A 69,087-nucleotide genomic window follows, 5' to 3' on the forward strand; every position below is an offset into this window, starting at 1 on the left:
CACAAGGCAGAGGAGTTAATGGTGATACAGCCCAGAGAGCATCAGATCACACAGCAGGTCTGAGGATGGACAAACTCACCCACCCTGTCCCTGCTGCTCCAGGCTGCCCTTGGAATCTTGCAGGCAGCCGGATTCAACCTTCTTTAGGAAGAGGGAGAGGCTTCTGCCCCTGCCCCATTTGGGAAGCCTGTTGCAGGACCACAGAGCAGCTGTATTGAGCAAATCCTAGTGAGGAGCCTGGACCAGGCAGAGTCACTGCAACTGGACTGAGCAGTCAGGTCCTGCTGCTGACTTGAGCTAGGGAGGAAGGAGGTGGTATCCCATCACCTGCTCAGCACCAGCCGAGGCCCAGAGGAAGACAGAAAAGGTGCTGTGATGTGGGAGATCTGACACCCAGAGTCTGGGTCAGGGGCTGCACTCCTTGTGAAGGCCCCAGGCTGTGCTCAGGAGTGATAGTGCCCTTTGCTGTATCTCCAGCAACAGGAACAGCTCAGCCCTGGGGCTTAGTAATGGTTACGCAGGCAGGGCTCCTGCACAGAGCAGAGTGCTGGGGTGGTGCTGGGAGAGCTGCGGCACCCTCGGGCACCGCAGGCACCTGCCTCTGCCGAGCCGGCTGACAGCCCTCTGCAGCACCTTGTGCGTGGTCTTTTCTTGGGTTGCAAGGCGGGAAGGTGCAGCTCCAGCCTTGGCTGACACTGGGAACACAGGGCAGGAGGGTTTGGAGGGGGACAGCAGTTGCATCCCCACCAGCGCAGGGGGGCCAGGTGAGCCCCACATAGAAAAGCCCATAACAGGGCCGCAGAAGAGGGGAGATGCTGCAAACCGAGCCCCATCGCCGGGCACGGCCGGCGTGCAGCTCCATGAAGCAGGCAGCCGGTACCCAGCACCAGCCCCAGCTCCGCGCTGCCACCTGAGGTTTCTCGCAACTGACACTGCCACCTCCCGGTTGTGACAAACCCCGCTCCTCCGCAGCGACACCCTCCCGCAGCCTGCCGGCCCCTCTCCAGGCCAAGGCTCAAAGCATCCCCTTCCCCCGGTGAGAGCTTTGCAGTTTGGAAAGGGGAGAGCTCCTCCGGGGTCCTTCCAAACGCAGATGCATCGACTGTTACACGACAGTGTCTGTGTGCCCAGAGGCCAGGCTGCTTTTATTGGGCTGCTGAGCGCGTTAGACGGTGCCGCAGCCGCTCTCTTGGGCTGGGTCACCGTATGTGGGACCTCTGGCAGCCACTGGAGCAAGGGAGAGGGGAGGATTCAGTACCTGCGACCTACTGATGTCAGCAGGGGCTCAGCACCTCAGTGCCCAGCTGTCAGTTCTTCCTCAGCCACATTTCAAAGCAGACTCCACTCCTCTCCCAGCTGGTACAGACTGGGTACAGTGGGAACAGTCACAGTAGTTGTTCATATGCGCAGGGAGGTTCTCCTCCAATGATGTGACCAGACAGAGAGAGGACAGATCTCACGAACTCTGCTGTGGAGTTGCCAGAGGATTCAAAGTGGAGCCGAGGACATAATCAGGACATACCTCCTTGAAGGCAGACAGGATGCTGAGCTCAGGTCGTGTTGTGAAAGGATCGGAGTTGCTTTGGACATCACAGAGATGGGGTGAAGAGTGGACAGACTTGATGTGCTTGAAGAGGTCAAGCAGCACAGTGCCCAGCAGCTATGCTCTTGAGGGTGGGGGTGCTGGATTGGTATTTCTGAAGGAGAAGAGATTGCTTTTGTGTTGGGGAGAGTGCAGCCTGCTGTCACCTCCCCCTCGGCAACCATCCCTCCCTGAGGGGTCGCAAGGAACACCCACCGTCTATCTGCACAAGACTCCTGCAGCTCTGGAGATGACATCTCCATCCAACAATGCTCTCCAATCCTGCCTCAATCTCATCTTCCTGCACTCCTCCCCAAGCTGGGGCAAATCCTCATGCTTTGCCCTCAGCCCCAAATCTGCCTCCTCACAGTGGCCGTTCCCTCAACCTAACTAGATCCCACACAATCCAATCCTGGACTATGACAGCTTTGCCCCCTTTCTGTTGTCAGAGGCTGTGCTGCCTGCACCTTGACCATGTTTCCCAAGAGACCTTTCTTGTGCTGTGCTCTCCAGTGCCTCAGGCCAGCCCCTTCTGCCAGCCGTTTACTGACAGCCCCAGAGCTGCACGATTGTCTCAGGCCAACAGAAAGGCTGTAGTGTTACCACCTCTGCTCTGTGGCTCAGGACAAGCCAAGAAGGGGCAGCAGCTTTGGCAGTGGATTCCCTTTTCTACACAGGCAGCCTTGGCACTGACAAGCAGTGACCCAGGTAATCCAGGTCCCGTCCCGCACCACAGCACAGATGCGCCCTTCTACCTTCGGAAAGGGCTGGGGGGCAGAGCAATGACCCTGGGCCGGGCTGTCAGCACCACCTCCCCACGGCTGGCTTCGATCAGGATGTTCTGCAGTGTGTTTTCCAGCACCAGCACCACCAGGTTCCCAAAGGCTGGCTGCCTGGAGGGACAAAAGTACATGCAGAGGACAGCTATCAGAAAGGAGATAAGGCAGGCTGCTTGCTGTGACTCCTCCCAGGACACTTTAGGCACAGCAGTGGAGCACACACTGTTTCCTACATGCTGAGGCCAATGAACCAAAGGCTTGAGCAACGGGCTGCTGACCCTTCTCCCAGAACTGCCACCAGCTGGTGTCAGGCCCTGACCTCTGACAGAACTGGGTGACTGTGGTTTTACTGGTTTCTCCCTCCAAGCTGTCCTGTAGTTAGCATTGCACCCACTGCACTCCAGTGTCTAATACAGCCAGGAGTGTCTGAGTGCAAAGCAGACCTCACTCACCACCAGCATCCTGGCCCTGCCTGGGACTCAGCCCCAAGACACAGCAAACGCGCGCTCCTCGCAGACTGCACTCGGGAGAGGGTGGCTAGGCAGCCTGGCGTTGATTTCCACTCAGAGCACACAGAACACCCCAGCCCAAAAGCTGCTGGGCAGAAGCAGAAATGGGTTTCTGGCCAGGTGGTGTGCTGCCATGGCTCTCCTGCTCATGCAGCTCTTGCCTTTTCTATATGAACTCTTCCTCACCTGCTCATCATCTCTTTCTGCTCCCTCAACTGCTTGTGGTGTGAGATCTCACTCATCCTCTCCCAAGACTCCAGCAAGTCACTGTTAGGAGAGGTTTCCTGCCTCATTTCTTTCCTCTCTTCATCCTTCTCAGGGTAAAGATTTGGGGAAGCAGAGACCCTGGAGGGGACTGTGGAGCGCTGTCTCCTATCCTGGAGCTCTGCTGATTCTTCACACAAGAACTGGCAGAAATATGGAATGGGCTCATCCAGGCTTCTTCTCACTGCATCATGGAACTGGCTGTTCTCCAACAGGCCTCTGGGAGGAGGAAAATAATGGATGAGTCTCAGCAAATCAGATACCTGTATAATCCCCAGAGAATCATTACAAGATACCACAAATCAGAGGAAAAACCTGACCAATGTCAATTTTAATCTGTCCCTTCTTGTTTTCTGGGCCTAAGGGAGGCAGCAAGATGCCTTGAGCCAAGGAAACTACATTTGCCTCCCCAGCACTGGTTCTTTACATTTCTGCAGCTGACAGACAAAATAGGTGAATCCCAATGTAGCATTTTCCCAAGGTCATGGCAGGCAGAGTGCCCCAGTTCCTGGGGAGTGACACCAATCAAAGAGATGGGCGTAGCCCCTAGCTGGAGAGCAAGACCCTGCCTTAGCTGTCACACCAGGACGCCTGAGCTCGTAGCTCCCACGACTGCCTTTGGCAGGCTGGGTCCCCTGTTCAGGTCTGTGCAAAAGGAGGGCACAGACCGTACTGCACACACTCCCCAGGAGGACAGGGTCTCCAAAGCGGGTGAGGGTGAAGCGACACGCACCTGATGACACCCATGAGTATGTCAGTCACTATCAGCAACTCCTGTTTGGAAGCAGCAATCAGGGACAGCCATTTGGGGTCCATGTCCATCCCGTCTCTATCCCTGCTTCCATCCACAAACTTGCTCTCCAAGGGCAGGTCACTGAAGGAGTTGGGCAAGAAGTTGTTCCATCAGTGGCAGCACTACTGAACCAAACTACCAGAGATCTGCATCCTCCTCGCTGAGTGGTGATGGTGCAGGCAAGCAGGGAGTGGTGCAGCGTGCCACGGGAGCTGGGAGCTGCTGCACTTGTGACAGCAGCAGGGACACTGCCATGAGAGAGGAGCTCCCGTTTTGAAGGAGAGAGAGAGAAACATGTAACATCAGCTAACACTGGGGAAAGCAAGGCACCTCTTGCCTAACACTGAGGCACTGGAGGGAGCAGAGCAGAGCTCCAAATTCAGTGCATGTCACAGCAAGGGCAGCCCTGGCTTAGATGGAGGTACCAGTCCAAAAAGCTGGATCTCTTACCGGTACAAGAAGTATTTGGGGAATTCTGAGGTGAAATTGCTGAAGTCCTCGATAGAGTAGGACCTGCCTGTCACACCAAGGTGTAAAAGGATGGGCTTGGGAGGCTCTGGTTTGACCCACATCTGGCTGGCTTCTTTGTCCAACAGCAGCCTCCTCTGAAAGTGTCCGGCAGGCAGATTGGGCATAGGGTGTTTTTTAATAGGGGGTAGTGTCTGTTGGAGAGAAAGAAACAGCAGATACTTCATTGTTCCTCTGGCCACAGACAGGCTGGTGTAGGTGCAAGCACTGTCATGGGAACTGGAAAGCCCAGCAGTCAGAGCCACCAGATCCTGGACAGAAGGCAGCACCAAAATTATCTTGGCACTGCAGTACTACTATCAGGCAAGAGTGGCCATGCTGGAAATCAGGTCTGCTCCCTCCTTGCTACCTAGTGTGCCAGTCCTGAGTGTCAGCAGGGCTTCAGGGCCTTCCCAGGGCACTCATGGCTGCTGTACTCCGATCCATCCCTGTGGCACTCCAGGAGATAGTCTCTGCTCTTCCAAGCACACTAGCAGTGCTGTGGGAAAAGGGCTGTGCAGGAACACATGCAGAAATTGTCCCTTGAGCCTGGAAGGAAACCAGGAACTGACTCCAGTCACACTAAATGGGCCAGTATGGGGTTGCATTACCAGCAGTTGGTTTGGGGGAATTTTCTTAGGGCAAGAGTAGCCCAGAAGCCTGGGCCAGAAGGACACCATCCAGCTCTGGAGAAGCCCTCAGGCATCACGGGACTTCAATGACCTTTGAGACATGGCTGTCCAGCCTCTGGGAATGAGGCCAGAGGACTTCACTGCTCCTGACACAGGCAAAGCAGGTCATTGTAGGCTCCAAATTGGCACTAGGAGCTAAAGCCCTAGAGGACTAAATGAAATTGTTTTTACTTTTCCCCAACCATCCTTAAGTTCATCCCAGCGAACGCCTCAACCTGTATCACTGATCACACCTAACAGCACAGGGCAGGCAGTCCAAGCTAGAGCTGCCCCGAGCTGATACCTTCACACAGGACAGCGCAGGGCGTGCAGAGGCACTCTGCAGGGTCTCAGCGGCACAGCTACAGCTTTACTGTGGTGGCAGTCCTGAGGTAGCAAGCTGTGACTCCTAGTTGAATGAATCTGCTCAGGCCCAACCTCACACCAACTCCTCTTAACCCTTCCACATCTCACGTTGGCTGGTTCTCCACAAGCCCTGTCACTCCCACAGCACATGCTGCCGATGGCTGTAGGGGTAGGGTGCCTCTGCAGAGAACCTTGTTCACACTTGGGATCTTGTTCACACCTTGCCACCACTTTTGGAAAAGCTGTCCTTACAACTCTGAGCAGTTAATGTGGGCCCATGCACACACTTGCATGAACTTGAAGGGAAACAAGAGGTGAACCAGATAAAATGAGCTTTAAAACTTTCCATGCACTCTAATCAAGGCAGTTCCTGCCTGCAGCTTCTCCCAAGGCACAGAGCACAGCTCTTTTAATGGCGAGGACAAAGTCTGAACCACGTCACGCCAGGGTCCTGCCGCTTTCCATCGTGGCACACATTCCATTGTGGCCCCAGAGTCAAACCAGTCCAGGTACTGACCGCCTTGCCCATGTGCATCTTTTCTGTTTATTAGAAACCTTTCCCCCTCTCTCCAGTCACGAGTGCGCATTTGGTTCCAATTTCATCTCCCATTCACCTCTGCTGGAAAGTTACTGCCCACAGGACACAGCCAGACAGTCTGATTCTCCTGGCTCCTCCAAACAGTCTGTCTCCCAAAGCCTGGAAGCTACAAATCCTGCTGTGCTCTCTGTCCAGGCTCCCACGCTGCGATATCCAGCATCTGCCTGTTTTCTGAAGCAGTCAGTTTGATTCTACTATGGGTAAGACAGGCCTGATTTACCTTGTATTTCCTGATCACAGCTGAGGATTCAGGAAGATTTCCTGTCTCAGCAGAATCTGATGACCTCTAAAAAGAAAAGAAAAAAAAAAATGAAGGAAGAGAAATCACAGTGTAGGGAAGATATGGAGCAGAACAAGACTCTAGAATTTTGTTTTACTTTGTCCCAGCTGAGAGTCAATGATCTCATCCTCCCATTCTTCACTTGGGCCACATTCTTAACGTTAGTCATGCATTTCTCTCCAGTGTTTATTCATGGTTAAAAATCCAACCATTGGTTTCCAAAGCCACTGTTTTGTTTTTGTTTTTTTTTCTTTTCCCTAAAGCTTCTCATGCACTTCCAAATTTCAGATGACTGCCAGCAAATTCAGAGCGTGTAAGGTGATCAGAAAAATCATTTTAATTCCACTTTAAGGTCCCCACTTGCTATGCCCTCTCTCAATGTTAAAGAGAGTGCAAGAGGATTATTGGCAAGGAACCAAGATCTCATTTTCCACTATCCACAGACCAGCTATGAAATCTTGAGTAGATGAGAGCCTCATGTCCTCTTATCAACTTCCTAGATTCCTAGAGGCTCTGAGCAACCTGACCTAGTCAGGGATGTCCCTGCTCCTTGCAGGGGGGTTGGACTAGATGACCTTTGAAGGTCCCTTCCAACCCTAACCATTCTATGATTCTATGATTCTAGATTTTCTTAAAGAACATTTCTTGTTGACACCTGGCTGCTGTTTCTGAGCTGAGCCAAGCTGGTATAAAGTTCTGGCAGCATTTACCTCTGCAGGTGACTTCGGCTGCTTCTTAGTGCCAAGGTCCTTCTCTGTGATGGTGAACTCCACAGCCTGCCGTTCCTTCTCTCTTTCCCACTCCTGCAGGTCCCTCTCATACTGAACTAGGGACTCCTGGATGTGTATCTATGAAGCAAACCATGACTGGAGTGAGTAGGGCTAGAAAGGAGCTGCAAATAACTCAAACTCTGGCTCAGGTCCATGACTGCCACCCATTCCTCCTTTCCAGGGCATCCTAGCCAGAGCCCACTCCATTTCCATGTCTTTCCGTGGCAGGAAGGGGAGACAACAGTACTATTATAAGACTTACACAGAAAAGACACAATCTCTTGTCAAAGGACACCTGGAAAGTGTCCAGAGGTACACTACTGCAAGTCTGTACCCCCACTAATATTAAGGAAGCAAGACTTGCTTTTTACAGGTATTTAAGTCTCTGACATCCACTGAAAGCCACTCCCATTCAAACCATGACTTCTGGTAGGTGGGTTCAATTCACAAAGCCATGTGTTGCACAGTTACACCTCAGCTACTGAGCCACACAGACAGGGACATGCTTAAAGTATTACGAGACATGAAGCTCAGTATCATCAGTAACAAGAAGTGTTGGCCAGCATTATACTGTTACAAAGGATTCCTTCAGCCGGAAGCAGCAGGCAGCTGACTCCTGGGGCCAGCCATTTGGGAACTGCAATGACACGCCCAGGTGACAGTAATACTCAGGTACCTCTTGGGTCTCACCTCACACACCAGATCTATGCTGTAGAAAGAAATACTGCCTGAAGGTCGCAGGGTGACAAAGCAAGGGATGCTCTCTCTAGGCTGCACAACTCCTGACTCTGGAGCAATTTGCAACATCTAGGGAGAGAGGAAAAAAAAAAACCAAAAATAAACAAACCAAAACCAACAACCAAGCCACAGAGGAACTGTTTCACTGTCCTGGGACCTTGCTATGTGCCTTCTCTTTGCAGGAAACACAGGATTGTGGGAATTCTCTCCCCTCCCCTTCTCAGAGGTACGCGGCACAAGAGAGATGCAGCTGATATATTCAAAGAACCACCATGGACCTTACTGGTAGTTGGGGTCCTCAGGTTCATTATCGCATCCTGTAGTTCCAGGTTCATGTATCCTCACTGAAGTCTTCAGATTCCCCTTCAGAATTCCTGCCTTTCCCCTGTTATCCTAACCCTTGCCTTCACTTTTCTCTGCCCTTTCCTTCTGTGATCTAGCACAAAAGCCAAGTCCCTATGATGGTTTCTGATTGGTAAAAAAATGGAGTTGTAAGGTCATTTAGTGGCACAACAGAAATGTGCAAGAAGGCTGTAGAAGAAAGAGAAGGAAGGACTCACCTTCTTGTCTTTACAGGTGCTTATCCTCCAGGCAAACACAACAGCCTTACTCTCTGAGATATTGTTGAGAAAGAAAAGTCGACTGGCTTTGGAGCAGTCTGGGATATTTCCAAGGCAAATCCAGTGGTGTGACAAGGTGGCTGCCTGCAGGAAGCAGTGAAGGAAGATGGGATGTGGCCTTTGTGGAAGAGCAGTCACACAGTCATCTTCAGGTTATCCAGCAATTCATAGATAATATTAGCCAGTTACCTTTACCGTAAGAACTTCAGGGAATGTTACATTTCCTCATTTGTGCTCTGGCTACCAGTCTTTGCAGCAGGAGGACAGTCCTGTTGCAGTGGAATGGAGCGAGCAATGAATAGGACATAATGCTAGGGCAGGAGAGGATCTCAGGAGTACAGAGGACCAGTAGCGCCAAGATTCAGTATTTGAAACGCAGGCCTTGAAATCCAGGCCTTTTACCAATTCAGTTGGCAAAAATACGAGGTCCATGCTTGGGAAAAATCCCCATCAACCGGACTGTGAATTTTGGGAAATTGGTCTCTAACTCACCTTGCTACTAGTGTGCTAACTAGCCTGCCCCATTTTCCAGGCTCTGTGCAAACTCTAATTAATTACACTGATCATTAGAGAAGCCAATGACTCTCGGTTACAGACAACAGCCCTGTGGAATGGCATCTTCCTTGGCAGCCTGAGACAGGTTTTTAATCATCTTCTCTTTGCTGTACACCCAGGAATGCAATCGCTCTGCTGGAAGCCAAAGAGCATATGTAGCTGTGGCTGGGCTCCAAGGTAGGCATGCTAACGTCACACGGGATGAATCCTTTACTTGCCTAGAGTATGCCTCTGCTGATGCTATTTAATGCTGACTCACTGCACTGGGATCTGTGGCTCTTTGGCTGTGAAAGTGAGGCAGCAAAGTCCTGATAGAGTATGTCAGGAGAATAATGTTCTTTTTGTGAATGAATTACCAAAGAAAAGGGTGTTGTAGCTGCAAACGAGAAATGTAGATATGATGGGGGCAACTTTTAATAGAAAACTCAGAAAATGAACAAACCCTAAAACTTTTTTTGTTTCTAATGGCGGCAGAAGCAGGAAGCTGGAAGGAAGGCATCTTTCAGAACAACTGCTTTTCTAAGTCAGGCTCTAGAAGGGATGGATTTTGCTCTGTCTTATGGCAATGAACTCTCCTGCAACACAGGCTACTGCTAGACTGACATATGGAAATGGCCTCATCCTTTTCACACATTTATGGACCGATCATATTGCTCATTCCAGAATACCTGGACTTACCTGCCCAGGCACAGTTAGCTTGGTGGCACCTGGAAAGACTGAAGGAGATAAAACTTCACTGGATGTTGCAGTCTCTCCTACAGTGTTTGGATCGTAGCCTGCTCCCTGGAAGGTGATCAGAGCTGATTCACCTCCCAGGATGTGAATGGGAACATCGACCTGCCTTGGACAAGATAAGAGTATTAAGTCCAGAGTCATATTTGGGAGAGATGTGCAATAAGCTAGCTGCTAATGGTCAGGTCTGAATACATGGATGAAGAGAAATCCAGTCTCTTCTGCTTTTTCAGGCCTTGACCTTACCTGCTAACCCAGCATAGTTGGTTAAGTAGTCAATTAGCTAGTCATTGTATGAGATGGCCAGGGATTCCCTCTTGGAGCAAAAGTTTGAGTTTTAAAATTAAATTTATTTATTTTTCCATGCATCCGACACAGAGTGGGGCAATAGGTAGTGCTCTACCTCTGGCCGTGCCTGCCTGCTGCAGCCTAGGACAGGGGTCTTTGGGAAGGCTGTTTCCAGAAGTTTGCAGCAGCGTACACTGCAACAATAAAAGACACTGACTCCAGATTCTTCTGTGGGAGTTATTGGAGGCCAAAAATGAACAACAAATCTGATCAGATACTGTTTATATCCCCACTCCCTATGTGATCCTTGAAAAATATATATTGGGATGACTCTGGTTGTGGAAGAAATCTGTTCTTTGGGAGGAAGAAGCTTATGAGATAACAATTTACCTGCTCTATTTCCTGACCAGACCAGCCACTTGTTTGCTCTCAAGACTCTTTGCTTCTTGGAGGAAGCTCAGTTCAGCTATAGCATGACATGGACCATCTGAAGAACTTCAGGCACACAACAGAAATAAACTGCTTCTGGCAGTCACAAGGAAGGTCTTACCGAATACATTCTAGTCTCCAATGGTGAGAAGATCCACTCAATGTGGGCTGTTGTACCAGGGGGGATTTCTCCTCTAGGAGTTAGGCACGCAAACACAGGATGCTGAAAATTCTCCTTTTGGATCCTCACAAGGTCATCCAGCTGAACCTCAAACATCACAGGCATGGAGCCACCATTATAGAGTTCATAAATCTGAAGTGAGTCAGAGAGAGCAGTGCTTATTATACCATGCACAAGTTCAACTAGTTAACACTTCTCCAGAGAACTCTGATAAGCGTTAATAATCAATTAGTCAGCTTGTCTCTTAAGGATGAGAAGACCTCATAGTGTCAGGATTTATCACTGAAGCTCTGATAGAAGACTGTGCTGAAGGTTTATCACCACACATGTACATTGATAACTACAGTGCCTCTCCAAGTGGTGTCCTGCAAATTCAGTCGAGGAGAAAATTAATAGAAATTAGCTAAAGGGATCACTGTAAAGCGGATTACTTGAAATGCAAAAACACTTGTATTAAAGTGCTCTTAATTCAATTCAGACTTGTTCATTTCCCAAGTAAATTAGGCAGAACAGAATCAAAGCCACCTTTTTTTTTTTTGCTGAATAAGTGTTTAAGGAAGTTTAATTAATTTACTAAAAATCTAATTAGGATTTATTTCCAGAGTGCCTGGAGCAGCTAGACAAGTTTTCACTCAGATCTAATGCAAGAGAACAGGGGAACAGCCCAACACACCTCATAAACATTCTGACTGGAGTGAATGCCAAATCTTGTCTAACTAGAGACGGTGAGAGGCGCTTTCCCTGCTGCCATCCCAGCAGCCATTTCCAGGCTCTGCCCAGTACTAGCCTCAAAGTTTTGCTGTGATGCCTTTCTGTGGAAGCTGTTCTGTTTCCTGGGAAATGCCTCAGACACTGCCTGTCCTTGAGACACAGTAACACCAGCTCATTCCCTCTGCTTGCTGCTGGCATGGGCCCCAGAATGCTCACCTGTGTGGGGGGGTAGGAGGTCCCAATGGCAATGGGTGTGAAGAGGTGCTTAGTGGATGCAAAATGAATGTATTGCTGGTCCTGTTCCACCGTCACGCCTCTGAAATTCAGCTACAGCAGAAAGAAACACAGTCACTTTCTCACAGGGCCTTGGCCCCACCACTAACACCTGCACAAAGACTCTAAATGACTTTGCAGGCTGAAAGCAACACAGTTGGTGATTTAAGTTGGTAATACCAGGACAGTGTGTCCTAAGAAAAGCAAAGAGATGGAGACCCTACTCAAATGTTGGCTCTTTTCTGAAAGGCTTGCATCTTGTTTCAGAAAGAAGGTACTTTCCTCTCTGCTATGTCAGGCACTGGCCTCAGTGCTTCTCTTTGCAAGTATTTCTTAGAAATTCTCAATGAACGAAAGTGTCTGGACTGTACCTAGGAGAGTGTGCAGCTGTGACAGACAAATCCTTTGGAAAGACAGGATTTTAGGTAAGTAATGGCCTCCTCTTGAATAGGACCATCTGGATGTCATCACTGGAGAACATCCTGCTCCAACAATGTGCCTAACAGTCCAAAAGCTGCAAGATCCTAGCTGAATTTTAAGTGATCAAGTAATGATCAAAAGTATCCTGCTAGCAAAGCAGCTGCCAAGCACTTCAAGCAAAGCAGAGAGATTTATAGAACTATTTCATGGAAAGGAAGAGACAAAGGATTCTGCATTTTGAGAAAACTGCAATCAAGCTAGAGACGAGTCATGATGCATGATTTCCTGCAGGATCACCCCAAAGAACCCCTGAGCTGTCTACCTAGAGATAGAGGCTGCAAAGCAGTCACAGAGCTAGTTAATGTCTCTGCGTGGGCGAAAGGGAGCTGAGTTGCTGCAATTCACAACTAGCTAAGCTTAAAGCATGGCTATTTTTCAACTGCATGTGCAGACAATTGAGAAGATGTTTGCAATGGCAGGTGGATGCCTTGGACAGACACCTGCAGGAGATAGTGTATCTGCTGCTTAAACAACAACAGAGAATTCTGATTCCTCAGAAATGACTTGTTTCAGTTCAGCTGCATAAGCAAAGGGAGGAGGGAGAGAGGACTAGAAACACAATGTTAACAGAGTCCCGCATGGGATCTTTTCAAAGCACTACATGAGCACTCAGGCTCCTGAGGGCCTCAGCAAGCCAGATGAAGTGCAAACAGGAGGAGGAGAAAAGCTGACACTTTTCAAACTGCAAGGGGAAAAGGGACAGGAACCTTCCTGAGCTTTGGGAATGAAACACCCATTTATACTACTTGAGTCAAAAAAACAACTTGGATTCCACCAGATCACAACTGCCAAGGAAAACACGTCATCGGTTTCCATAGCTACAGGATGGGACAGTTAGAAGACTATCAGTTAAAGGGAGACAAATGGAGAAAAGTGGAGACCTACTGCAATCAGTTCTCCTTCCAGAGTGCACAGACTTTGTCTCACAGTGGTAACTTAGAGAGTGAGAGGACAGGGATGCCAGGGAGGAGGAAAGCTGCCTGGAGAACATGTGCTGCAGGTGACATCTCACAGTACCTAACTAGCAGCTATGAAGTGAAATGCAAACGCTTCCAGTTTACAGATCCTGTGTGCTCAGGGATTCTCCCTGGGATCCAGCCCTTCTCTCCAGTGAGTTCTGGGAACCAGCCTACCTCATCCTGCAACACCTGCAACCAGCTGGGCTTTTCATACTAAAACTGCTGAGGGCTGCACAGTCTGCCTGGCCAAACGATCCCAGAGCTCTGAGAACAAGGTCACGGCTGCACTCTTAAGGCAGGCTATGGCAATGAGGCAAAGGACAACCTGTGAGAGCATTAGGCAGCGGGAGGCCCTGTTTCCCTACTGCACAAGGAATTGGGTAACACACAAGTGCCACACAAGTTTCATCCTGCAGCCAGAAGAAATTGCCAACAGGAAATCTGTTTGGGTCCTTCAAAGAACCTATAAATCTAGTCAAAATCTGTCCACATGGGTAGAGCCATCAAAGAGGTGAATTTGGACCCCTCAAAAAAATCAGGCATTGGCTTGTGCTGGCTAACGTCACTGCTTCAAAGCCAGGCAATTTGGAATTTGACAGAATGACCAAGCAATACCTCAGCCCCATGGTCTCCACCTCTGCTTACTGTTGCTTTCTCAAATTTCCAAAGCTTAAGTTTCGGGGTGACGTTGTGGCATTTGCTTGCCTTAAGGTTAGCATAAGTTCTGCACATTTCACCAGATGCCCAGGTGAGGATCTGCTCAACCCTGGGGTATGGGCATGCTTAGGGCAGTCTCTGCCACAGAGGCTGGCAGCTCTGTGCTCTTCATGCCATGACTGAAAGTAAAGAAGGCACACTGCGTTCAGTCCCTCAACTGCCCTCTCTGCAGAAGGAGGAGCCTCTTCCACTCCTATTTTCCATATCAGCAGTTCAGTACTGGCACTGTGGATCCCTGCAGGTTGTGACCACCTGCGCAGCTCCAGGTCTCTGGATTGGCCTCTGCAGCTCCTATTGCCAGAGATCCAATGCACCCAGGGATCTCTTATCATCCCCAGTGCCCTTCATGCTTTTTCAACCCCTTCTGCAGTAACAGCATGAGGTAGGGTGGTGGCCTCTGGTAGCCACCAAAGCCACTGGCTATTTCAAAGCCTATTCCCTCACTGGCCAGTTGGTGAAATGCTCACAGCCTCTCTGTGTGGATTGTGCCAGGCAGGCAGAGCACAGGGAGCCTGTCCAAGGGCTTTGAGGGAAGGCACAGTTAAGCCACTGTTTGAACAGCTTGGTCAAAGGGTTGGATTTTCAGCTGACAACAGTCCTGAAAGAAAAGAAAAATAAGAGAGATGTGTGGACACAATGGTTTCATAGGAAACTTCAGAGACAGACAGGAAGGCTTAGCTGGGCATGAGCTGTGCCCGGCAGAGCACAAGGTGACTCTGACTCTAACTGACAGTTTAAGAGAGGGAGAGTGAGAGAGAAATTAGTTCCAAGCCTGAGGAAATGCTCAGGGAAAACACATGGCAGATCAGTGCTGGGATGCTTTAGCAAGCAGCAAAGCAGGAAGAATGAGTAGGAAACTCCTCCATCATTGGCAGGGGAGATAAGTGGGTGGATAAAGGCATCAAGGCTGCAGCAGGAACAGCCAGCCAGGAATGCAGGGAATATCTTCTGGGCCTGGGAAGCAGCTGCCTCCATTCCTCCAGAGCTGGAGGACACTCTGCAACCCTCTGCTAGCATGTATGTCCCCAAACTGCAGCCAATGCAGGTGGTACTTTTGGAGAAAAGCACATTCCAGAGGGTTTTGAAGAGCACAGAGAGCTGATGAGATTGAGAGATTCAGGAAAGCTGCATGTGAGAGAAGTAGGATGGGCTGCAGAGCTGAATTCCAGGATCACTATGTGGAAGAACTCACAATGAGGCAGATGAAATGAGGGGAAGCAAGCACAGAAATCCTGTCCATGAATTATACTTGTGTGTGGAAAGCGTGCAGGGACTGTAAAACCTAAGAGGGCTGTTTTGGGCTTGGAATTGGCTTGCAGGAGGAAGCAATTCTGCACTAACACCACCAGTAAAATATAAAGGTTAATAACAAATAAATAAAAATTAATCAACATAATCTCCTTGCTGGGGAAACCAGCAGATGCTACAAGGGCCATTTTGCCAGTGCACTACCACATCACACTGTGCTGGAACCACGAGTTTGTCAGGTTGTTGGTTTTATGTCTCTGCTTGGCCCTGTGCTACTGCCTGGCCAGGGGAAGGCCACAGCCCCATGCATGCCATGCAGCTTCTGGAAAAAACACCTTTTAATTCAGTTCCTACCTGCTACTGTTTTGCAAACAGAAGTAAGAGACACCTGCTCTCTTACCAGAATCTCATGGCCATAGGAAACCTTCAGCAGAACAGGGAGGTGATCAGTGCCAATGAAATCATGTCTAGCAGTGAAAGAGGAGAGGGAGGAAAACATTAGAAACCAACCTTGTGCCCAGGGTGATAGAATCAGGGTCACATAGTACATTAGAGACAATTCATTTCCCAGCTAAAGAGTCACTGTTGCGTAAGGGCCACTGAGAGAGGGAGGGGGACAGCGGTGTTTGGGTGGGAACAAGTGATGTAATGTTGATTTTAGTCATACACCAAGTTAGGGACCCAAGTTTCTAAGCCAACACCATTTAAATTGCAGTACTTCGCAGATCAGATCTGCTGTGAAAGGGGAGGAGTTCAGCTTTCTTCATGCCCTCCACAGGCACACAAGGGCTAGTAGCTCTAGCTGATGACAAAAGTAAGAATATCACTGTATAATCAAAACCACAGGAGTGCAGCATCTTGCTCCTTTCCTCAAGTGTCAGGTGAAGGCAGACCAGTGTCTCCAGCACATTTTGCTAAATGCCTTTTGCATGTCTTTTGTTAGTGTTAAAGGTCACTAACAACATTCCCCTGAGGAAGACAAGCTTTGTGGGGTACAGAAATCAGACATGCTCAGCAACTTTTTACTTGCCCAATCTCTGCTGGGCAAAGGGCATGTGAAGGGAGAGGATCTGGCACAGGGGGTGCTGTTGGCATGTGCTGTCCTGGCACACATCATGAGGCTCTGAAGTACAAGTAGTTGCCATCACCTGTGTGAGAGCTGCACAGATTCCTCCTGTCCTGGAAGAAGTTTCCCTGATTTTGGGGAAACACTGAAGAGCTGGTTATCCTGAACTCTCATATGATGCAGCTCATGGAGGCTAAACTCAGCATCCTCTGCCCAGTGCTCCATGTCCATCTTCTGATCAGAAGGAAACAAGAAGGCCCTAGGGAATGGGTCAGCTGGTCAGCAACAGGGACATGCAACATTCCCAGGGCCATGGTCACAATATTCAGCTGAGCCAGGCTTAGCCCAGCTGGTGGACACATCACATTTTATCAGGTCTGATCTGCAGAACTCTCTGCCATTACTTGCTTGCTTCCCCACCCGGACTCACCGACAGATCTCGGCTGCAGCTCCGCAAGACAACCCACACCTACAAAACCCATCCTTCTAATTTGCAAATGTCTCATGGCCCCTTCTAAGCACTTCCATACCCCTATACAGATCCCAGAAAGAAGTCTGAGCTCCAGTATGCACTGCTTACCACTCCACAGGCACCACGCCCTTGTTCTCCAGCAGGAGCTTCACAACAGTAGGCTCTGAGCCTATCGGGGCAGCCTCAAAGTTGAAATCCAGTAGGAGAGGAGTGTACACTGGAGGGATCAAGCATGTACTGGTTGCAGGAGAGAAAAAAAAAAGTTAAATTGAGACAGTAGGAAGGGTTGGCAGGACTTGACAGGGGAAAGCGTCATTCTACACTGGCTCTCTTCCTTAATTCTTCTCTGACATTAAGTTCTTGGTCCTTTTGGGAGAAAGGATACTGGGTGTAAGGCAGGCCTTTTGATTTTCTCCAGAAAGGTCTCTTTTCAGCTCTCCAGAACAAGGAAGTCATTGACATAGTGGAGCAGGTCCAGTGGAGGGCCACAAAGATGGTTGAGGGCTGGAGAACATTACTTACAAGGAGTGACTAAGAGACCTGGTTTTGTTCAGCCTTATAAAACAAGGGCCCAGGGATGGCAACTGCTCAAGTTATTCCAGTAACTTGAACTGGAATACAAGATATTCCAATCAGATACTAGGAAAAAAAGTTTTTACCATGGAAGTGGTCAAACACTGGAATCAGGTGCCCAGACAAGCTCTGGTTTCTTTGTCCTTGGAGATATTCAGCATTGAACTGGACAAGGCCCTGAGCAACCTGATGTAGATGTCCCTGCTTTGAGCAGCATGTTAGACCAGAGACTTTTAGAGGTCCGCTGTAATTAAATTACTCTTTGTTTCTGTGGCTCCTCTCTAGGGAGGGTAAGCAGAGAAGTGGAGGAGAGCAACTGCCTGCAGTAGCTAGGATGAAATAAGAGAGTGCCACGTAGCAGCAAGCTGCAAAACAAGCCAATGGCCTCAGCATCTCTATCTGCCTCATTGAGGGACTGGAACATCCTTATCTCACCTGTGCTGTGTGGGAACTCTGTAGGTGAGCTCACTGGGAGTCGGCTCTCGCTCCAAGTATTCATTCAGCTTGACCAAGGAAAAGAGCCTCCAGAGGTGTGACTTGCTGATACCACTGGCACACCCCGCTGAACAGGCACCTGTGATGCCAAGAGTTGGGTAGACACCTGTGGCTGCAATGGAGCAGAGGGGCTGCTGCTCCTCTTTTGTGCTTGCAAGATCTGTAGCTTGGGAGAGAAAGAAACACCAAAAAGGAGTCATGCACCATTAAGGGGCAGCTGCTTGCGACAGCAAAACAGAGAGAAACCCTACCCAGACCAAAGAAAGAACAAGCAGGACTTTTATACAGTCTTTTCTTCGACAGCTTTTGAAAACCTCTAAACCACTGACTTCTAGTTGTACCTTGGCTTCTGCATTTAGAGATCACCAAAAAACTATGAATGTGATCCTTTTCAACAACGTATTTACAATTTAGTTCTGCACTATGTGAAAACCCTCTTCTTTTTTTTTTATTCAAGCCTACAGCCTAGTGATTTTATGAAATGCCCCTTGTTTTCACACTGAAAAATCATAAACAGTTGTTTACACCTCATCTTCTCCATCATTCATGTGGCATTGCCATTCTCTGCTTTCCAAGCTGGAAACTCATTGTCTGACTAGTATCTTCTCATACAAATGCTGTTCTCCACCTCTGAACATCCCTGTTGCCCCTCTCCCTGCCTTCTCTAGTTCAACTGCCTTCTTTCTCCTACAGGGACCAATCCCGATCTGCAAAAAGGATCTGCATAGGACTGGTTGCTTGAAGCTCTCAGAATACGTTTCAGGACACACTGTAAAACGCCATGATCACGCAGAGGAGCAGGGATCTTGTGACCACAGCAGCAGGAAACTTGGAGTTCTCCCTGTCTGTACCTTATGGCTCAATCATATCTAACCTCACAAGGTGCAGCAAAAACGAGACAGCACATAGGATCTGGCTCTGGTTAATTGCTCATCACTGGGATTTCTTCAGGCAGGACTTGTACACTGGGAACTGTGCAGCTCAGCCCGTTCTGGCACAGGTTACCTGATTGGAAGGAACGGATTTTCCCAAAATAGCTATCTCTCACCTGTGGGGCTGCAAATAGCATATTTGATTGACCAAGTGTAGTGCAGCCGACGGGCTGGCCTGACTGTTATTCGGAGAAAAGCTTTTGACCTTGCAGGGATTGTCCCTCTGGAGTGTTCCAGCTCTAGAGCTGTAGGAGAAAAGAGATGGTATGAGCTCTTGGCATCATTGATCTCTCTTAACCACATGTGTGTTCAGCACACAGCTCCCTAAGCCTACCTGCACCCAAGCTACTGCTCCCGTGCCTAATCATTAGGACCAGCTTCAGGTGTTGAAGTTGGGATTCCCAGACTACAACAGTACGCAGCTCACTGGGAGTACCCAGTCTGCTTTTCACCAGCAAAGAACAGGGAACTTCCCCAGAGGGGGTCCTCTAGAAAGGCAGCTAAGGGTTGCACCTCTACCATTTCTTCTGGGAAGCTCCATTATTTGACTCCCTTCTCTGCTGGAAAATCACATCTTATTTCAAGGTCCAAATTAGTCTCACTTCAGTTATCAGGCTCTGTGTTATGCTTTTTCTAGCAAGATGGAAGAGTCACCTCCAGAAGCAAAGCAAGCCAGCCAGCAAGCAGGCCAACCTCCGACTTCATGCTAGATTGATTTTGCAGAAAAGAGGGGAGAGCCAAGACCCCATCCCTTGCTAATTCCTTTACAGTACCCAGCGGATCGCTGTGGACCTCTTTGGAGTCACAAGGCCCGCTGATCAGTTGTTCTACACTGAGGATGTACTTCAGAGAACAGATGCCATCATTTAGCAGGACAATGCTGCAGCTTTGCAGGTCACCAACTAGAACATTTCCAAGGTCCAGGTGTTCCTTTTGTGCCTGGAATACAAACGCACCATACAAAGGTCTCTGTTACACACCTAGTGTAGCAGTTGAGCATAGCCACCACTTATCTCACCACATGCTGATTCCTTGGCACACAGTGCAGTGCAAAGGGCTCCCTACTTTGTCCAGGACCGGCATGCCCTGGGAAATGTTGGAACAGGGCTGCAGGGTGCTCAATCCCTCCTCCAAAGGCTGTCTCCTACTGTTATTTGGACTGCTGGCTCCGTAGGATACAGCACATTCAGGGCTCTGAACACACTAGCTGGCCAGCCACACCTGGGACACGTCTGCCAGTCTCTCCATGACTGCATTAAAAGTCCCCCTCTCGTTTGGCTAGTAATCCACTCGCATGCAATTTATAGTGACTAAACACCTCTAAGACATTTCTACTTATCCATTCAACATTATTGACACTGGGCAATGAGTTATAAAGTATTATTTTATTTAGAAACATAGAACCATAAAATTGTTTAGGTTCAAAAAGACCTTTAAGATCATCAAGTCCAGCTGTTAACCTGGCACTGCCAAGTCCACCACTAAAGCACTTCTCTAAGCACCAACATTACACATCTTTTAAATACCTCCAGGGATGGCATCTCAACCACTTCCTCGGGCAGCCTGCTCCAATGCTTGACAACCCTTTTGGTGAAGAATTTTTTCCTGGTATCCTACCTAAACCTCCCCTGGCACAGCTGAGGCCATTTCCTCTTGTCTTATTGCTTATTACTTGGCAGAAGAGCTCAACATCCACCTCACTACAGCCTCCTTTCAGGTAGTTGTAGAGAGTGATAAGGTCTTGCCTCAGCCTCCTTTTCTCCAGGCTGAACAACCCCAGTTCCCTCGGCTGTTCCTCATAAGACTTGTGCTCCAGACCCTTTTCCAGCTTTGTTGCCCTTCCTTGGACACACTCCAGCACCTCAGTGTCTTTCTTGTAGTGAGGGGCCCAAAACTGAACACCATATTTGAGGTGCAGCCTCATCAGTGCCAAGTACGGGGGGACAATCAGTTCCCTAGTCCTGCTGGCCACAATATTTCTGATACAAGCCAGGATGCTGTTGGCTTTCTTGGCTACCTGGGTACACTGCCAGCTCATATTCAGCCAGCTCCCAACCAATACCCTCAGGTCTTTTTCCACCAGGCAGTTTTCCAGCTGCTCTTCCCCAAGCCTGTAGCATTGCATGGGGTTGTCATGACCCAAGAGCAGGACCTGGCACTTGTTAAACTTCATACAATTGGCTTTGGCCCATCAATACAGCCTGTCTAGATCCCTCTGTAGAGCCTTCCTTCCCTCAAGCAGATCAACATCCAATAAAGGATGGAGATTCTCCTTAGCCCTCCTTTTGTTGCTAATGTATTTATAGAATAATTTTTTTTGGTCTTTCACAGCAGTAGCCAGATTAAGTTCTAGTTGGGCTTTGGCCCTTCAAGTTTTATCCCTGCATAACCTCACAACATCCTTGTAGTCCTCCCGAGTTGCCTGCCCCTTCTTCCAAGTTCAAAAACTCTCATTTTTTTCCTGAGTTCCAGCCAAAGCTCTCCGTTCAGCCAGGCCAGTCTTCTTTTGGCACATGGGGACCACCTGCTTTTGCAACTTTAAGATTTCTTTCTTGAAGAATATCCATTCTTCCTGAACATCTTTGCCCTTCAGGATGGCCTCCCAAGGGATTCTGTCAACCGGTCTCCTAAACAGGCCAAAGTCTGCAAAAGTCCAAGGCAGCAGCTCTGCTCATGCCCCTCCTTACTTTTCCAAGAACCAAAACCTCTATAATTTTGGGATTGCTATGCCCCAGATGGCCTCCAACCACCACATCACCCACAAGTCCTTCTCTATTCGCAAACAACAGGTCCAGCGGGGCATCTTCCCTAGTTGGTTCACTCACCTGTGTCAGGAAGTTATCTTCAGAGAACCTCCTAGGCTATTTCCTCTCTGCTGTATTGCATTTCCAGCAGACATCTGGCAGGTTGAAGTCCCCCATGAGAACAAGGGCTAGTGATTGTGAGACTTCTCCCAGCTGCTTATAGAATATTTTGTCTGCCTCTTCATCCTGGTAGCGTGGTCTATAACAGACTCTCACCATGATATCTGCCTTGTTAGGCTTCCCCTTGCTTCTTACCCATAAACACTCAACCCTATTGTCACCATCATTAAGCTCTAGACAATCAGTCTGTCATCTCCACTGAGAGCAACGTCTGGGAATTTTCTTGTTAATCCTTATTGGTTGCCTCTGGTGTAGATTGTGCAAAAAGGGGAAGTCCAAGATCCCAATCTCACACTAGTACCCCTCCTACTATCCAGTGGGCCCCAGTTCCTTACCCTGATCATGCCCAGCGCCCCTTCTCCTACAATCCGTAAGGCATAACGGACACTTTTTGGAGTCACGAGATCTGGGCTTTTCCTCCTCACAAACACCATAGCACGCAGCAGATACTTGGTCTTCTTGTCAGGAGTAAAAGTCCATGCCTGAGCCTGAAATTACAAGAGGGAATGAAAGCACTCATGGGAGCTTTAGAACAGAGCCAAGCCAGCACAATGGTGGCATCCAACGCACAGCTATTTCCTTTATAACAGCTAACCTTGCTCTCTACAGACAGCTCTGGAGGCACTCTCACTTCAGTCCTCCACCATCTCTGCCTGTGCCACAGGTTCATTCTGGGAATGCATATTCAGATATTCAAAGCCAGGCCATGGAGATATGCTAGTCCTTGCTACTCTCAAAAAGGAGAGAACAGGAGAAGTTTAGGACCTGATTTTACAGGTGGGAGAACAGAAGAACAACATCATAAACCCTCTTGTTCTCTCATTTGTCTTCTGTCTATTAACATCACCTGGTGCAGGACAAGGTTGCTCTGTGTTAATGCCCAGTCCAACCCAAGGTGTCATTATCTGTTTAAGGCCCATTTGGTCCTGCAGTCAAGGAGGATGGGATCATGTTTGGGCAAATCCACATTGTGGGAACCAGCATGACTGCAGATGCTGCCTAGCAACGCAAGCTAAGGCACTGACTGGTATTCTCCAGCTTTGGCATTAATAACCAAATGATTGTCACTCCTCACATTTCTGCTCTAAAGACTCCACAGCTGTATTGTAGAGAGCAAAATGCAACTTTGGTAGAACTTGAACTTACCATGGCTTCATAGGGCTGGAGGATCCCTGTAGTGGGGGTGACAGACAGGATCTTACTGTCAGATTGATGGATCTTCCATGTGAAAACCATGGGTAGCCTTGTGCAGTTTTTTATGGTATACATTCGTGTAGTGGAGGTCCCTATATAGACAGGCTTGAAGTATAGATTTCCTTCACCTTCTAAGAGCAAAAGAAGGGACTCTCCACAACTCCGGAGAGCAATCTCCTGTGGAATTAAGGGAAAGTAACAGACAGTAGCTAGAAGTCTTGGCTGACCTCTGGAGGTACCTTGCAGAGCTGTTGCCCCTTCCAAGAGAGAAGCAAGAACAAACTGGGCCTGAAGGAGGAGTTGAAGGACTTCAGACTGTGCTGTCAATGAGGGCCCTGAGCATAGTATAGTGCATTCCAGGAGATCAAAAACCAAGGGAAAAAGGGATACAGGATGTTTGGCACCACAAGCACCTTCTATCTGCAGTGTTGACCCCACCTTAAATGTTGAAAATACTGTTTAATTCCTCTTTCCAAAGGGAAAAATCCAAACTAACCATTAGGAGATACAACAGAGGTCACAGTGCAAGTCACTCTGAAAAAGGGAGACTATAAGGGAACAAAACTTTGCTCAGCATCTTCTACTTTGCTCTCCCTACCTTGGTGTATCCAGGATAAGAGTTCAGCTGCAAAGGTAGGACATGCTGCTGCGAGACTGTGTTAACTGGGTGAGTGAAGAGAAAGAAAATCTGGTGGTGTCCTGGAATTATGTGTCCTGAGCAGGGCTTGACCAAAACAGAGGGACAGGCAGCTTGGTTCACACTGAAGGTTGTCAAAGAGGTGCTTGTATTCAAGAGCAGCATGCTGCAGTAGGTATCAGTGTTAGGAGCCACAGGAGGAAAAGTCTGATGGAGACAAGCAAGGAGAGTTGTTTGCACTGGGTTTAGAAAACCAGCTTAAAGAAAAAGCTTTCACTGTGTTGAATTCCAGGTTCCAATAAGTACTATCCTGAGTCTATGGAGAACTTTGTAATGGATTCTTGTCAAGGAAAGAAAGAAAATCACCCAAGGGTGTAAAAATTACGGTCTTTTCCCTTCCCACAGTTGCCCCCATCTTTTATAGGCTTATGAGAACAATGAAGCTACTTTCCATTGTGCAATGCTTTCTGTTCATCCAATAAGCAAGTTGCTTGCTGGGGCCCGCAGTCTCTGCCTGGATAGGGACCTCCTGGATTAAGAATTCCAGCAGGCTGGAATTTGCTCCAGCTCATGCATATGAGATACAGGCTGCATGTCCTGAACTAGCTGAAGAGATTTACTAAGAGGTTCTCAATACTATTCTTGCTTCCTAGGGTCAGGTCTCACTTTACCTCACAGGAACAATACTTTCTTGTGCTTGTCAGGGAAACTTCCACTCTACCTTACAACCACTTCTCTTCCATAAATGTGGAATTCTGCGTGCTGCCCCACAATTTGCCCAAGTGCATGCAGAGTGTCTGAGGCTCCTGGGAGGGAACTAAGCACTCTTGCCAGGGCCTATGTACACTTAAACAGAAAGGAAGGAGATCTCAATAGCATTCCTCTCAGACCTAATGAGATGCTTGTGCAACCTGACACACTGGAGGCTGGGAAGCTAATGCAGGAGAAAGAGCGTCCTACTTCTGTACCAAAGCAGGAGTCTCTCACACCATCAGAAACCACCTAAGCCATGTCTGAGGATGGTGCAATGGGAGACAAAGTGAAGACTTCAGGAGATAAACACTGAGCATCTCTGCAAAGATCCAGACGTCAATCAGTTACACACCTTAGGGACATCCAGGATGTACTGTGGGATGAAGTGCTCCTGTTCTGCTTCATACGTGTGTGCTCTCAGCCTGACAGTCAGGCACCAGGATGGGCAGATGGTGGCATCCTCCTTAATGTTGCTGTAGTGTCTCAGAACCTGTGGACATGCAAGGGACAGAACAGAACGCATGCAGGAAGGGACTGTGGCAAGGTGCCTTCAAGTGCATGTACCATCCCAAGCAGCAGTTTGTTTTAATGACATTCCTGGGGCTGAGGAATTTACTTTTTCGGGGAAGGAGGACTGACCAGTGCCAGATGAGGAACATGAGTGCTGCTTTCCCAAATAGCTACATTTCAGACTCAAAAGACCATTGAGTGACTTTCAAGCAGAAGGACCTATCCAAGCTACTCTGTGATATTACAAGAGTTGCCTTAGGGAAGGAGAGTCTACAGACCTATAGTGCAGTTTGAGGTACTTGCAGATGCTAAAGTTAGCACTTAACGGTGAGTCACTGAAAATTTCCATCTATCCTTTATCAGAGCCTAAGAAACTCCTGACTCTAAGGTTACTCCCAGATAGCCTCCACACTGGCTTAGAAGGGAGAAAAATGCAAGAAAAGTAATCAGCAACATAATGAAGACCTCTCTCACCTACCTCTCTGTGCTAAAACTCCTGCAATTGCAGCCCTGTGTGATATGAATCCCACATCACATGGGAGGAAAGGCTGCAGTGCTATCCAGTGCCCTCAGCAGCTTTACTTGTGGAGGGCCAGACACAAAAATCAAGTTACTGCTCATCACCCACACCACAACAACCACCCTTGTGTAGGCTCCCATCTATGCTAATATTGCAGTAATTTACAGTAATTCCTCCTTCAGTGAAGTGTACATTACTTCACATTCACTGAGGGTAAAAGCAAGCATAACTCTCCATATGCATGAGCTGTGGCTTGCTTTGCCGATTCATCTCTGCCAGGACACAGGTGAAGGAGGAATTTTAACCCACCAGTGGATCAAAACAGCAGCCAAAGAAGTTAGTAAAGATGCCAGTTTGCCAAACTCAAAATAAAATATTCCATTTGAATTTTAACTCCCACAAAAGCCTTCAGTCTGCAGTCTCTTGCTAGGCCCTCTCAGGAAACTGGTCCTAAGTAATTCCTACTAACCTTGTAGAAGGCAAAACCTTCCAGCTCCACTGCATAGAGACTGTTGAGCTGAGTGGGATGGAAAAGGACACGGAAGGCTGAAGTCTTCAAAGGTGGAATATCACAGATTCCAGGGCTCACTTGAAAGGCACTGCCGTGGCTCGGAGTCCAGGCCACAGTGATGTTTCCCTTGGTATGATTGGTCACATAGAGAGGAAGCGGTTCAACCTTGTGGAGTGGCATGCAGCAACTAAAATCATACTCCCTGGGGCTGACGGTAACATGAGGGAGAAACAAGGCCAGGTCGCTGCTTACGCCATCATAGAAATATTCAGTCATGGAGTTGGCTTCAAAGTATTCCTTGGGAGGCTTGTCCTCTGGTATCTACAGGATGGAAACATCTCAGTGTGAGCAGGGGAAGCGTGCCTGTGGCAGATACCAGGCACTGCAGTCCTGATTGCCTTCACGAGCAAGAGGACATGCAAAATGCACTTCAGTAACAGTTCCCAGGACAGCTCAAAGACTAGGCTTCAAGGAGGCTCCTGTTTGTAAGGCAGTCCTCAATCTGAAGCTACATGAAGCAAAAGAAGACCCTGTGATTGAGTTAAAGCCAGAAAGTGGCTTAGTGGCTAAGCTTGGGTAAAATGCAGATAGCGTTGGTGCGTGCTGGGAACATTAAAAGCAGAGATACTAAAGAAATTAGTCTGGCAGCTGCAAGTCCTTCTAAACCTCTCTGGCCTGTGCAAGAAAAACTTAACATCTACAGAGAACAGCAAGGGAGTACCTTGGATTCCAGAGAGGGCAGCTCATACCTCAGGAGGTAGCATGAGGGCTCCCTTTTCATCCATCTGCAACTTCCCATCTTTCAGCATCACACTCAAGATATCAGGGGGGTAGAAGGTCAGTCCCCTCACCATGTTGGTTCGGTACCAGGAGAGGTGTCTTGCCTGAAGGATGGCTGGCTTATCTGTATCTGAATGGCAGGTACCAAAAAAGTCCACATATATTGGTTCCTGGGAAAACACCAGAAAGGATTATAAGAAATAAACTGCCCTTCTGTGATTGCTTTAAGAATTACACCATCCTAGTACCTCACTTCCAAAACCATGCCTAGGAAAGGCTTAGCATCTGCAATGTTAGACTGACATTTATTTTATGTCTTGATGGAGCCCAAGAACTTCCTTGAAGCTGGAGTGAAATTTGAAGGCACTCAGTGCACAGCCATGCAGCTAAACTTAATTCAGAGACCTGAATGGACATGAGCCACTGAGGGTGTACATCACCCTACCGTAGGCATTCCTGTCCACATCAGCCCTCTACTGCTGATAAGAACCTGCACCATGGGGATTCTGTTCAGCAAAAGCCCAGGAAAGGTATCAATGGAAATGCAGTGGGAAGAGATTTCCAGGGCCTACTAAGTAAGAGAGGCCAGCCCTAGTGGGTTACACTGGAAGATCCCTCTGAGCTATCACAGTGACTAAACCACTCCTTGCCTCTCGTACCTGATGGTGGACAAGGCAGACCACTCTGCGGTGATAGCTGATGGGGTGAGCAGGTTGAAAGGTCACCTTCAGCACTAGTGTTGTTGTGCCCTCCAAGACTCCACAGGGCGGATCCAAGGAGAAGACGCTCCCTCTGCCATCAATATCAAACTGGTAATAGGCTGGGACATCAGAGTTGTTGCTGATTTTCAGTGTCTGCACTGAACTTTCCCCAAGATTGATCCAGTCAAAGTCCACATAGGATTGGTGCAGGGATACCAAAGGACCTAGCACAATGACATACAAGACAGATCCTGGACCTGTCAAAGCTGTTTCTGTAAACAGGTCACAAGCCACTGCTGCACTTAACTGATCTTCTCAAACCAGAATCACCTAATCAGAAAACTCACCAGTCCTAGCAAACAGCTGGACATTCACTTCCAACATCTATCTCAAGCAAATATATACCCCAAACAGTGCATCGGGGACAGCCTGGATCACAGCAGAAGGTAAGTCTATGACTGAAGGCTATGACAGTCCCTAGTCCACCAGCCCTTCCCCTACAGTGCTAAGAAGAACACAGGGAGAAACAGGAAAGGCTTTCACTCTGGTACCTTTACATGAGCCAACCACCTTCAGGACAGTCTGCAGGAGGCATGCAGCAGATGTGATGGTGAAATAGTCAGTACTGTGCTCTCCTACAATCTGAGGCTGAAATCGTATGCACAAGGCCAGCTTCCCTTTGGCAGGGACAACACCATGGGACACATCACAGGAGAAAACATGATCTTGAAGCAGAGGATCTTTTGCTCTTTCTATCCTACATGGAGCATCAACCTGCAAGCAGAAAAGAAAAAAGTTAACAAAGGAGCCAACAGGAGCCAGTGTGGCTCTGAATGCAGGACACTTAATTTGTGAAGAACTGCAGTTTTCAGCAGGGCTGAACATCACCAAGAACAGCAAGGCTACTGCAGCCTAGCACAGAAATGCTATGCGAATATCTGCAACCCTGTTCTGTTGGGGCACAGGAGCAGCAAGCTCCCACCATATACTCAGAAGTCAGTGGGCTGCAGCAAAATGCCCTGGTGATCTCTGGGGTTGGAGCAATGGGGAGGATGGCTCAAGGTGTCCCCAAGGGCCAAAGTAGCCTAGGTGACTGCCATGACAAGGAGGACAGGCAGGCAGAAAACTTATTTCCCTCCATCCACAGTTCCACCTTGTCTGCGGATTTTCTTTTTACAAAAAAAAAAAAAAACAAACCAAAAAAAACAAGACTGGCTCTTTGACACCTTCCTCCAGCCCCTCAAAAAAGGTCCTGATTCCTTGCCTGGGGATGCTGAGCACATTTGCAGTGTGAATAATAACCGTACAACAAACAAGTATGTCTTTGCCACTCCTAAGTTTCAGAGCCTGTGGAGGAGTCAGCACTGCTATCATCCGTGCCAGCAGTCTCTGAGCACACCCGTCTTTTAACGGGCTGGGATGGGCTGGGCTGGCACAGAGAACAGCCTGCTTGGTTTGGAGAACAGTTCACCAGAAGATCCATCAGCTGGCTGGGACACATGCACGCCAGTTTGAGACTGCCACAACTGCCACACAGGACTGACAGGCTTGTCCAGGGTGAGCAGGAGAGCTGCAGGATGTAAAGACAACAGCGGCTGCCTGATGTGGAGCAAGCACAGGGGGAAGCCGGTGGGAACTACAACACCATGCTGCAAACAGATACGTTTCTAGCACTGTAGCTGAAAGGCAAAGGTGGGTGGCCTGGTTGGTAGTGGAATGTTTTATCTACACTCCCACTTGGGTTATTTTCACAGCACTGAGGGAGATACTCAAGACCACATACCCCAGGGAAATGTGCCAGCATGCCAGCTTCTCACAAGAAGTAGTCCCTCCACATACCACAGACATGTTGAAGATTTCTACACGTTTCTCTACAGTTGTCCCCACTGGCACTGATCCGAAGCACAGCACATCCTGAAACTTCCCAGGCTGTACACCTTTGGACTCTTCCCCTGTCACACTCACCCGCAGGTAGGGATATTTGGCTGTTAAAGGGAATAACAGAGGGGGTTAAGAAAGAGAGGTGGAATCTCCCTCCTTGGATATTCGACGCTCAACTAGACAAGCCTCTGAACAACATCAGGTAACTCTGAAGTTGGATCTGCCTTCAAAGTTGGCCCTGCTTTCAACCAAATAAGCTTCCTTGCAATCTAATTTACTAAACTCAGAGCCACATCTTTTGTTTGTCAGTGGCCATATAAGGCACTTAGGGCAAAGACTTGCTAATGAAACCATTGCGTATTCTAGCTTGCATCCAGAAAGCTTTAGAAATTTCTATCTGGCTCCCTGTCTAGCAGGGACTGGCAGGAGAGACTGAGTAGAGACAAGACCAGGAGTTTCTGGATGTTTTTGCATTGTTCCAATGAACTAATCTCATTTCTTCCCCTTTGTTAACTTAGGTAGGGTCCAGAAATGTCAGTTTGGCCAAACTATGCCACAGGGCATGGTGGACCCTACTGTCTCTACTGTTTCTTCAGATTACGCTTCCAAATTGACAACAGTAATTAGAGAATTTCACAGGCCACTTTTAAACCATGGGCTTCACTTGCTCTTCAGTGGCTTGAGCCAATTGTGGCACAGCCTCCCCGTGGAATGCTATTCCACAGTTAGCGATGACAGACATTTCCTTCAGTATTAAATGCAAACTAGACTCACCCAGGGCTTTGAGCTGGATAGTCCTCTTTTGTTTCTTTTCACCTCCAAACCAGCATGTTGCTGCCACATCACACACCACAGCCACCTTGGGTTGGAAAACCACCCTGATCGTGCACTCAGCACCAGGGTTCAGCACACCAGAGTCAGGAATCATGCAGAAAGGGCTTGGTGTCTCCCAGGCAAACACAGTAACATAGTCACTAGGAAATGGAGATACACTTTAAGTAGATGAATGGATCCTTTGCTGCCTGTGTGATCATGCATAGGATGGACCTTTCCCAATGGGTGATTCAGTCAGGATATGAAGCAACCAATGTTGAATGGCAGAATCCCTAATGCATCTGGCCCAGTATGCGATGCCGGGAAGAAATTTGTCTCTTGTCTCTGCAAATGCTCTGTTCACACTTTAATGAATCTTAGCTATTGCGTCTATGAACCTTATTAACAGCTATAAAATTTTTCAGCTTCATCATATGACAGCAAACAAATCAGCTCCAGAATAAAGTATTTGCTTTTCCTGTATCTAAATTTGCTGCTACTTAATTCCAAATGAACATTTGTTCTTCTGTTATATGACCAGGTGAGAAGAGAGGACTGAGCTATTTTCCTAATACCTCATTCAGCTCTCCAGAACCCCCTCTGCTTGTTTGATTTGTAGAAAGAACATGACATGCCATCAGCTTTTTATATTTTATTGATTCCAAACTGTGTGTTACTTACCATCCATATATTCCACCACTCTGGACCCCTCAGTCAGCACAAATTATTTCTCTAATGGGAGAATGAATCACTTGAAATGGTTTCTGGGTGATACTTCACTCTGCTTAAAGGTACATGTGCCTTCTGTCCTTTCGACCCTCCTACCACATCAGCTGACTGCTTTGGGGAGCACAGGCCATTTTCCAACTAGTAAAGGCTATTGCGTTCTCACTGTAAATGGTTGGAAGTATACCTCCTTCCTACCTAGGAACTTCTTCACTACATTCCTTTCTACAATACTGACTGAATTACTGTCCTTCCCTTATAAAAATAAGACAGTCCTTGGTAACTGGAAGCATAATTTGCTCCTAAATGATGAGTCCAAGTTACAGAATACTGCCATCGCTTTGGGCAGCTCCATGAACCTAATAGCAAGGCACTGTAGAGACTCTCCAACACCTATATTTCCTGCCTCCAAATCAAAGAGGTCAGCTCGAGCACTGCCAACTCTACTGCCATCTCTATGCCCTTCCTGTGCTGGGGGAAGAGAAATCGAGTCACAAAAAGACTAAAATGTTTTCAGCTGGTAGCTCATCTCTCCCTGCCCACACTAGGCAGGCTGCCTTTGATTAGCTAGAAGCCCAGGCCTCTCCTGTGGATGTGGGATCTTCTCAGTGGGACACCATCCTGGTCCCAAACTCTTTCCTGTGCACGAATGGGTCTCAGCATATGCTGGAAACAGACAGATGTGAGGTGCCAAGGTGTGCCCACAGGAAGATCTGACCCGTACTGCCATTTCTGTGGCCTTTACTGCTGTGACCTCAGTGGTGGCAGAGGTCTACTGTTTATATAAGTCAGCCAGCAGATCTAAAACCAACTGAAATGAGTTGCGTTCATTGCAGAGTCCAAGAAGGTGGCAAAACACCTGACAAAACAGAAGTAGGGTCTGCCCAGCCACTTCTCACTCACCCAATGTTGCGCACAGAGAATGTTGTCTCTGTGACATTGTGGACAGCACAGACAGGCAACCGGACAGCAGCTGGGAAGGACAGACAGGCACGTGGAAGTGTAGCACGCAGGGTGACAGAGAACTCACCCTCAGCCTTCTTAAAGCAAATGCTGTCTTCATACTCCCTCTGCACAGAAAAGCAAGGGAAGACAGCAGTTAGATGGGCTCCATCTTGCAGATACTGCAGCTCTACCCATGAATACCCATCACCTTCACCTCTGTGATAGCATTGGGAAAAACATCAGTGACAGAGGCACCAGGGGAGGCCTCTGTGTAGGAGAGAGAGCACATGAAGCACTCAGAAAAGACAGGCAGTGAGCAGCGTACTCAGGTATACTCCTCAGTCTGTCAGGGAGCACACAAACACCCTCAGACAGAGAGGTTGCAGACCACATTTGTTTCACCTGATTTGTTTTCCTGCAGAGAAATTTCTTTCAGTGTTTTCGAGATCTCAGTTCAGCATTACTGAAGCATATATAACCTCTCCTTGAGGTCCACAAGCACAGAAATATTAGCCTTTGATTAAGTGCTTTGTCAGCTAGAGGCCTAAGCAGATAACATACAACTTAAAGATGCAGCGTTGACAGCACCATGTACAAATAGTCCCAGGACATCTGCTAACCAGCTAAGATAGAAGGAATTGCAAGGTATATGTCTTCCATGCTCCCCAGTCATCACCTCTCCTGAGTACCACTTATACGGGTAAGGAGAGACCTTGGCCACTGCAGCACATACAGTCCTTGCTCTCTCCTAAGAAAGGGAGCCTCCCCCTCTAGCGACTGATGTGGCGCAAACTATTCACTGAAAATGGAACAAGGCCAGCGGCTTATTTCATAAAGGCTTATTTTCTGAACAGTCATCAGAAAACCATGATAGTAAAAGAGCAGGGTACTGTGAATCCGCCTAATGGCCACACTCTGGCTAGGACTGAGATACACATCAAAGACATATAGCTGTGGACAAGAGCCAGAGATCAACACTCGGAGCCAAGACAGACATGAGAAACAAGCTGAAAATCAAGAAAAGAGGCTGGGTAAAAAGAGTCATTGCTGTTAAAAATAAAGCTTAAAGAAACCCAACCCATCCAAAATAAGGGAGGCCCTTGACATATCCCTTATAGAAAATCAGTAGCCCTTCAATGTACAGGATTTGGGGTCCCCTGTAAGGAAGCAGAGAGTGAGTCCCTAACCCAAGGTTCTGCACTGAAACCATCCAGCTGAGGTTCCCTGGGATCAGACCTGGTGTGGACAGTTCAAGCACTTTATCTTATTGGTTTCATGGTCAGAAGCAGCACATGAAAAACTGGGAATACTTTTTGTGAGGATCCCTCTCATAACTACTGGCAAACTCTGCAGAAAAGCCAGGGGTTAGGGCTCCCTCAGGTGATGAAGGTGTGAGGAGAGCAGGAAGGTCATGCTTCCCAGTCTTTCTATGCTAGAACCTTCCCTAAGGACCAATTCATTCCAGTGAAAACAAATTATAAAGGACAAGAGAGGCAGAGGCCCACTGCTTCTCTAGAAGCCAGCCTCAGCACTGAGAGCAGTTTTGATGTTGGCACTTTACCTTTTCAGTGGGCCGGAAAATGATGGGCAGAGTTAAGGACATACCAGGGCTCAGAGTGATCGGCTGTGGAAAAACAGTGAAGAAGAATCGCGTGGAAGGACATCTAGATAACGAAATCAAAACAAGAGATTTTGTCTGAGGGCATACAGCTGTTGTTAAGTTAGACAGCAGAAAAGAGAATAAAGAATTAAAACCTCTAGACCCCACAATTAGAAGCACTTTACACACCTGATCCCAAAAGTATCTTGGGAGTCAGAAGCAGGGGCAGAACCCTGGTGTCCTGAAAACCCACTCTCAGCTCCAAGTACCTACCCCTTCTTGAACAAGATTTTACATTCTCAGGCCATGCATCAAGAGCAAAACACACTGGGCAGAAACATTTGATTTTCGGAGCAGGGAGGGTTACAGGGGGTGCTGGAGTGGCTAAACATCTAACGAGACTCCCGGGAGCAATGGTTTTAGGACACACTAGTGACTGGCTGGCATACATCCACAATTAAAATCTCACTAGACTGGAAATGCCTCACAGACAGAAGTATCAGCAAAACAGAATTTTTAAAAAGGCATTTCATTTAAAATACTCCTGCCAGGAACAAGGGCTATGCTTCTGAATTAGCCATTTTCTGTCCCGCTGTGTCAGTGTGCATGTGCTATCTCCAGCACACAGCCCAAGAGAAGAGGGGGCAGATGAATCCAAGCAAAGGTGCTACTGTGACTGATACAGCAGGAAGGATGAAGATGCAGTGAGAGTGTGAGGAGTATGAAGGAGAAAGAAACTTCCCACGCACCTGTAGCTCAGCTTCTGGGTTTTCTCATCAACATTTTTCAAGTTCAGATGTTTGATAATCTCTTTTCCGAGTTCCCAGCCATGCCACCTGAGTGTTTCAGCCACTTCAATGCCCCAGAATACTCCTTTCTTCTTCTTTGCCTTTCTTGCAGACAGCTTAGGAAGTTGCAACGGGAACATTAGCACTTTGGGGGGGCGGGGGGGAGGGAAGGGAAATCTCTCAAACAACTAAAAGTCTCTGACTCTGGCAAAAGGACATGAGGAGCAGTGAAGCTCCAGGAGTCACCGAACGCCCTGTTCCAGGAGTCCAGAGGGGACACCTCCTGGCCACAGCCCAAACAACAGATACTAAAGGACATCATGAACGTGGGATGCAAAGGCTAAAGGCTTTTTTGTTTTTCTCCTCTCCCTACCCTGCCAGTAAATCCACCTGTGACAACGGCACCTCTTGCTCCACCACTCACCTTCCTGATGCAGCCACAGCATAGCTTCCGAAAAGAGTCAGAGTTTTGGGGCTCGCCATGTGCCTGAGCAAGCATCTGAAAAACAAGAGGAAAAAGTCTTTGTGCACGCTGCTTCTGCACCCAGCCAGCCTTTGCTGCCAAGACCTCTGCACTCCAAGAGACCCAGCCACTCCTCCCCAGGGCTCAGGCTGGCACACCTCCCTGAGGGGGCTGCAGCATCCCCAGGAGCGTTCCTGTGAGCCCGACCCTCTCCGCAGGCCACGCTGTCCCCAGGCACCACAGCTCTGCACACAGGAGTCCCCTTGGCACCGACCATGAAACGAACCAAACTTCACTCTCTGTGGCAGCTCAGGCCTCTATAGCACAGCCCTGCCCTGCCCAGTCCGCTATAACCCCCAGTATAGCAAAGCCCTGCCCCATAGCCCTGCCTGGCCCCCTAAAACCCTGTGGCGCGACCCCGTGCCCCATGGCAAGAGCCTGCCCAGCTCCCTGGGGCACGGCCCAGTCCTTTACAACCCCGCCGGGCGCCCGGAGCAGAGCCTGGGCCCCGCGCCACCGCCAGCCCGACTCCAGAGAGCCCGGGCCACCTCAGCTCCCTGCCGACCCCAGCCCGGCCCGGTCCCGGCCGCTCAACGCCATGAGGCCCCGGCCTGCGTTGTCATAGAGACCGGACGCGGCGGCGGCGGCGGCGTCTCCCGGAGCAACGACGGCGGCCGCCTCGGGACAATCCGCGCGCGGGGCGCGGCGGGGGCCGCTAGGGGGCAGTAGGCGGGCGCGCAGTGCGGGGAGGATGGCGGCGGGGGGGTCGGGGTAGGGAGAGGGGGCGGGGGGCAGGTGGAGGGGTGCAGGAGAGAGCCCAGGGGTGCAGGGGAGGGAGACAGGCCCAAAGCTGCGTGGGGAGAGGGGCTGCCGTGAAGTGCGTGGGGGCGCGGGATGGGTGAGCGAGGAAGCTGCGGGACTAAGAGGTAGGGATGCCGGGTGCGGCAGGCTGGAGGGTGCGGGCGTAGGGATGGGGCGGCACCTTAACGAGACCAGGTCACCCCGAGCTCCTTGGTGACATAAATGACAAGTGGTGACCGTTGCCAAAAGTAGTTGTGGGGCCAAGACCGGCCAAGGGGCAGAGGGGCAGAGGGACACAGCCTGGGGAGCCCTGACTGCACAAGCCCATCAGGTGTCCCAGGTATCACTCCCACGGGACACCACCGTGGGACACTCCTGCATCTTCCTAGTGCCCTGGATGTCCCTCAGGGCGGGGGGGGGAGGGGGCGACACACCCTTGTGTCCCCACGGAGGAGGGCCAGACAGCCCCTCAGGGGTGCGCAGGCAGCAGCGTGGCGGAGAGCACATCCCTCAGTTTGGGGAGGGTGCCGGGCGAGGCAGGGAGGAGACGCAGATTTGATGGCATTTGTCGACGTTTACAACATGAGTCACCTCGCTAAGCAGCCGTAAATCAGCACCCCATCTACCCCCCCCCCCCCCCCCCCCCGGCATCAATCCTGTCCCCTCCTCTGTCCCCCCAGCACTGGACGAGTGCCTGGCTCCTGCAGAAACAACAATAAATAACAGCAACAAAACAAACCTTCTCACAGCCACCGAGGGCCCACGTGCGCCAAGTGGGAGATGAACGCCCCTCATCCATCACTTTAATGGTTGTACTCTGGAAATTAAACCTGTCACGGCCCATCAAGGTGAACATTTTAAGTCTGTGACATCCCTTCAGGTCCCCTCCTCCTTCCTGGCAGTCTTTGTTCTTGTTGCTTTTTTCATTCTCTCCTTTCCCTCTCTGCCCTTGCCATCCCTGTCCCCTCCATCTCACCCCCATCCCAGTGTGTCCAGCTCCAGCCTGTGGTCCTCTCCATGCCCTCCACCCTGCTGCCAGAGAACTGGGTTGTACATCAGGTTGTACATTGGTTTGTACATCGGGTTGTACACCGGGTTGTACATCAGACATCTTCGGCCCTGAGGCTCCTGCAGCCATGGGCTGGCATCTGCCAGCACCACAGTGCCCAGCCCTGTGGGCTTGCTGGGGGGGACACAGCTCCCCTGGGACAATGGGGCTCTCCTGCTCCCCTGTTCCCGCAGGGCAATGGTAGAGAATTGGGTACCATCCTTTCCCACTCCTCCTTCCCGTGTTCCTTTCCTCCCCCCCCCCCCCCTTTCCCCCTTTCCCCCATATTTATGCCCCTTCTGCTCTGTGCTTATTCTTCTCCTGCTCTGTGGAGAGGCTGCACCCTCCCCAGGACCAGAGCTCCCCCGCCTCGGGCAGTGCCAGGGGTCTGGACACCTCCTTCGTGGGCAGGGGGTCCCTGCTGTGCCCTGGGCTGTGTTGCCTGGCCACGCACCCAGGGGGAAGCTGCTGAGCTGCAAGCAGCCGCTGCGGGTCACTGTCACCCCACGCAGGACCGGGTAGGGCAGGACTGGACAGGACCGTCGTCCGTCCATCCATCCATCCATGAGTCCATTCCCATGCTCCTTTCTCCCATCATCTGCTTCCCCTGTCTATCCCTCTGTCCCCAAAGCGTCGCATCTGTCCCCCTGCCCAGGGTGCTGCCCCCCAGCCCCACGGCAGCATTAACCAGGTGCTAGAGGTGTGACAGCCCCACACCAACACTTACCTCTCCCTTCCCTCACTGACCGGCTGCCGGAGGTGACTGGGGGCATCCCCACCACAGGTCCCAGGGGCAGCCAGCCCTCCCCAGGCAGGGGCAAGGAGAAGAGAGGAGACGACAGCTGGACGTGGGGCTGAGGGGGAGGGGGGAAGCTGGGCATCACAGGGCTGGTCCCTCTGCCTGCACGGCCATCTCAGTATCCCCAAGGCCCAGAAAGCATGCGGGAGGCATGGGAGGTCTATAGGGTCTGCCTCAGCATCCTGAGGACACTTGGAAGGAGGGGGGTCACTTGGAAGGGAGGGGGGTCAGGGCTCCAGTCTAGTGCTTTTAGGGAGGTGGTGGAGGATCTCTGTTGTCATCCTGCTACCAGGGGTTGATTTGAGCTCCACTGGAGTGAGCAGGGCCCCAAAGAGGATCGTGGAATGAGCCCAGAAAGGGGCTGAGTGCGGTTTAGATGTTGCCATGGGAAAAGGAGGGGCTCATCACAGCATTAAGCCCTCACAAACAGCCTGAGCACCACCCTAAACCCAGGAGGGCTCCATCACCACCTCGCTTCAGGGCGATGCCACGCCAATGCCCCCAGGCTGATTGTAACATGGAAAACAGCACCACTGCAGTAACCAATTGATCAGCTCTGCTTCACAAGGCAGCTTAGTTTTGCCTGGCAAAGCGCCGACCCCACCACGGATGCAGGATGGAGGCGAGGTGGGCAGGCACACATCCTGGGCATCCTCCTGCCCAGCCCTTCACGCCGCCAAGGGGAAGGGCAGCCGGCATCATGCAGGGATGCGCTGCTCCAGATGCTGTCGTGTCTGCAGGGAAGCGGTAGCACACAGTAGAAGGAAGGTCCGGGGTCTCTCCCCTCCAGCTGTGTGAGCCTGCTGTCCCCACCCAGCTCCCCAGAGACCCCAACAGGGCAGGGCGGTGGCAGGAGTGGGTCAGAGCCTCCCATCCCCTAAGGAAGAGCACAGGCATCTGGATAACAGCTTTATAGGGGAGGGACGTGGGGACTCCCCCAGATACACACAGAGGAATAATTACGAGTTAAATAGGATCCAAACACACATAAGTTAAAGAGGGGGGCAGGTGACCTGCAGCCCCCACCGCTCTGCCCGGGTACAGTCTGTGTCTGCCAGCAAAGGGACCCCCAAAACCACAGCTTGGCCCCTCTCCCAGGCTGGCTCCGTCCACCTCTCACAACACAGAGCCAATCTTCCTCTCCGTGGCACTCATCTCGTCCTCTTCCTCTTCTTCTTCCTCCTCGCCCCCCGAGCAGGAAGAGTCCGGGCCATAGCCCAGTTCGGCAGTGCTGCGGTGCAGGAAGCCCGAGCCGGGGCTGCAGCCCATGAACTCGGGGCTTTCGGCAGCTTGACCCCCGGGTTCGCCGGGCAGCAGCTTCTCGCAGGCTTTGCTGAGCCCTCGCTGCTTCTCAGCCTCCACTTGAGCCCCCTGTTCCTTGGCTTTGCGGCTCCGCTTCCACTTCATGCGGCGGTTCTGGAACCAGATCTTCACCTGCCGAGGGAGAGCCCCCAGGGAAGAATGTGTCCCCCTGCCCCATCCTGTCCCCACTCACTCTGTCACCTTCCCTGCATGGAGGGCCCCCCTAAAGCCTCTTTATTTCGGAGCATCCCGTGGTGCTGCAGGACTGTGAGGAGGCTGAGGATGCCACAGGGAGAGGAGCATCCAGGGGGCTGCTCCCTTTCCCCTGCCTCCACAGAGGGTGGAGGGTGAGGGGCAGGAGTGGACCAGCAATCCCCCAGGATGCCCAAGGACATGCATGGGGACATTGAAAGAGTTTTAGCCCAGCAAAAAGCTGCCTCTCACAGTGTGGGAAGGTTCTGAATTCTAAGTTGGGGGTGGTGGGTAAAAAGAGGGGCAGTATTTCTGGGAGGCCCTTCATGAGAGAAGATCCTGGAGCTCCTCAGGCAGGAGAAGCCTTGGGAACAGGCGCTGACGGGGGCAATGGGGGTGAGGCTGATGGCAGCCAGGCAAGTAGCATCAGCATTGCTCATGACCTTGACTTCCCACCCCGCAGTGTGGCCCCCCACCTCCCTGACAGACAGCTGGTGCCATCCTCCACCCCCCGCTCCCCAGGACCAAGGTACCTGTGTCTCCGTGAGCATCAGTGACGTGGCCACCTCAAAGCGTTTGGGTCTGGACAGGTACTTGTTGAGCTTGAACTGGTTCTCCAGCTCCAGGAGCTGCTGGCTGGTGAAGGCTGTGCGGGGCCGACGGCACTTCCCCATCAGGCCAGACTGTGGGGCGGCTGCGGGGCAGACAGCGGGCAGGGGTCAGGGGACAGTGGGGCTGGGGGCTGCGGGAAACATCTCCTCAGCAAGCCCGAAATGAGGAGGAAGGCGAGTGTCTCTTCTACCATCTCCCGCCCCAATAATGGCTTTATTGCCTGGCTGATAGGAACCAGCGAGATACCTTATCAGGCCTCGGTGTGCAACTGGGATCAATCCTGTGACTGAAATTAAACCTCCGTTTTTATTGCCAGGCCGCGCAGGTGGCTGCCCAACTGCCAGGGGCTGCGGCGGCAGGGCTGCCCGTGAGCCCCGCTATCTCCCCGCAGCCCTTGAAGGCAGCGCGGCGCTGGATCAGGAGGCAGCGGGAACAAAAGGACCTTTGAGAGTCCAGCACGGGGTGGCTGCCGCGCCGTGTTTGATCCCTGCTTATCTCCTCTTCGCTGACTTTATTGTCGTCCCGGGGTTCAGTTTTTACTGCTTCTCTCAGCACCGCAGCAGCAATCGAACCCAGAGGTTTGCAGCTGGGAATAAAGTGCTGGAGCAGCGTGGGGGGAGGCATCAACGGGAAAGGTCCCTGGCACGTCCTCTCTGCCGTGTGTCGCGGGGCGAGACGGAGCATCGTGGCCCCAGGAACGTGCCGTGCTTGGCAATGGTCGCTCCTGCCAGCCCTCTTTGCAGGGCATGGGGCATCATCCACATTGTCTCCCCCACATTGCAGCTTTGATCCCGACGTGCCCATCTCCCGAGGTGTCCACCAAGCCCTTCACAAACACAGCAATTACGCATGAGGCAGGAATTTATGAAGGGGGCATTAACTGATGACAACCCGGGTTTGATTCCAAATACCTGGATGCTGGGTGGGACGGGTCAAACAGGCAGAACCTAGGTTGGGCTGGGGCTCTGCAAACTCCTCGTGGGAGGGGGGACAGACACAACCCACCCGGTGCCTGCAGCCCCGCAGTGCCAGGAGAGACAGCCCGTGAGACCCAGCTCGCAGCCGCTGGCCAGTTAAAGTAGGGACTGAATAGAGGTGTGCTATGCTGACAGCTCTGACACACACACGGTGCATTATTTTGCACACAAAACATGTTCAAGGATAAAACCAAATGAGAGGTTCAAAGGATTGCTAGGACAAATATGAATGCCAGATGAAAGACAGCTCAGCTCTGCAGAGCTCGGCTGCTGCCTGGGCTCTGGCTGGCTGTACAAACCCTCCATGGAGACATGAGACCAAACAGATCCAGGAAGGCTCCTCTCAGCTAAGGAAAGGAGATGCCATAGGGACCAGCATCTGCAGCAATGGGACAGCCCAGGCTAACACTTCTTGCAGCAACCTGGGGTGAAGACCAGACAGACGTTCATCAGAAAGAACCGAAGGGGAAATTCATTCATCCAGTGTTGCCCTGGAGCAAAACACAAAGCATCCTCTGGCAGCATCGGGCAGCTCAAGGACTCCAGCACCCAGCAACCCTGCTTTGCTGCCAGAGACGGGAGGGTGCACAGGGGCACCCAGTGCCTCAGTCCCTCCCTGAAGCAGAGGCTGCTCTGCGGGGGCTGGCTGCACCAGGTCAGGGAAAGGTCCCTCCTTCTGGCCAGGTCTGTAGAGGATGCTTCAGGGAAAGAGAAGGGAAGAGGGTGCGTCCACATCCTAGGATCCAGTAAGCCAGGACTTCTGTGCTTTTTGGAGTGGAAGGCTGTTTTACCAGGGGTGAAAAAAAATATCATGTTGCAGCCCAAATTCCCCATCCCAAAGCAGAGGAAAGAGTGGAGGCACAGAAGTGAGTCGACCCCAAAAGCTTGGGGGTTCAATCTGTCCAAATTCAGAGAAGATTGGAAGGCAATTTGCTTTAGTAACACTCCTCCAAGGGACTCACTCTTCCCCGGGTAAGATGCTGAGGACTGCTTGGTCTAGCAGGGAAAATAACAGAAAGTTTGCACAAAACCAGATAAATCCAAACGTGATACATCCAAAATAATTGCCGATACAGGGGACCGACCTCTGGACCACAGTCCCTCTGACCATCCCAGGTTCTCCATCTCAGTGTCTCAAACTCAGGCTCAGTGCAGTGGTGCCCATTACAAACCCTGTACAGATTCTGACTTCCCTGGAAATCTGTCCTGCCTCTTGCTTCCGTGCTGACAGAAAAGATCCCTCAAACCCTTCTGGGGTGTTCTCATACAGTTCAAGCCACCAACATTCCAAAGCCAAGCCTGCACAGCCAGCCAAGCTGGCCACCTAACCTGGGACCTCCTCTGGCAATACACCCTTCAGGAGCTGTTACCCATCACCGCTGCTCCCCACCATGACTACTTCAAGATTTTTCCTACAGATGAGATGGGATGAGCCCAAACCGGTACAGCCTTAAGATCCACCTGACCTTCAGCCACCTACGGCAGCAGCTCAGCGCGGACCTGAACAACCAAAATCTCTGGCCTCAGACCTGCTGTCAGCTTCCCTGAAGGGCTCTGGCTGCTTTGCATGGGGAGACCATGGAGGGAAGAGGCTCTGCAGCTCCTCATTGAGGAAGGAGCAAAGTTAGGAGGAAGAAGTGGAGTCTGAGTGTATGAGGTAGGTTTCAGTTTCCCATGCAAAGGAGAAATGATGCCTTGTGCCTGCTGGTAGCTCCAGGCTGTCCTGTCAGTGTGCTTGGTGTACTCCTGTCCTCCCTTGGTCCTGCGGCATGGACATGGACATCATCCCCCCCGGGCTCACCTCCCCCAGTCTCCGCCAGCTGAGCTATCAACTCATTCCTATCACAACCACCATCCCACAGAAAGAAAAGCCGTTCAGGAAGGTTCTCCTCCTTATCCAGCTCCTACCAGCAGACCAGCTACTGCCTCAGCATCACACCTTTGCTTCCCGAAGGATTCCTAGCCCTATATCCAGGATCAGAACTCATCTCAATATCACTTCAGCCTGCCAGGGTTCAGATGGATCCCACCCCATCTGATGGGTGCCCAGAATTTGGCTGCAGTATCAGTAAATAAATTGCTTGGCCTGGAGCTGGGAATGCCCTCTGAGTCTGAGGCTGGGAGCTCTACAAGTCAGCTGCCTCCTGCGTAATTAGATAAAGCTTATAAAGAATTGTTGGTTTATTTGATACAGTTCTGTCTACTTGATAACAAGGGTAATCCTAGGTTGATATTAACCCACTTGCTTTTAATTTGGTTTGTTTAGCTATAGTTCACTTAACTTTGTGGGCTAGCAGATAAAGGAGAGGAAATTAGCACCCCGTCTGCTTTGGAGGTGTTTCTCCAGATATCGGGGCTGGGAGGGGGAGAGGTGGTCTCACCAGCATAGGAGCTGGCTTCTCCTGGCAGCCCTGACTGTTGTCCACAGGGCAGCATCCGTAAGGGCACCTCTGGTAGCCCCTTGCTTGCTCCACCCTTGGTTGCTGCTTTCCAGCCTGTGTTTCCCGCTGACACCAGACCGCCGTGCACCTGGTGAGCCTTGGAAGCCAGCGCATTTTGAAGCAGTTTGATATGACCTGTCTTGCCCGCTCTCCTAGCCCCGCTGCGGGCAGGATCTGGCCTGGGGTCCAAGCTGTCAAGGTGGTGAACAGGTGATGCAGACAAGTGGTGTCCCAGGAAAGCTATCAGAGCACCAGGCGCCCTGTGGGAAATTCTTCGCTCTTCCTGAGAGCCCGCGGCTCTGTGTCACCGCTCCCTGCTCCTACAGGTCTCCTTGGTGGCAGGCAGGTCTCCGCACTTGGCTCCCACCGCCGTGTTGCACTTCCATGCTGCTAGCCAGGGCAAATAAATAACCGCTCCCAGAAATACTGACAGGCACAGCATCCCAGAGCTGAATACGGTTCAAAAGGTGCTTGAAGCCCTTGGACAGGGACCCAGGCTGGGGAGCGTCCCACTGGCTGCAGCGAGGACCTGCTTGCTCCCATGCTTAGACCTTCCCAGCCAGCCTTCTCGCTCTGCATTGCAGCAGAGGCAGCCAGGCACAGGCTGCAGCTCCGCAGAGGCAGCCAGGGAGGAAAGCATGGCGCTTGCTTGCACCGAGGCGGGAGCACTTCTCTGAGCGAGCCTGGCCAGGCTGGATTCCTAAGGGCACCCACTGCTTCAGACCACCTGCCCAGCACCCTGCCTCCCCCGTATGCAGGTGAGAGTGGGGTGAGCGTGCGCAATGCATCCCTGCAAAGCTTGTGGCTTCGGTTCAGGGGCTCCTTCCCCACCCTGACTGTCCCCAGGAGATCAAACTAGACCGTGCCTGCAAAAGATCTCTACACAGCCAACTAAAGAAGGAATTCATTATTTAGTCCTGGAATCTTCCATCAATAAATCACAAGGGTGACCTCCCACTGGGATGCCCCAGAACACATCCTGGAAGACTTTCAGATGCATCTCTCCCAAATATCTGCCTGCTGCTACCCGGAAAGCTAAACACAACCGGCACCAACAGCATGGATGCTTGTGCTCAGTCACTCTGGAAACCTCAGCCAGGCAGGTCCGTCTGTCTCTCGAGGCTGGATGTTGGGACAGGGCACCCAGGAACCACAGGCAGCCCAGGAGTCCTGTGCTAACAGCGGGAGGCTCCTGCCCAGCCCACAACCCTCAGAAGAATGAGGAAGGGCTGGGCAGGTGGCATGTCCTAGGCAAGTGCCCCTTCCCATCCCCATGGCACTCTCCCTGTCCCCATGCCACAGCTAGCACACTGGGGCAACATGAGCATGGACACAGCCATAACATGCAGCTGAGGCCAGTCCTGGTGACTACAGGGACAAGACACCCTGCAAAGGGACCTGCTTTCAGAGCTCGCAGCAAGCCCACAAGAGGAAAGGGCTGAGGATGCACCTGAGAATCCAAATGTTCCAGATGGACTGAAACAAGGATCTGAAGATGGAGAAGGAACAGGGTCTGATGACAGAATCTACACAACAGTGAGAATAACACACACACACACACAAAAAAAAAGGACTAAGGGAGCGGGATCCCTGGGAGAACAAGTGTGGAGAAGAGAATAGACCCCAAGCTAAGCGTAAATCCTCCAGGTCAGAAGTGATGTCCATGAGGAGGTACAGGTAGGCAGAGCAGCCGCAAACACAGCGCCTCATCCTTCTGCTGCAACGAGGCCTCAGCTCAGGCTCCACGTCCAGCTTGGTCCCTATGCTTTGAGAGGGGACAACACTGGGAAGGAGTTTGGAGGAAAACCCTGAAAGCAGTCAGGATGGAAACCCAGCTCAGAGGAGATGGAAGCGGCTGGGCTGCATAATTGGGGAAGGAGAAGGCTGAGCGGGACAAATACACCCTCCTCACGTGCAGATCAGGCAAGGAAAGAGAGTGGAGAGTGATTTGCTGTGTTTGGTGTGACAAATCTTGGGAGCAAACCGGAGCAAGAAAAGTTTCACAGCAGGAAAATTGCTGAAGTACTAAACTGAAGAGCTTGGGGAGAGACAATCCCCACCGCAAAGGGCTGCCCAGAACTGGGAACAAACACCTTTCATTGAGGATACGGGCTGGGGCTGTGGTCACCGATTTAAAAATCTACAGCTTTGGCAGCTTTTGCCGTATCCTTGTTACACCTACATGTGTCTGTCTCCTTTGCCTCTACTCTGCTTTGGGCCCCATCCAGCAGATCTCGGGTCAGAGCCTGCTTTTCTTCCCCCTGAGCAACCCCAGAAACCGAGCCTATTGCTTCCCACGAGAGCCATTGACATGCTGTTCCCGTGCATCCTAGCACAGCCCAAAAGCTCCTTCCACAAGCGGTTCTCATGCTCATGATTTGGGATTTGTCTCCTTTCAGCAGGGTTTTGGAGACAACCAGCTCCAGAGCAAATCTTGCGCTTGAGAAGGATGGGACTGATGCACAAATGCAAATCTGATACACAACTATCCCTGCATTATCCCAGCCAGAAATTGCACTCGGGGCCACAGGGGCAGGAGCAGAGGTGTGATCCTGCTCCAATCCTGCCCTGCATGAAGCTACCTGGATGTTGAGATGCACCAACAGACCCAGACCCTGTGGCGACAACATGGCCTCTGCAGAGGAGGTGGAAGGTGTTTCACCACCCAACAAATAGAGATTTATTTTTTCTTTTCCTGCTCTTAATGACATGCTTGAAGAGCACACACAGCCCATAGCACTGGAGGCTTGTTCTTCACCCTCAGGTGCCAGCACTACTTCACAGCCAGACTGATCCTACAGCCTGGGAAGAGCCAGGAAAAGGGAGCCGGCCCAGGGAAGGGAGCAGCCTTTTTCCCTTCAACCTGCCCAGCTGTAATTTGAGGAAGGGGCAAAGAATGAGATGTTTCATGTTAATTCTCCATTCCTGCACTACTATTCAGTTTATTAAAATTTATTAATTAACTGATTTATCCAGCCTTTTTTTTTTTTTTGGTAAAGGGACTCCCAGGTTATTAAAACACTAAACTCAGCTAATAAATCCGGATTCTGTGCCAGGGGTTTATTAACAAGCAACTCTTGATTTATTGCTCACGGGTCCCATATTTGCGGAGACCAGACCTCCAAGCATAGGGCAGGGGCCGGGTAGCCCTGCCGGGAGTGCCAGCGACAGTCCCCGGTGTGACAAGAGCCTGAAGCCGCTCCTTGTGCCACCCGTTCCCTGCAGGACCCTTCCCCACCCGTGGCCCAACACTGCAGGGCAGGAACCGGTGCCTGGCCGTGCTCACCCTGCAAGGGACTGTGCGCTATGCCGGGAGGGACCGGGCCGGGCTGCAGACGAGCTCCCGCCGGCACTGGGCTCATCGGCCCCACGGAACCGGCCCCTCGGCCCCCGGGCGCGCACCCCTCCGTGCCCCAGCCCCGGCGGGCAGCTCCTGCCGCAGAGACCGGTGTGGCTTCGTTCCCAACCGCACCGGGTAGGATTTATTCGTTTCCCGGTGCCGGTTGCTGCCGCCGCTTCTTTATTTTCGTTTCCTCCCCGCGGTGCAGGAGCCCAACGAGCCCGCGGCGGTCGTGCGGGGCCGGCGGCTGGGGCCGGCCCGGCCCGGGAGCGGCTGTGCTTCTGCTGGTACCGGGGCGGGAAGGACCCCTCGGGGCCGTCCCGCAGCACCGGGCCGGGCTAGGGCGAGACTTTGCCCGTCGGGTGGGGTTCCCGGGGCCTCGCAGCCCTCGGAGGTCTCTGGAGCCTGGATCTTGCCCCCTCCCCGCCCCCTCCGCCAATGGGACCCCCAAAACTGCCCTGGCTGAGGTATGGGTCTGGGCGCAGCAAGAGCCCCGCACTGGGGTCAGCCCCGAGGGCTCGCCTCCCCCACCGGGCTCCCGAACTGCCAGGGACACGCGGAGGAGCGGCCTCAGAGAGACTCAGCCCCTCCCCGAGGGGACCTGCACCCCTTGTGCTGGCGAGAGCCCCCGGAGGGTGGAAGGGGCGAGAGCCGCGTCCCACCCGACGGGAGGGTCGGTACCCGAGTCACTCACCGTGGAAGTCGGAGAGCCTCGGCACCAGCATCCCGGCTCGGATCCAGTGCTCCAGCGGGAAGGAGCCGGCCACGGCCGCCTTCAGGTGCTCCGCGCCGGGTGGGGGCAGGTGGGGGATACCGGTGTAGGCGAAAGCGGGGTGCTGGCCCCCCAGGGCCGGGAGCGGGTACACCGCGGGCGGGTAGAGGGCCGGCAAGGCGGCGAGCCCGGGTCCGGGGAGGTGTAGCAAGCCGGGTTTGGGGACGAAGCCGGCCGGGGCGAGGGGGGCGGTGGCCGGGGGGGCCCGCGGTGAGGGGGTATCTGTGCGGCCGGCGGGGCCGGGGCTCGCCGCGGGGCTCAGCCCCGACGGGGAAGCGCTCCGCGCCGGCTCCTCAGCCAGGAGCGCCTCGATGCGGAAATTTTGCGATTTCTCCATGGGTTTGTGCATGGCCCGGCCCCGTCCGGAGCTGCCGGGACCCCCGGCACCCCGCCGTCTCCCCTGCCAGGGCACAGCCCAGGGCCAGCCCCAGCACCGGCGGGCATCCAGCTGCGGGGCCCCGCCGCGCCGCGCTCCGCGGGGCTGCCCTCGGGGGCAGCCCTCCTCTCTGCTCCGCTCCTCCTCCCGGGCACTCGCTCGCCCGCCGGCACCGGGGGGGGGAGGTTTTAACCCCCCTCTCACCCCCCTCTCCACCTGCCCCAGCTCCCCATTGGCTCCGCGCCGGCCCCCCGCCCCGCCGGCCTCCCTCCTCCGGCGTCCTCGTCCCCCGGCCACGGCAGCGGGGACACTCGAGGGCCTGACCCTGACTCCTGCCCCTTCCCCAGCCTCGCAACTCAGCCCTGGTCTGCACCCAGAGGTCCCCCCACAAGCCTGCAGGACCCACTGCACAGGGCGCTGAGCCCATCAAAGCCGATCTTGCTTTCCTTACAGCCACACAGACAGGGAAGCGGGTCTATGGTTGCAGCGGCTGGGGGAGATCTGGAGAGACTAAACAGTCTCTCTATGTAGCCGAAGGACAGATTTGAGCCCCATACAGAACCAGATGGACCAGCTTGAAGCCCTGAACCAAGACTTGCAGGGCTCCAGTGCTGCCCTGGCTCTGCGAAGCCCCCAGGTACTTGGGGGAGCAGAGTGCCTGAGCAGAAGAGAGGGAAAAGTCCTCATTCATGGGCAGGCTCCTCTGCACTGGGGATCACCGGCGATGCCCAGCTCTGCCGTTTCCCACTGCACCACTCTGGGCCAGGGAGATCTGCAGACCTGAGCTGGGCACACACAGGGGCCACCATCCTCCGTCACCCCTGTCTGCCCAAGATGCCAACAGAGCAGGTGCCAGACTGTCACCCGTTTGCCTGGTCTTATCTTTCCCAAACAAGACACAGCTTGGAGAGTGACACCAGGGAAGGGCAGAGAGGAGAGCCTCAGCTGCTGTGGAGGATGTGGGTCAGCGGGAGCAGAGCTGGCCCAGACCCCCTGGCACTGGCCTTCAGGGAGAAGCAGAGAGCCTGCGAGCACATCTGTGGTCGCTGGCATGGAGGGGTCTGCGTCTGTCTGAGCCTGCTGAGCTCCCTGCACACGCGTCACCCCACGGCACAGAGCTCCAAAGGTCTCACGTGTGGGACAACTTCCTCCTTCCATTGCCTGAGCCCCGCACCCACGAGCTTCACTGGGTGGCCCTAAGTCCCTGTGTGGGAACAGACGCACAACAGACCTTTTCCAGCCGCCTTCCTGGGAGGGAGGAGGACTGGAATCAACCCTGTGGACAACCCAGGGCTGGATCAGCTCAGAAGGGGATTTGGGGTGGCGGTCACTCCACTGTAACACACACTACTTGAACAGAGCGTACTGGAAGTGGAACAGCGTCCCTTTCCAGGCAGCAGGCATGAGCTTGACAAGATTTGGGGACGAACGGAGCAGCCTGGCTCCCAAACACAGGGGAAAACTGCAACAAGCATCCAGGGAACAGAGGGCACAGCGGAGGTAGGACAGCTCTTCTACTGCAGGTCAATTGCCTGCAACGGTGACAGTGGCAAGGGAGGAGCCACCACCTCTGAGTCCCCAGGACTGGCTCCAAGGTTTGCAATGGCTTGTTAGCTTTGCACAGGGAACAGGCCTTCAGACCCAGAGCAGAGGTTTGGGCTCCTGCACTAGAGCACAACAGAGAAGTCACCACCATGGTGGCCACCATGGGGTGGCAGACGGGCAGGTAGCCAGCCCCTGGGTAATCCCTGCCAAGCCCTGAGACCATTTGTGGCTGTACCCACTGTAGCTCGGGCAGTGGATACAGGAGGGCTTGAGTGAGGCTCTTTGGGGGTGTGGGTTGCAGACTTACTGTCCTCGTGGAAGTCCCCTGCACTGCCCATGGAGACTCTCCAAAGCCAAGCAACTCCTCCAAGGATCAGCAGCCCAGGCTGGTGCCCAGGTCACTGATCCTCGGGCAATGCGAGGACAGGCAGCCAAGCTGCAGCTCTTGAATTGCACAAGCAAAAAGCCTTTGCAGACACCAGCCATAAGACCTGGGTGGAAACAGCCTAGTAAAAATATCTAGGAAAATCACGGAGAGAGTTCACTCCTCCAGGTGAGTCAAACTACTGGGACCCCCCGCATCCAGGGCTGGAGCAGCTGGCACACAGCCCACGCCATGCAGGGCAGAGAGCGGGAGCCCCGCGCACAGGAGAGCTGTGCCGGGTGGTGGCCGGCAGAAGGGGCGGGCTGCAGGCAGTGATAGATGCCAGGGTTCTGATGAGTTCACAGTCTTCAGGGTCATTAATCAGATCAGAGCTGGATTAAGGTGTCTGAGGTCTGATTAGCTTCATTTCCCACCTCAGGAAGGAGGGAACCCTCTTCCCCATCCATCAGGTCCTCTGGTGACAGCTCACCTGGTTGCTAACTAGATCTGAGGACAGTAATAAGTGAACATGACAGTGGCCTGGCCCAGCGTCTTTCCTCCACAGAGGATCTAAGGCAACCCCAAACATCAGCCACAGGTAGCAGACCCCAGGATATCAGCCAGAAAGACAGCTCTTCCCCATAGCCTGGGGGTGCAGGGCACTATGGACAGGAGTTGCCCCAAGAAACCACCCCAGTTCAGGAGAAGGTGGAATTTAAGGGAGGGTGTTCCCGGCACCATATTGCTCACGGTCACCCCACAGCTCATCCTGCACTGTTACCCCAGGGCCTCCTCTGCTCACTCAGCAGTACCCAGAGCCCTCCCAAAGTGACCAGCTCTGTGAAAGAGGCCAGCAAACACCTCCTTGCTGCTGTGGAAGATCTTGGGCACATGCAGGACAGATCTCCTGAACCCCATACAGAGGTAGATAGACCAGCTCGAAGCCCTGAACCAGCCAGTGTGCATCTCCCATCCCCACATCCCTTGCTGCCCCATCAACATCTCCATTTGTCCTCTGCCTGATGTACCTCATGTTGACTGTGCCCTAAAGGTGCCTCCACACTCCAAGTGCAGACCAGCGGGAGGTCCATGCTGCCCAGGCAGCAGTGAGGTTCCTCAGCTCCCTCACCTCTCTTGGAGGGCCCAGATCACAACATCCCTTGCTGAACAATGGGCAGCACCAGGAGCGTTCACAGAGCCCAGGGCTTCCTGGGACTCTGTCATTTGCCCTGGCATTTTGGGCAAATTTTCTGGATGTGCTTCAGCTGAAGGTTCAGAGCCTGGTCTTTTCATCAGCCACCTGAAAGCAGCAGTCACAGCAGCATCTCTGTGGGTGTACCTAAGCCTTGCAAAGCCTTTTACTGCTGGGGTGAAGGTGCCCAGCTAGACAAGCGGAGCTCTCTTTGCTGTCTCCATAGCCTCTAATGGATTGTCTCCATGCAACTTCCATGCACGTGAGGTCAAGCAGCAGGAGTAAAACTAGAAGAGCAAACACTGGTAGGGCCACTAAAGATGCTCAGCTCTGGTGCACACAAGTTTTCGGCATCTGTAGAGACCCACACCACCACCACCTACAACAGTTCACATACTTCCCCATGCCAGCGCCAGCAGTGTCTGAGCTCTCAGAAATGAGCCATGGGGGTCACAGGTAGTATTTGGGAGCACAGTTCAGTTTTATAGCCCCACCACTTCCTCAGTGTCACCTTGGGAAGCAATGTAACGTCCCTCAGCAAACCCAACTGCCCCAAGATCAAAGTCAAGGGTGCCGAGGAAAATCTATATCCTGATTAAAAAAAAATTACCGACTGGGACCAGACTTGCATTTTCCCAGGATCAAGTTCTTATCCCAGACGTCAGATGAAGACATGACCCATGCTGGGGCTGCGTCTTGACTTCCGCCTAACTTGTCATTTTGGCTGTTCCTAGATGCACAATTTAGCACGAGGTTCTTCTAATGGGTTTGAGTCACCTTCTGCCTTCAATCAATAGGAGTTACCTTTGAGATAGGGACCAGTGCAGGAACCAGTGTGCTTAGCCCATCCCAGACGTGGCAGGTACCCTGATTTCTGCCCAGGCTATGGCTTTGAAGCCTTGAAAGAGCTCCCTGCCCCCAGGATGTCTGTGCCCACTTGTTAAGCATTAACTGCTTCTCAGGTCACAGCCCCCAGCGCTTTCCATCTTTAGAAATTACTTGCCTGTAAGAGACCTACAGTGCAACAACCTTGTTTAAAGCATCTCTCAGGAAGCAGTGAATCTTGCTGCTCTGGCCCTGGTGCCTAAGGTCGTCTTGCAGCACTCAGAAGTCCCAAGCCAGCTAATGGAGAAATACAGCCCAGCAGCATCCCCAAGGCTGGAGACACAGGGTGTAAGCCTGCTTGCAGGTCTTTTCTCAGCCATTTCCCCATGAGAGGGGCTGTAGAAGTGTCCCACTCTCATCCAGACCAGTGGAGACTAAGCCCCTGGTCTGCTGCAGTTTGGGGTGTCCCAGGTTTTGTGAGAGTCCTGACTACTGCCTGCAGCAGGATGTTGCCCTTCCCTCGTCCCTTGCAGCAGGGCCACCCGCTATCTCTGGAGTCTGGGAAGCCACAGGAGGCTGGTGGGGAAGGTAAATAAACTGCCAGCCCCATGGTGATTTGTGGCTAAATGAACAGATGAAGTCACCTGTAAGTGGCCCAGGGCCCATTAATGAACCAGATAATGGGTCTTAATCAGCCCAGCAGCGGTGGGACCTGAGCCCAGCCTGCGTCAGACCTGGCACAGCCAGCCCCAGCGTCCCAGGCTGCTTGGTAGCCATTGCCTCTGCAGAAACACTGGCAGAGGCATCCACAGTGCTGTCGCAAGCTCCCACAGAAGTGCTCAGAGGGCTCCTTGTCTCTCTTTAGGGATCTCCCGCTGCTCTGATGATGACAGGAGACAAGTGCAAGGTCGCTGAAGTCACCTCCCTGCCTGCTTCCAGGGCTGCTGGGCTTGGTCACTGCCATGCCCTGTCCCTGCCTGCGTCCCTTCCCGCCTGGGTCTGCCTGCTCCTGCCCACCCCAGGGACTTCCCAGCCAGCCACAGGCTCCTGAGGGCTTCTGCATCCTGGGACTCCAGCTGCTCAGTCCAACAGGCATGGATCTGTCCTGGAAGGCAGAAATCCCCATGCCTCCATCCCCCTGCCACTGCACGGGCTTGGTGAGGTGCAGAGCTCCCCCCACCCAACCTCACTCAGCCTTCACACCTCCCTCCGCACCAAGCGCCGGGTACCCACCCTGAGTGAAAGCATTCACAGGCAAAGCAAACACGGCTCGGTCCCTCCCAGACCGGCCTCCCGCAGGGATTTCTGAGCGGCTGTTTATTTAGCCAAGCAATTCCTCAAACAAGCAGCCCCATCTCTGATGGGACTCAGCAAGGCTGAGCAGAAAAATGTGTTAACAGTTCCCATGCTGGATCAGGGGGGTGGCAAACCCACACAGGCAGGAAGGGTGCCTGTCCTCAGCAGAAACAGCTCTGAAGTGTCACACCTGATCCCAGCGCACAGCCAGCACAAAGGGCTGGGGCACCAGCATCCCGCAGGATTAGGCCATCCGGCTGAGGGGACAGGCAGGGGATGTCCTAGGGTTCCCCTTTATTCGGGGTTGGCTGGGCTTCCTGGGATGCAGTGATGCACTACAGAGGTGCTCAGGCTTTGGGACAGATGGTTTGTCCCTTTGGAAACACCTGGCTTGGAGAGACACAGACAGCTCATGTCTATTTCTTGCAAGGATCCAGGGTCTGACTGCTACATTCCCAATCCCATTAGCCCCTGACTCCTTTCCTGAAACACACAGCACCCACCCAGAGATCTCCATGAAGGAGAGATCTCCTCCTGCCCCTAGAATGAGCTCTGGCAGCACCTGGGCTCATCCTCAACATCTGTTTTCACCCTTGGCTTTGCGGAGAGAGACTAACTGGCCTTCTCCAGGAAAGCAGGGAGGTGACTAAGTGCACAGCATCCCTCCTGCTGCTTCCCCATCCCTGCTCCCATAACTCTGACCTGGCACAAGTCCAGTTGCACACATCCCTGGCACCCCCATCGTTGGGCACACCAGGGGAGCCCCCAGCCCAACTCCTTCCTGTCACCTCCAGGATCTTCTGGTATTGCTTCGCTGCGTCTTGTCCCAGGGCCAGAGCTGCTCTCTGGGAGGGAAGGGAGCCAGGGCTGGGTTTCAGGGGGTGGTGCGGAGTGACCCCCTGCTCAGCAGCACAGCATCACTTCCTCCCTGTTAATGGCCTTTCCATGGAGTCAGCTCCTAACCTGCTCCCAGGGTGATGGGATAAATCAGCTGCTCCTCCCAGGACCTTGGGCTCTAATTAATGTCAGCTCATTAACAAGATAACGGCCATTTATTACCCTGTCGCCCTGGCTGCTGATTAACCCTTTCCCAAAGCAGGGGCAGGGGGTGGTGATGGTGATGCCGTGGGACAGGGATGGCTGAAGCTGGTGACATCCCTGCAGTGAGACCCAGGGACGCCTTGATAAGGGGGGAACAGATGGAGGGACAGGCAAGCAGGGCTGTGGGAGGGCCTGAGTGAGGGATGCTTGGGTTTTCTTCCCAGTGCCATGGTAAGGGCTGGGTGAATTAGAGCCTTGAAGGAGCTGCCAAGACTGATGGACTCCCCCTGGGGCTGTCATCATGGCCTCCAGCACATTCCTGTGCCTCAGTGTCTCCAAGTGTCCCCTCCCCAGCCCATGAAGGAGAGCGTGGCTGAGATCTAGAGCTCAGCATGAAACCTCTGCACAGCCTTGGCCCCCAGCCAAGGGGGCCCCTATTTTGAGGAGCTGCCACGCAGTCTCACAACCAGTGGGAAGCCACCAGTCTGTCCTTGTCGCTAAAGGCAAAAGCAGCCCCAGCTCCATCTCCCTGAAGGCACTGCCTACGCTACAGAGCGGTGGGGCAGGACGATCTGCCCTGGGCCAAGAGAGAGCCTGTGACTCGGCCTTGAGCTGGGCCTGGGTCCGGAGGGCAGGAGCAAGGGGGCTGGGGCGGGCACGGTGCCCCCCGTCCTGCAGTCCAGCGCCAGGCTGCGGGGGCTCGTGCTCTCCGTACATCAATCTTCCCGCTCGGCGGCTCCCTATTAGCGCGAGCAGTGGCTGGTTAATCAGGCTGAGGGCTTCGGCTCATTAAGCTGACACCTCCGCTGCGAGAGTGAGACATGGGGGCACACAAGGTGCCACTTATTTATTTTCTTCTTTCCCAGGGAATATATTAAACAAATTAAATTCCTGGAGTGTTGGGTCAGCACAGCCGGCTCTGCGCCTGTCCCAGCTCCATCTAGCTCAGCTGTGGGGAGGGGACGGCGCGCCCCAGCCCGCAGCAAGCCCCCAGCACCACTGCAGGGCCTCAGCCCACCCCGTGCCTCCCCAGCCCCTTGCGAGAAGACACAGCCCCCTCTATTCCGCCTAATTCCCTTCCTGGGCTGCGCTGTGACTGCAGCTGCTTGGCGGCGCTGAGCGTGGGTAGCACGCGGGAAGGAGATCTTGCGGGAAACGCAGACCAGGATTTTGTATGGAAAGTCCCCTGGGAACCTGCCTACTGTCCCTGAACGAGCTTCCCCAGCCCTTTGGGGAGGGGAGCCGTGGGGCAGCTTCGGCTGCTTTCGGAACAGCTTGCAATGCTCCCTGCTCCCGGGAGAGCCAGGGGCTGGTTTCAGCCATAGCAGAGAGTTTTTTCTTTGCCCTCTGGTTTTGGGGACATCTGAGCTAGTGGCAGGTTGGTATTGCAAGGTCCCTCTGCAAGCAGGAGTGCGAGGAGGGAGTGCACGTATTCTCTGTAAAACTTGAGTCTGTATCACAGGACTGCAGGAGCTGGGGATTTAGGAAAAAACACCGCACATCCCAGGAACAGCTTTCACGCCATGAGCATTAATATCACCAGTATCGGCCTCAAATCGTACAGAGCAGTGAGAATGAAGGTCTTTGCTGAAGCATTTCCCTGCACTGGACCCTTCCCCTTCTTCAGCACCTGTCACCCCTTCAAACGAAGCTCCGTCCCTGCTCAAACTCCCCAGAGGGCTGGGATGCTGTTTCCTTGATGCCGGGCTACTCCACTCCAACCCAACACCGGCTGCATTTCTGTTTCAGCCCTGCTCCGGATCTGGTTAGGTGACATGGAAAACTTACTGCAAGTTAGTCACTAGGCTCTGGAGTTGTTTATTTATTGACCATTTACAACTCTTCCCTCCATGACCACCTTTTCCCTCCTCATCCTTCCATCAAATTCAAGGGTAGCCTGTCTCACTCCCCTGTCCCACCTCATCCCATCCCATCTCGTCATCTCTGTCCCTTCACAGAGCCCGGTCCCTTCCAGTCAACTTCAGTCCTTCAAGTGTCTCTTCATTTCAGGAATGGACCCACCTTTTGCTGGTGGAAGGGTGACTCCCTGGAGGTTAGTGAAGAATTAGAAATAATTTAATTTACCTCCCTCTTTGGGCGCTTTGACGAGCTGAAAGGCCCCTTGTCAGGCAGCGAATCCATCTTCCTCCAGCCTTACATCAAATTTCATTCACTAATTAGAAACTCCTGCCCCGGAGCGTGCAGCTCCCACCCCGGCCACCCCTTCTCCCCACCAGCACCATTATGAAAATAAATCGTTCCATTAGCCGCATTGTTGTGGCTGTGGGGCCCAGCACTGGGAGTTATTAGAGCAGGAGGGAGGGCGTTGGATTAAGACGAATGATTTATTAAGGAAAAGGACCCTGATTAGATTCTTAGCCGTCCCCTGTGCACCGGCACATACTCGCACACCCCCGTCCCACTGCCCAGGGCACCCCGGAGCCTCTAGCCAAAGGCCAGTGCCGGATGGCTGTGGGTTTTCCCCAGGGCCGCATCCTGCTAGCTGCTCCCGTGGTGCTGGGAGCCTCCCTGTTTTGTACCGGGACGGTATACAAGGTAACGGCTAATGACTGCTGCCAGACCCGCCCGGCACAGTTTCCGACTGCCCCTCCCTGGCCCGGAGGGTAGGGGACCAGCAACACCACCTCCAGCTCTGCCTGCCCTGCAGTGGGGAGCTGCAGCGGGTGCTGGCTGGGTCCTGTTGCCCGGGGAGGAGATATGGGAGGGGAAAGGGGGGCTTTGGTGTGTTATCTCTGTACCCCATGCTGTGGGAGAGGGAGCTAGTGGATGTCCCTCCAGTGGGAGGGCTGGCAGGGCTCACTCTGGGTGGGGGGAGAGCAGGTCAGCCCCCTCCGTGGGTTCGGGGTGCTCTCTGCACCTGGGAGGTGTCGGGTGGGCATGGGTGCAGCGGTGGGCACTGCCGCGGGGTGCCCATGTCCTGTGGTCCTCACAGCTCCCCTTGCCGTCACCATGGGCCACGTGCACAGCCCCCTGCCTGTCCCTGGAGGGGACAGAGACCAGGGGCACAAGGACACCTCGGGGCAGAGGGGGTGGAGACGTTTGGGGCGCAGGGTGGGCTCCGCAGCCCACACCACACATCCTCTTGGGGCTCCCGTGGGCCCGGGGCCGGGGCACTGGGAGAGCTGGGTCCTGTCCCTGCCCCTGGAGCAGCAGCGCTCCGAAAAGTCATTAAACTAAATTACGCTAATGCGAGTGGGAGCGGGAGGCCGGTACGGGCTCCCTCTACGGGCACACGCGGCTGGCAGCGTGCGGGGCCGGCCCGGGCTGGGTGGCCTCCCCCGGGCTTTTTTTGAGGGGGAAAAGCTGTGGGTTGGTCTGTCCTGGCCAGGTGGGGTGGATCCCTGCAACCTGCTGGCCCGCTGCCCGCAGGTCCAGATATTTCGGGGTAAGTCCCCCCGATCACTGTCACAGCCCAGGCCATGGGGACCTGGTTGGACCCTGAGCTCCCGGACGGTGGGGATTTGGTCTTGGAGTCCCGCAGCATGCCCCACCCTGCTCTCATCTCCCGCCTGCAATGCTCAAAGGTGCAGTTCGCCACAAACAGGAGATGCTTTTGGGGTGCTCTGCTCCCACTCCCTGAGCCCTGATGCCCCCCACCCACCACCCCTGCCAGGACCCCAGCACTGAGTGCGCCAGTCTGGGACTGGGAACAGGTTTGGCTAGTGCTGCCACAGCAGAAGGCCACGGCTGGAGGGACAGACGGGAGAGGCGGGGATGGGGACGGAGTCCCCCCCTTGTTAACAACACCGGCCCCTGTAGCCTTTTCAAGGCTCTGAATAGGGGGTGGTGCCTCTTCTCCCCTGAATTTGTGGCTGGGAGGGGGGCTGTTGGCACTGGTTTAACATGCTCAGACAGGGCTGGAGGGATGCGGGGAGGATGCTACCCCAGATGGGAGCATGTGGGGGGTTTCTTCTGCTGCCACATGCCCTTCCTTTCCCTCCCGCCCACCATTCACATGGTAATGAGGACAAATTGATAGAGAGACATCCATTGTGGTACCCACCAGCCCGGCCCTTCTGCCGGCCACCCACCAGCATCCTCATCCATCACCACCCAGACGGAACACTGGTGGGACTCTGTCGCCCGGGACTGGCACCTTGGGAGATGGAGCTGCTTCAGGTGCCCACAAGCAGTGGGCAGGGTTCTCCTGGGGCTGAGTGATGAGGGTGGGGGGACATCGAGGGCAGGAAGAGCCCCCATAAGCCCTGTCTGTCAGCTGGACATCTTTTTGTCCTCACCATTGGACTTTATGGGGCTAGAGGGGAATTAATGGGGCTTCAGTAAAACTCTAGAATCTTATTTATGGGTGTCTTCCCTTCCTCTTGCTGCCCTGGGTCTAGCCTACAGCCAGAAGCCCCCCACTTTCCCTGCTTCCACCCCAAAGCAGCCCTCCAATACCCTGCAACATCCTCCTAATGGGGCAAAGAGCTGTTCCCCCATACTCACTAACACCCTAAAAACGTGGTGCCCACAGTGCCACGGGGATGGCACATCCTCTGCCCATGCATCCCCTGACTCCAGCTTCCCTCTCAGCCTGCTATGGCAGCCTGATTGAAATGTCACTCCATAAAGCGCCTCTCGAAAGCCTGACCCTGTGGCTCCCCCGGGGACCAATTTGTCCTTCTCTGTAATAAGAACCTAATTAAATTAGCTCAGCCGCCTCGCAGAGCCCTTAAATTAGCCTTGATGATGAGGGCACTCACTGACATCCTGCTGCTGAATTGCTCCGCACTCCACATGCTGTGGGGTCTGGGGAAAGCCCTGGGGGTACCCCGCTCCCAGCCCCCCTGGGGAGACCAGGGCAGCTTAGAGATGGGGTGGGGGGTGCATGGGTGGGACAGGTATGAGGAGGCTGTGTGGGGCCCTGGATGGTGGTCTGGGGAGGGAGAGTTTGCCCTTATAGGTGGGGGGCACTGGGGTGGCCAAATCTTGGTGCTAGGAAAGCACAAGCTGCCCTCTAGCCCTGCCTGCCCAGTTTATGATGGGCAGCAAGTGTCCCCAATCCCTGCCTGCCCTCCCCACACCACAGCTCAGAGCACCCGCCTGGGAGACGATGAATTTATTGGGCTGTGTCCCCGACCAGGAAAGGTACATCCAGTGAAGAGACAAAAATACACCTGCTGTCGGCCGCGCTCACGCTCTCTCACTTCGCCCTGGACAACAGTCAACATAAAAACTGTGCTTTAAAATAATCTTTAAATAATTTCTGCTCTCTGCTTAAAAAAAAAAATAATAATAATCATCCCCCCCCCCCCAAAGAAACAGCTTCCCCCCGCCCTCTCCCATCTCACCGTGCACATGCCCACACTGCCTCCCATCTATGGAACATACAAAGAGCAGATAAATAAATAGAGATGCGTAATGCTGCAGGAGCGACGTGGGTCAGAGCCTCCCAAGCCCCTTCACATCCTCTAACGTGGAGCCAGAGGAGGCTCTAGTTAGGATTTTTGTGGGGGGATGACCATGGCTGCATGGTTGAACCCCCCAGGTCCCAGGAGCGGGTGAGCAGCAATGAGTTACCCTGAGGGTTCGGGGTGCTGGGGGGTTGGGGAGATCAGGCCAGGCAGGATCTGGACCTTGGGGAGTTTTTTAGCTTTGGGGTGGGAAATGCACAGCTTTGGGCTGAGCCAGCTTGGGGCAGGTTGCTGGGAGGGCAAGGGAGGGAGCGCTTTCTCCCCAGCCGCTTTCCTTTCCCCAGCTCTGGCAAGCTGGGGCTGCAGCCCTGTCTTTCCCCACCGCTGCTCCCATGCCTCTCACACCCTCCTGCCCGCACGCCTGACTCTGCAGCCCTCTCTTGCCAGCTGGAGCCCCCCCATGCTGTCACAGCATCCCCACGGGCATGCCCGGCTACGTGGGTGCCACGGTGGCTTTGGGTAGAGCTTGGGGTCCAGCTCCCCAATCTCTCACTCCAGCAGCACTCATGTCACTGATTCAGGGGTCTCCTGCCAGAGCCGTGCCAGCCCCTCCAGTTCTGCCCATGCTTGGGCACCCCAGGCATATAGGGGCTGATTTTGGGTGCCCCCCTTCAGGGCAAGGGAAAGGCACAGTCCCAGTACCTGGGGACCCGCCTCCCAGTTGCCATGTCCCAGGGGTGGGAAAGCCATCGCCCACCTGGGCTGCCCAGCAAAGGGCCCTGGGCCCCCTCTCCCAAAGCCTCCCCACTGGACGCAGGCAGGCTGGGATGCAGGCTGGGAGCGCCGCAGAAGCAGCCTGCGGCCAGGAGCTCTCTCCTCTTCCCACTCCCCCTCGTCCATCAGACTTCCGTCATCAGCTAATCCCGCACACACACACGCACATCACACGCACACACACAAATAGCAGCATGTGGATCCAGCCGGGGGTACCCCTGTGTCTGAGGGGAACCCTTCGTGCCTCCCCCCTTCCCCAGGAACAGGGGGTGAGGAGGTCGTGGTGGGCATGGAGGAGGCACACTGGGGAGCCCCAGTGCCCCCCAACCAGGAGGTGGTTGTGCCCCAAGCAGGCAGGGCTGGAGGCAGCTCCCTATGGGCACCCAGCTTTGGGAGAGGGTGCTGGGCCCTGGTGAGCCACTGCCTCCACCAGCAGTGCCGGCCACAGCCGGGGCGCACCCTCAGCTCTCTGCCTGGGGTACCCCCAGTGGGTGGAAGCTGTCGGGGGGCAGGAGCAGCCTGCCCAGGCGGTAAAGCAGCCCCGAGTACCAGTGCACACCATCCCCTTGCACCCCTGACCACCCCACCAGGCTGTGGTAGAGCCGGAGTGGCCAGAAGGCCAGCTGTGCCAGATGTTGGTCCTGCACCAGGGCGAAGCACGAGGCCACCATGCCGTCCACCACCAGCGTCCCGTGGCTCGTCAGTGGGGCGTAGACTCCCACATCCCTCCGGTCCCACACCCTCACTACCTCAGCGGGCTGCAAACTGCCTTCCCCCACCACCACCAGCACAAAATGTCCAGGGCGCACATGGCTGGCAAAGGTGGGGCGGAAGCGGGCAGCGGGCACTGAGGCGTTCTCAGCCACGAAGAGCAGGTGGGTGGGCGTCAGGGCCAGATGCCGGGGTGGCTCCTGCGTCTCGATGACGTGGAAGGAGATGAGGGCACGGGGCTCCTTGTCCAGGAAAGCCAAGAAGTCGCTGTAGGTGGGCCTGCCCATCTCGTCCATTGCCAGCACCCGCTGGCCTGGGCGCAGAGCCCACAGCGGCGTCTGGACACCATCCTCCAGTGTTGCCAGCGCCTGCCCAGGGAAGCAGCCCCCCGTCTTTGCAGCGGCTGAGTGCTCTGCGCAGGGAGAGAGAGGACAGGAGGGTTACCCATTGGCCAGACTCCCAGCATCACCCTTCCACGACGCAGACACCCTCCCAGGCTGCCCGGCTTTGCCCACCCAGGGTCCCAAAACCTGCCTGGCGGTGGGAGCAGGGCACAGCCAGAGCCCTGAACACTCAAGACAGTGCCAGGGTGGGACACACACACACACACCAAAGCTCAAAAAAAGGGAGGCAGAACCCTGAGCCAGTGGCAGGCTGAGGAGCAGAGTGCCTGGTCACGCTCTACATCCCCACAGCATCCCCGTCCCCTGCAGTGCTGGGCCTGGGTGAGGATGCTGCAAGGAATGGTGCAGGGTGCAGTGCCCTCCCCCAGCACTGCAGCACCCCTCCACCCTGCACCGCAGCCCTGCTCCTTTCTCCAGTCTGCTTGCCCCTGTGCTGCTGATGCCAGCTAATGCCCTCTCTGAGCCGCAGGGAGATGTCGCAGCCTGTGGCCATCATCAGGCAAAAGCCACCAGCCTCCTGGGCAGGGCTTTGCTAGCAGTTGTCACAGGGTAAAGCACCCAAACTCTCTGGGGCTTGTCCCCTGGGATGGTGGCACTGCGGTCCCACCCTTCCCCAGATGAAAAGATGCAGCAAGCCACCAAGGGCCCATCCTGGCACTTAGCAAGGGAACCCTGGCTTCCCAAAGAACGGGGCTCAGCTCCCACAGCAGCCCTGGTCCCCCAAGCCCCAGCAACCCCCATGTTAGCATCTACATGATGCCCTCCCACCATCTGCCAGGGTCCTCTCACCCAGGGTCCTGCTTCTGGCCCTGCACAGCCCCAGCCTCGAGCTCCCAGCCCCTTGCAGCGCCCTCTCCCAGCTCCCCCAGATAATCCCTGAGTGTCCCCACCCAGATGCCACTGCCCCTCATCCCTCCCCAGCTTTGGGCAGAGCCAAATCCCAGCCCCCAGGCCCATGAAGAGAGGCATCCATCTCTGGGACAGAATCCTTTTATTGCTCAGATGAGGTGCAGTGTCTGCCCCCTGCCTTCCCTGGAGGCCAGGTCCCAAATCCTGCAACCTGCATCGCCGGGCAAGCGGCAGAGCCATGGGGAGGGGCTGGCAGGAGGGCAAGAGGGGCACCTGGCAGAAGTGGGGAGCACAGGCACTGGGCATGGAGGGGTGCACGGGGGGTGGGGGGGACCCCAAGGAGACGCAATACATACAACAGGCCACGTGGCCATCCGTACAAAAATAAAAGCCATTTACTAAGAGGCAGGGGCAGCCCGGCTGCCCTCTGTACACAGCTCTGGGGTGGGGGTGGGGGGCAGGGCGGGGGGTCAGGATATGCACCCCATAGCCTCCACCACGCACCCTTGGGCTCCCCATGGCCTTGGAGATAAATATGGGGGACGCAGAGCCCTGAGGAGCTGCTGCGGAGCGAGGGAGCTGTGGCCAGCCTCCAGAAGCCCTCCAGGGCCTCAGGGCCACGGTCTGCTGCCTGGGTCACAGTATCACTCTTCAGTCAGTCCAGGGGAGCAGCCCAGGGTTCAAGAGCCTCCGTCTTTCTCCAGGGGCACAGCCCCACTCCTCTGGCCAGCTCCACAGCTCTGAGGTCATGATCCTTGCTTCGGAGTCTGGCCCCACTCCTCCAGCCAGCCCCACGGGGTGCCCTGGGACACAGGAGCCCTGGTCTTTCGCCCACGCTTTGTCCCTCTTCTTCGGGGGCGCGTTGCTCCCTCTCTGCGGCGCAGTGGCCCCATCTCCATCGCCGGCCGGTGTTGGGCCCGTCCTGGCATCGGCACGGGGGAGCGGGTCAGCGCGGGGGGGCAGGCTGGCGTCTGGGGGTGTCAGGCCGCTGGCCACGGGCTAGGGCGGTAGGACAGGCAGAATGCGGTGGGAGCCGATCCCGGGGGCGAGAGGTGCAGGGCAGAACGGGCCCACCAGCCCTGGCACCGCCGCGGCACAGTGCGTGGCACACGGGTGGGCACGCGTGTGTGGCCACAGCCCTCTCCGTGTGCGTGTGCCTGCAGCCACCGAGGCCGCCTCTGTGTCCACGCAAGCCCACGCACAGGCAGAGCCCTTCCCGGCTTGTCCCGACACGGGCACGCAGCCGTCCGGGCAGCAGCACGACCCTCTCCTGGCGCGTGCTCGTGGGGCTGCGTGGCCAGTTCCTTGCGTGGGCCACTGCTGCCCTCTGCCGCCCGCAGCCAGCGCGGCCGCTCCGGCGGGGGCTGCGCGGGGCCCGGGGCTGCAGCATCGCCCCGAGCTGGGGAGGGAGGGGTCTTACACCCCACGCAATCCCGACCTGGCCACCGCTAGGGCCTGAGAGCAGCCACCCCGCCCCCCACCCACGGGGGGAAGCGAACACCAGCAGCGACGATAGCACCTCTCGCTCCAAACCAGCTCCCTCCGCCCCCAGCACCCCTCCCGCTCTGCTCCCCTTCTGCACGGCAGAGAGCGGATCCCAGGGCACCCTGCTCTGTCCCTGCCTGCGTGGCCTCGACCCTGGACGGGGCTGAACATGGGCAATTGGGCACGAAGGGACTGCAAGGGCAGGGGATAGATGCGACGGGCAGAGTTGGGGGGACAGGCTCGGGGAGAAGGGGATGTGGGGTGGGAATAGCAGGTGGGCAGAGAGGGTCAGTCAGGCCGCAGGTCCGTGGGAACCAGATGGGGAAATTTGTCCCACAGCACTGCTGGCCAGAGGTGTGCGACTCACCCCTCACCCGACTGTCTGCCCCAGATAGGGAAATAGGGCTGTGAGAGCCAGCACCCCCTCGGGAGTGCCCCAGCCAGCCAGGCTCCCCAGGCACGCTGCAACAGGGGAGCTGGACGCCAGCCCTGCTCATTGCCCCCCCCGGGCCTTACCTGACTTGACGGAGCAGTGGATGTGCGCCTTGGACTCGTAGTAGACCCAGTCAAAGCCAGCCTCCACGGCCAGGCGAGCCAGCATGCCGTATTTGTTGCGGTCCCGGTCCGAGGTCGTGATGTCCACGGCTCGGCCCTCGTAATGCAGCGACTCCTCTGAGTGGTGCCCGTCCTCGTCCCAGCCCTCCGTCACCCGCAGCTTCACCCCCGGCCACTGATTCATGACGGAGATGGCCAGGGAGTTCAAGCGGTCCTTGCAGCGCTGCAGGGCAGAGGGGCAGAGTCAGAAAAAGCTTTTTGGATGGGAGAGGATTAGCTGCTTTGTTGACAGGTTGTATCCCATCCTGAGTCCACAAAGCCTCTCTGGGTCCTCAGACCCTTTGGGGGCTGGTCCAGTAGAGGAAGAGCTGAGAACGTGAGGTGCCTTGGCCATCCCATGCCCTCCTGACTCCCTGCAGTGCCCGATACCCACTTGTTTGACAAAGTATGTCCCAAGGGTGCACACTCCATCGGGGTACCCATCTCGCCCTCCATCTCCCCCTCACTACCCAGCTTGTTGAAGAGCCTGTTGGGCAGCAGGGCCTTGGTCAGGGTGAACTACCCTCTCTGCTCCCAAGCTGAGACCTCGATGCCTCCTGGCTGGGAGGATCCCCCAGGGTCCCCAGCAAAGTTCCCCAGGCACAAACGAAACAGCCTGCCCAGTCCTCAGCACAGCGCTGCTTGGTATCACTCCTCAAGTCCTGAGGCACAAGGACGTTGCACTGAGCAGACTCATAGCTTCCTCCAGCCTCTGCTCACGGGGGAAACGCCAAACCCTCCCAAGAGCTCTGTTGTGCCGGAGCAGAAGTGATGTGGCATGAAGCCCCCTCCACCTCTCCCCACCACAAAGGCTGAGGAAAAGCAGAAGATCCCAAAAGCCCCAAACCTGGTGGCCATAGAGGTCACACAAGCAAGGCAACTGCCCTACCTTGTCCCCTCCTGCCAGGGGACTCCCCAGCAAGCAGAGGGATGCCAGCCCCAAACACTGGTGCTGCAACCCTCCCAACCTCACTGCCTGCTGACCCCAGCCACAGCTGCATTTCAGGGAGCAAACAAGCCTCTGTGCGCTTGGCTCGCGAAAGTACAACACGCACATCTGGTCCCTTTCCCTGCCGCAGAAGGAATGGCAGAGAGCTAGAAAAGGTGCAGGAAAAGCAACATGAGTGCTTCTACACAAAACCAGGTGAAAGGACTAGGCCTGTGCAGCCTGGAAAGGAGATGCTGGAGGGTCCTGGAGAGGACTATTAAATCAGGGTGAAAAACAGAACATTCATGGCCATGCAACAAGGCCAGTCCTGGGAAGCACTGGACAGCACCCTAAAAATCAGACACCAGAGGGGACATTTTCATGTGATGCCCAGATCAGCGCTGGAACCCCCTGGCACAGGATGCCATGGGCGGTGGGACACAGTCACAGTGAGCAGGAGCCAGGGCTATAAAATGCGATGCTGGCTACACCCACTAGCTCAGAAATGCCCCAGCACTGCTTCCGCAGGGAGCTGCTCCCCAAAAAAGTGGGGCCCTCACCCTGTCCCCCAGCATCTGCTCCAGTCCAGGGGAGGTGAGCACTGCTGCTCTCGGGGAAACCCACTTGCTCTTGGCAGGGTCTGGGCCCCGGGAAGGGCAGTGCCAGGCAGGCCTTTGTCCCGCATGAGGCGGGGGAACACCTCTGCCCTTGTCCCACAGAGCCATGGGTGTGGGGAGATAAACCAGGAAGGTGTTGGACAAACAGTTGCCAGGTGAGGGGAGGAGGAGGAGGGTGGGGAATGACTTTTGTCCCCATCCAACACCACCGTGGTGCCACTTGGCACAAGCAGCTCCCAAAGTCCCCGGCCCCACAGGGACACCACTGAGAGGGGCAGCAAGGAGGTTCAGGGCTGAAGGCAAGCAGGGAGACCCCAGTACCCCCTGCATCCCGCAAGCCATCCCTCCAGGTGTCCTCTTGCTGCTCCCATGCCAGCACTCTGCTCTGGGCACCCATCCTGTCCTCACCGCCAGCCCCTCTGTCCTGCGAGGGCACCCTGCCCACACACAGACCCGTCCCCAGCCGGCCACACCGCCTGCCATCAGCCCCTGGGGCAAGGCCACCCTTCGCTAATGGGACCCACCTTGTCCCCTGCATGTGCCTCTCCCAGTACAGGCCCAGCCCAAGGGTCCCACTTTCCCCTCCCTGGGCACACAGAGACAAGGCAGAGGCCCGGAGCACCCTGCCTGGACCGGCGACTCTGCCTGTGCCTTTGGTGGCCAGCAGGTGTCAGAGCACCGGCACGGAGCCGGTACCGGCGGGCGGGGAGCGACGGGCAAGGAGCTGGCATGGATGGGCAGGGAACGGGCAACCACGAGCAGGGAGCGGCAGGGATGAGCAGGGATGAGTAGGGAGCAGGGTGGGATGGGCAAGGGCAAACGGATGGGGATGGGCAGGGAGCAGGCACAGGAGGCAGGGAGAAGACAGCGGTGGGCAGGGATGGTCGGGGATGGCCAGGGATGGCCAGGGATGGGCAAGGAGCAGGCAGCGATGGACAAGGTGCAGGCATGGGCATGAGGTGCTGGTGTAGATGGGCAGAGAGCAGGAAGGGACAGATGCTGCCTGCCCAGGGGCTCTGCTGCCTGCACAGATAAGTAGGCAGGGACCAAGGAACCTGTGAGCATGGGTTGTTTGCAGGTTTTCTGCTTTCCAGGGGCTGCAGGAGACCTCACTTCCTCCCCAGGCACAGCCCTGAGGGACTTCAGCATCCTCGGGGACCAAGGTGACCATGCCTGCCTGTGTGGCACAGTGCCCCTCTTGCTTAGGGGTGAACACAAGGTCCCACAAGGTGACTGCAAAGATGTGGCAGTGCCACCATGGCCCACGGGCCTTGAGGAGTCCAGGCTGGGGTGGGATGTCCAAGCTCAGCATTGAGCCCTGGCCATGGCTCATCAGCCCCAGTGCTGCTCTGATGAACAGCCAGGAGGCTGAAACCCATGCAACCGGCACATAGCAGAGTTTAGGGGAAAGGTGAGTGGTGACAGTGAGGGGGGCACAGCTTGTCCGTGTAGTGGTGCAGGTGACCAGGCACCCCTAGGCCACATGCAGGATGAGCGCCCATGCCATCACACTGAGCTGGGTGGCAATGTGCCGTTGTTCATGTCACAGTGGAGACCCTGCGGATGTTGAGCTGGGTTGAGCAGAGATATTCTCCCTGCAGACCAGCATCGGCATCTCCCTTCTTGTGCCCAGACTGGGGACAGAACCATGACCTGTGGGGGAAGGCAAACCCCTTTGGGAAAGCAGCAGGTCTGGAAGGAAGGGCACAGCCAGCAGGGACGCCAAGGCCACCTCAGAAGAGGTACGCAGGGCACTCAAATCTGACCACAGCCTTAGTACAGAGGTTGTGGGTGGAGCGTGTTTAGACACAGCTATCCACCATGTCCAGAGCCTGGCCAGGAAAGAAAGGCTCCCAGTAGCATCTCCCCAGGTGAGGTTTCTCGCAAAGGAAACCAAGAGTCCTATCCCAAGGTCTCCATGAGCAACTCCTCACCACTGCAAGAACAGTCTCCACACCAGTTGGGCCAATGGTGGCTGCAAGAGGTGATGGCTGGAGTAGGGAGAGGCTCAGGGTTGGGATTCCATGGGGACAGGGGGCCCAGGACATTCCTGGGCCAGGCTGCCGAGGAGAGGTGAGGCGGGCTTTGCCTTCAGCCTTATCTCAGCACCTCCGAGTGGGACCAGCAAGAGCAAACACACTGGAATTCTTGAGGAAGATGAAACGATAAAGGAAAGGCAGGCAGAGAGCAGCACTACCCACCCCCCCAAGCAGGCGGCATCTTCCGGCTGCCTGGGACACCCAGACCCTTGGACTTGGGGAAAGAAAACAGGTTTGAAGTGAGTCAACAGCAGTAAAAGCCAGAGCACTAGGGGAAGGGACAAGGAGTTGGGTCAATGGCCTTTCCCAACCCATAGCAACAAAAGGCATGGTGCCAGAGACAGAGGTCCTGCATCTGGGGACATCTGCCACAGCCAGGGGCCACGGGACAAGCCCAGAGGGCTGTGGGATGGCAGCAAGCTACCAGAAGTCATGCTGCCTCTACAGCAATGGGGACATTTCCCTACAGAGATGCCCAAGGGACCATCTGTGCATGGATGTGGAGTGGCCAGGGATCCTGGGAGGGTAAGAACCCTCATTTGGGCAACTCAAGAGGACCGGGGAGCTTGCAGGTACCCTGCCAACAATGCAGCAGGACGAAGAGAAGTGTGGAACCGGCAGGTGGGACATGAGCCCTCTCTCTCTCAGGGGTGCAGGGGCGCACTAGCTGGGTTAGGGCAGGTGGTGGGAGCACTGTCAAGAGCAAATGCAGCCAGAAGCACTCTCTTGCCTCCAGCTCAAGTAATCCGATGTTACCTGCTTCCCCAATGCACAGACCAGCAGAGCTCACCGCTTCCTCGACATCTCTGGGAGATGCAGGCTCCAGCTCAACCCCGGGGCTCCAGCAACCAGCAACCATGACTTGTGCAACTCCCCAAGCTCGGTGCTGCCTCACAGGGAGCTCCGGTCCCCCTGCTGCAGTCCCCAGCCTGAGAACTGCCCTGGACCATGGCCCCTGCCCTCAGGGACCTGCCCCCGGGGCACGCAGGGTTGCAGAGCTGTCAAGCCAGCACCCAAGCAGCTTCTCCTGCCGCCGTTACCAACACCTCAGCCAGAAACCATGGCCAGAGCCCCCTCAGCGCCTGCCACCACTGCCATTCGCACTCACCCGCTCGCCAGCCCCAGGCTGGAAGGTGCAGCGGTCAGCGGGGCAGCCCCGGTTCCCCCACTCCCTGCCTCCCCCGGGAGCTCGCTCAGGCTGTAACCCAGCGCTGAGGCTGGTGGCCAGGTTTCTTAGCAAGGCCGTGCAGCTCCTTATCTGCATTCCTGAAACCCTCAGGCATTCTCCTGGCAATATTAAAACACAGAGTAACCTTCGTCCAGCATCACCCCCCCACCCGCTGCCGTCCTCTGTCCCCCACACCCCTCCTTCCCGCTGGCCCAGGGCACTTGTAAGCTGGCTGCAGCAGGGCATTGGCAATAACAGGTTGTCCCCGTTCCCAGGCGCCGCAAGCTGAGGGCAACCTCCATCAGGCACCCTTCACCGTCCCACCCGAGACACATAGGAATGGGGCGCTAAGGCATGGCACAGGGTTTTGGCAGCAGAGCAGGACAAGGATGACACTCCAGCAAGGGCTTCCGGAGGCAGAGCAGAGGGGCAAGGGCAGGATGGGTGCAGCGAGGCAGGGTGCACTCCGGCTGGGGAACAGCGTAGCATAGCACTGCCGGCTCAGGGGTGGCTTGGCAGGATGCTGCCAGATCGGTGGCAGCATAGCATGGCCCAGGGGGCACCAGCGCCAGACGCTGCCAGCTTAAGGGACAGGGGGACGTGGGTTGGGGCAGGTTGCTGCCACCTGAGGGGACAGGACACAGGACAGCGGGGCAGGGTGCTGCCAGCTCAAGGGACAGGCGGACATGGCTTGGGGGACAGCTCGGGAGGCACAGGAGCACATCTAGGGGTGCAGCAGGCATTGGGTACCACTGGGTCCGAGTAGCAGCGGGGCAGGGTGCTGCCATCCCGGAGGACAAGGCGCTGCCGTACCGAGGCGCAGGGGGACGGGCTGCCCAGCCGAAGGGGCAGAGCTTTGCAGCGCCCGGCGCAGCGAGATGCCCGC

At 54.2% G+C, this 69,087-nt stretch overlaps 3 protein-coding genes across 3 annotated transcripts in view; all 3 read right to left on the reverse strand.

The window, feature by feature from the left end:
- Positions 1-1,536: 1,536 nt before the first annotated feature.
- CFAP65 (cilia and flagella associated protein 65) lies at positions 1,537-34,908 on the reverse strand. The gene is made up of 33 exons (XM_086750971.1): positions 34,883-34,908; positions 34,296-34,370; positions 33,833-33,987; positions 33,045-33,147; positions 31,442-31,608; positions 29,774-29,973; positions 28,958-29,103; positions 27,670-27,892; positions 27,077-27,342; positions 26,387-26,587; positions 25,596-25,958; positions 24,449-24,586; positions 23,305-23,550; positions 22,659-22,883; positions 21,848-22,000; positions 19,362-19,527; positions 18,705-18,833; positions 17,597-17,816; positions 16,697-16,825; positions 16,199-16,375; positions 15,451-15,517; positions 11,590-11,700; positions 10,603-10,794; positions 9,711-9,869; positions 8,418-8,561; positions 7,810-7,926; positions 7,060-7,197; positions 6,290-6,355; positions 4,382-4,589; positions 3,868-4,021; positions 3,057-3,353; positions 2,338-2,475; positions 1,537-1,697 (listed from the first exon to the last, which is right to left on the reverse strand). The coding sequence occupies exons 2-33, from the start codon at positions 34,368-34,370 to the stop codon at positions 1,661-1,663; spliced, it is 5,310 nt and encodes a 1,769-aa protein (XP_086607097.1). The 5' UTR covers positions 34,883-34,908; the 3' UTR covers positions 1,537-1,660.
- Positions 34,909-38,098: 3,190 nt separating this feature from the next.
- Positions 38,099-46,967, reverse strand: LOC104482447 (uncharacterized). Its single transcript, XM_086751438.1, has 3 exons — positions 46,541-46,967; positions 39,010-39,170; positions 38,099-38,416 (listed from the first exon to the last, which is right to left on the reverse strand). Exons 1-3 carry the CDS (start codon positions 46,965-46,967, stop codon positions 38,099-38,101), a joined length of 906 nt encoding a protein of 301 aa, XP_086607564.1.
- An 11,617-nt stretch (positions 46,968-58,584) lies between these two features.
- IHH (Indian hedgehog signaling molecule) overlaps positions 58,585-69,087 on the reverse strand; it is a 10,994-nt gene continuing 491 nt past the window's right edge. Inside the window, exons 2-3 of the mRNA XM_086750797.1 lie at positions 63,372-63,633; positions 58,585-60,529 (exon numbers count right to left, since the gene is read on the reverse strand). Of these exons, the coding sequence (XP_086606923.1) occupies positions 59,868-60,529; positions 63,372-63,633 (924 nt within the window). The 3' untranslated portion in view covers positions 58,585-59,867. The remainder of the gene's footprint in view (positions 60,530-63,371; positions 63,634-69,087) is intronic.

Source organism: Chlamydotis macqueenii, chromosome 6 (assembly GCF_036417535.1).
Source record: "Chlamydotis macqueenii isolate bChlMac1 chromosome 6, bChlMac1.mat, whole genome shotgun sequence".
NCBI lineage: Eukaryota > Metazoa > Chordata > Aves > Otidiformes > Otididae > Chlamydotis > Chlamydotis macqueenii.

Bases quoted from the DNA above. Each gene is read 5' to 3' on its own strand.
- CFAP65 (XM_086750971.1), bottom strand. From the start codon at position 34,370: ATGCTTGCTCAGGCACATGGCGAGCCCCAAAACTCTGACTCTTTTCGG. The intron at 19,528-21,847 runs GTAAGGAACTGG...TTTGTATTCCAG, and splicing joins GGGCGCTGGGCATGATCAGG to GCACAAAAGGAACACCTGGA. The intron at 6,356-7,059 runs GTAAATGCTGCC...TTTTCTTTTTAG, and splicing joins AGCCGAAGTCACCTGCAGAG to AGGTCATCAGATTCTGCTGA.
- LOC104482447 (XM_086751438.1), bottom strand. From the start codon at position 46,967: ATGCACAAACCCATGGAGAAATCGCAAAATTTCCGCATCGAGGCGCTC. The intron at 39,171-46,540 runs GTGAGTGACTCG...TCTGCCCCGCAG, and splicing joins GAGGCTCTCCGACTTCCACG to CCGCCCCACAGTCTGGCCTG. The intron at 38,417-39,009 runs GTACCTTGGTCC...CTCCCTCGGCAG, and splicing joins TGATGCTCACGGAGACACAG to GTGAAGATCTGGTTCCAGAA.